The 72,089-nt window shown below is 40.1% G+C and overlaps 3 protein-coding genes and 1 long non-coding RNA gene across 4 annotated transcripts; 1 reads left to right on the forward strand and 3 right to left on the reverse strand.

Annotated features, from left to right (window-relative positions):
- The first annotated feature begins 17,747 nt into the window (after positions 1 to 17,747).
- On the forward strand, positions 17,748 to 20,594 carry LOC115687974 (uncharacterized). Its single transcript, XM_030613692.2, has 9 exons — positions 17,748 to 17,858; positions 17,988 to 18,107; positions 18,217 to 18,284; positions 18,929 to 19,037; positions 19,122 to 19,190; positions 19,431 to 19,488; positions 19,853 to 20,088; positions 20,165 to 20,216; positions 20,302 to 20,594. The coding sequence occupies exons 1-9, from the start codon at positions 17,856 to 17,858 to the stop codon at positions 20,367 to 20,369; spliced, it is 783 nt and encodes a 260-aa protein (XP_030469552.1). The 5' UTR covers positions 17,748 to 17,855; the 3' UTR covers positions 20,370 to 20,594.
- Positions 20,595 to 26,032: 5,438 nt separating this feature from the next.
- Positions 26,033 to 29,088, reverse strand: LOC115687945 (protein LEAD-SENSITIVE 1-like). The gene is made up of 3 exons (XM_030613658.2): positions 28,801 to 29,088; positions 28,470 to 28,543; positions 26,033 to 26,938 (listed from the first exon to the last, which is right to left on the reverse strand). Exons 1-3 carry the CDS (start codon positions 28,818 to 28,820, stop codon positions 26,256 to 26,258), a joined length of 777 nt encoding a protein of 258 aa, XP_030469518.2. The 5' UTR covers positions 28,821 to 29,088; the 3' UTR covers positions 26,033 to 26,255.
- Positions 27,185 to 28,462, reverse strand: LOC130139197 (uncharacterized). Its single transcript, XR_008817383.1, has 2 exons — positions 28,313 to 28,462; positions 27,185 to 28,198 (listed from the first exon to the last, which is right to left on the reverse strand). It is a non-coding gene; the product is annotated as an uncharacterized LOC130139197 (long non-coding RNA).
- Positions 29,089 to 42,181: 13,093 nt separating the features above from the next.
- LOC115687954 (aluminum-activated malate transporter 8-like) lies at positions 42,182 to 44,877 on the reverse strand. The gene is made up of 6 exons (XM_030613670.2): positions 44,519 to 44,877; positions 44,125 to 44,265; positions 43,528 to 43,800; positions 43,292 to 43,413; positions 42,948 to 43,091; positions 42,182 to 42,852 (listed from the first exon to the last, which is right to left on the reverse strand). Exons 1-6 carry the CDS (start codon positions 44,805 to 44,807, stop codon positions 42,349 to 42,351), a joined length of 1,473 nt encoding a protein of 490 aa, XP_030469530.2. The 5' UTR covers positions 44,808 to 44,877; the 3' UTR covers positions 42,182 to 42,348.
- Between the last annotated feature and the right edge of the window lie 27,212 nt (positions 44,878 to 72,089).

Raw genomic sequence — 72,089 nt, forward strand, 5'->3', positions numbered from 1 at the left:
CCCCAAGGTTTTAGAAAGCTTAATCAGGCTTTCTGACTATCCATAACTCATATGGAGCAGAAGTAACTGATTTATAAGGCACACGGTTAAGTATAAGTATGTAAGCAGCAATTAACAAAGCATCACCCCAGAATATGATAAGTAAGTTAGCTTGAGCCATCATTGACCTAACAATTTCCATTAAGGTTATGTTTCTTCTCTCAACAACACCATTTTGTTGAGAAGTATGTGAAATAGACAGTTGCCTTTCTATTCCCTTTTCATCGCATAAATTTCTGAACTGGCTAGATAGATATTCTTGACCCCGATCGGATCTTAATGCTTTTATTTTTCTGTCTAATTGATTTTCCACTAAGCTCATAAATCTTTTAAAGTAACTTAATACCTCAGACTTATGAGAAATCAAATCGACATGTCTAAATCGAGTATAATCATCAATAAATGTGATGAAATAAACAGCTCTGTATCTTGCTCTTACATTCATTGGACCACAGATGTCTGTATGGGTTAACTGCAAATGAAACTCAACTCTTGTTCCTTTTCCAAATGGTTTCCGTGTTGTTTTTCCTTCTAGGCAATGTTCGCATATAGGCAAACCAACCTTTTCAATGTTGCCCAATAAGCCTTCTTAGGCTAATTTATTCATTCTTTATTGGCCAATATGGCCAAGTCTAGCATTCCACATATTCACATCATTCTCATAAGAATCAGAGGATGTAAATAAGGAATAACTAACATTAACTTCACAGTAGTTAACATCAAATACAATGAAACCATCTAGAAAATATCCGGAACCATAATAACTTGTACCTGAAGATAAGTCTACATCAATGTTATGGAAGTTTACATTAAAATCAAGTCTTACTAAATCCAACATCGAATCTAAGTTCTGACGAATTTCTAGAGCGTATAACACATCATGTAGAAATAATGTGCGTCCACCACGCGTAAGCAATTGGCAGGTGCCAATGCCTTTGACTTCCATTTTAGAATTATTTCCCACACATATCAACTTCGTTCCTTAAGGAACTCGTCAGAACTTCACGAAGGCCTCTCTGTCCTTTGCTATATGGTTTGTGGCTCCCGAGTCTACAGTCCACAAAGGATTAGATTCAGTTAGAAAGACTGAACTAGACACATAAGTAGCACTCTCAAGAATGCTAAGGGTTTCTACCTTCTTTGGCTCGCCACAGTCGTGAGCAAAGTGACCCTTCTTGCCACAGTTGTAACATTTCACCCATGAAATGTTTTTCTTGAAAAGACGCTTTCCTTTCTCCCATTGGTTGAACTTTAGTTTCTTGCCTGAAGAACTTGCTTCCTTGCCTTTTCACTTCTTGAACCCACTAGGATACTTTCGTTTGGAGCCCAAAACTCTATGTGAGCTAAAACCAGAAATGTAAATATTGGTTTCTGGCTTAACCACCAGGAGGCGGTCCTTTTCTAGCTCAAGTTGCCATATAGCATCCTCGAAGGTCTTGATACCCTCATTGTGGGTCAAATGGATCTTCATGTGCTCTCAGCTTTGAGGCAAGGAGCGGATTACTGCTTGCACTTGTTGTTCATCAGTGAGTATGTGATCTGCATCCTTCAGCTCACTTATCATAGTCGACATTTGCCTCAAATGCTGTTTCATGGTCTTTTCCATGAAAGAGTCGAAACGAATAGTGAGCTGTCTCAGTTTAGTCACAGAAGTTCTGTAACATCTTGAATTTTGACCCGTTACCGGGACCAATGAAGTGTATGTTAATGCTCGTTTGATTTTAGTAAGTCGCGCTCTAAACACAATTTTGGACTTCGGGTATCGACGGGCGATTTTGGGTGAAATCTATATAAAGTTAGGTGCGGAATTGTATGATTTGGTAGTGGAAATTTTATGGCGGGCCTTGGGATTTAATTCATGCATTAATTATTGGAAATTAGAAAATAACAGTGGTTGTGATCTATTGTTCATGGGGTCGTGATGGGCCGATCGGGACGCAAGTTGGGTTTTTAGAACCGGTATTTTATGGCGAGAAAGTTCCGTGAAGGATCGGAATTAATCCAACGCCGTTTGGTGAGAGAAAAATGAGAATTTACGGTTTTACCCCTCAAAATTTCCGGACTGATTTTCGAGGGCTTAAAGAATGATTTTTTTAAGGATCCGACACCATATTATGCTAGCCATGCATATATAGGACCGGTATGGACAAAAATTGGAATTTCGGTTCGAGATCGAAAAATTACGAAAATGCCCCTAGGGCCATTTTGGCTAATTCCGAATTTTAATCAATTTTGGGGGTTAACCAAGGTTAAATGGAATTAAACCAGGTCTGGTCAGCCATGGTTAAGGACAAATGACCAATGGGTCCCTAAATTATTGGATTAGATCAAATATGGGCCATTAGATTAGAGGCAAAGTTGTCGAATTGGCTTAGATGTTAACACTTGGATCCCACTCACACCAATTTGACCCATATTTGACCTCTCTTTCTCTCCCATTTCTGATCAGCCGAGACATTTCCCCCCCATTTCCCCTTCTTTCTCGCCATTTCTTCCTTGGACGTTATCACCGCCGGGAGGTCACCCACGCCGGACCGCCGTGCCGGAGCCGCCACCGCCTCAGCCACCGTCAACCTCCCTCTCCTCTGGTCAGCCACCCACAGCAGCCGTTTCAGCCCAAACAGAGAAGACCATCCACTAATCGTCACCACCGTCGCCGCCGTGACCGCCGGCTTGCCCCCGGAACGCCGCCGTCGATTTTTTACCGCGTGCCGGTGATCGACCGCTCGTTCCCATCGTCCCGAGTTAATATTAGGCGAGTATAAACCCCTAAACCCTTAATTAGTCTAATTGTACTTTTAGAGGGTAATTAGGAAGTTAATTAAGCTTAATCATGGCCTAATCGTGTCTAATGTTGTGTGGGGTGATTAGGGGACCTAATTAGTGCTTAATGATGTGGTTTAGAGGAGGATTAGGGCCTAAATAGCCTGCTGCCCTGGTACTGTTCACCAGTACCGAAAATGCTTAAATTGCCTAAGTGTTGCACCAATTGGATTCATGGATTAAAGGTTTGAAATTAGGCAATTTAGGGGCTTAATTGGGCTTAGTTAAGGCTTAATTAAATGTATTTGGTGGTTGGATGGTTAGGGTAGGTGATTAGGCCCTAATGAGATTGTTTAAGTGTGGTTTAGTGTCTAAATAGTACCCTGTTCTGGTACTGTTCACACAGAATCGAGATTGTGCAATTTGCCTAAGTTGGGACTTTTTTAGTCCATTGATTAATGACTTGGTGTTAGACAATTGGGTGACTATTGAGAGCTTGTATAAACCCTATTGGAGAAATCCGTGATGGTGAGGTTGTCTAATGAAATCGTTGTGTCCAAAGCGGACCTTAGGCGTATTAAATTGCCTTGGAATGATCGAGCGGAATGAGTGCCGAATTGATTGAATTAGAATGGGAAATTAATTGGATTTATCGAGAGTGTGTCCAATTCGTTGAATTGATGGACATTAGTATTTGATAATTTGGCTTTGGTAATTGGCATGAATTCCCGGGCATGTGAAATGCATATCGTGTTGTTAAATAACCGGATTGAATGCATCATTATAAATGCCTATCGATTTATCAGACTGTTGGCCTTCGGGTCGGGCCTACGGGTCGATTTATCAAATTGTTGGCCTTCGGGTCGGGCCTACGGGTCGATTTATCAAACTGTTGGCCTTCGGGTCGGGCCTACGGGTTGATTTAACAAACTGTTGGCCTTCGGGTCGGGCCTACGGGTCGTTTTATTAAATTGTGGGCCTTTAGGTCGGGCCTACGGGTTGCTATATTCAATTGTGGGCCTTCGGGTCGTTATAATTGTGCATGATTCACATTGAATTCAAATGCCTAACTTGCAGGGCTGAGATAATGAATTGGGCTGTGAGCCCGGGCAAATTTATAATGATTTACTGGTTCATGAGTTTATTGTGTCGATTTACCTATCTGAAGGTGCACGTTAGCCTAGTTTAGGATTATGAGTTTTGTACTTGCTGAGTTTTATCTCACGGTTATTGAAAAATCGATATTTCAGACCCCCGGCAGTAAAGATGGCGGAGCCGCTCGTGCGTTTTGGGATTCCCCACTTCATTGAGAAGACGATGTCTGTACACCCAGTGGGGGACGAAAATATGTACATTAGGTATTATACTTTCGCATGGGTTATATCTTTTTGATTGAAGCCCATCTTAGCTCAGTTTAGTATCCCGGCCACTGATCCTTTTTGTTCGTCTTGGCCGCGACTCGTTTTTGGTTTTGGCTCTTTGTAAATGGATTTTGTATAAGCTTCTATATGTTTATAAAAGAGTATAGTTATTTTTATTTGCTGATCACTCGTGTGCGGCTATCCTTGGCTCGTGTTTATTTTGTCTGGGTGATATATATTTATTTATATATCGTGCTTTCGCTTGTGGCTTGATCTCTGTGTTGGGTTTTGGGTCGGGGACGTGTCCTGGGAGCGTCGCACTACTATTTCGACCTATAAGCGGGATGCTCATGCTTCGTGGGGTACGGGGCGTGACAAGTTCGACCAAATCTTGCTGCCATTGCGACCCACATATCTTTTGCCTTCTTAAAACATCTGAGCTCTCGCATGATATTATTGTCCATGCTGCTTAGCAACGTAATGCAAGTAAGAGAGTTTTTCCTTTTCTTGACAGCAAAAGCATCTTTATCCCTTTTGCGCTGGGCAGTAGTCTTACCCTTCGATTCTTCCATAACCTGGTTAAGAGCTTCGAGTGCCTCTTTAAATTTTGAGACTCCAAATCTCATCATTTAATTTTTCTCCCTTGTTAAGTTCAGCCACTATGTTGTTAGTTACTGAAGCCATTGTATCTGAACATTTCAGACACATACGCAAGAATTATTAATGACTATCTTGATGCTTCATTAGCATCATAATTACATAAACTAATTACATTAATGAATAGTTCCACAAAAGGTCTTAGAGTCGGCAGGTCACTATGTTCCCAATCATCATCTAAGAATCCTAATTTAAAATTATCATTAACATAATTATTTATGTAAAAAGAATTTAGTTCTTCAAAAGTTATACAAACTTTTAAGAACTTCCCACACATATAATATGGCAATATCAACTAAGAAGCCACTAATTTCCATAACCAAATATTTCATAACATATTCACAAATATTCAAGAATATAAAATATCAACTTGAAACATATACACAAGTAATTCCAAATCCTAAAGAAACAACATCAAGTGTACTTATGTAATACATAGATAGGAAAAGACTCATGAAATTCCTTAGGAAATTTCATTTTCTTTGGAACAAAAATAGAGGCTCCCGGAAAACCCATAGATTCGGGCCATGGTTTGCGCCGAGACCTATTTAATGCAAGGGTTGACGTTCTCCTTGCCTCGACCATTATGTACTCTTTTAGGAAATGCTCCACAAGTATCTTATAACTCGGACCCTCCAAGGTTTCCCTAACCTTATCAAGCATTCTTTCCAACTCCTCAGAAATAGTGCATTTTAGGGCTCCAACCATCACATATTCTGGCATTATGAAACCGATCCAAATGATATCTTGCATCATTTTGTTGACCTTGATGATGTACGTCATCATGTCATCACTAGCATCCCAGCAATAAAGAGCTAACTTGATTATAAGTTTCTCAAGCCTCTCATTTTGAGCTGTCGTTCTTAGGATTATCGGAGTGTGTCTCCAATATACTATTGTTCCTGCAACGAATGCAGAACAAAAAGGATTACTCATAATCCATGATACATTATGATAGGGAATGCATATTCATATACATGTGACCCAACACATATATTTAAAAAACCATAGAGAAATACTAGAGAAAATGCCAAAAAATATACCCCTAAAGTATGCATACATAGGGTTCATCGTGCATTTTCATATTCATAAGTGCAGCAAATATGTCATACGAATATACCATAACATAGAGCATTCCGACACGAACATGCCGATACCAAGATTGCCCAAATCGAAGTTCAAATGAACTCGCATGTGTCAAAAAACCGTGCTGGGGTCATTATGGCCACTCTGAACCGGTCTAGTTTGACCGTTTGACCAGTCCGACCGGACTGATCGTTCCAACCATTGACCGATCAACCGGGTTGGGTCAACGGGTCTCCGGGTCGGGACATCGGGTCGGGTCGAGAGACCCAAGACCACAACCGGCATGGCTGACGTCACCATGATGTCAGCCATCCAGCGCCAGTTGCGCGGCAATTTCTTTGCCCACGCCGACGAAGCCAACCGCTTCTGACTGCGTGTAGAGGGGCGTCCGGCCTCCTCCGGCGGCGTGCCACCCGTCGATCTTCTTGTCTCGACGAGTATTTTCAATCTATACACTAAAATTCAAGTTTCATTGAAAAAATCAAATTGAAATGTGCATGAACAGTATGTCGACGTGAAGAAAAAAAGGGCAAAAAATGAGACCGAAACAAAAAACAGTACACACTTCAATTTTAGAGGGCATTTGCATACATGATCGGGAAACAAGTAAGCGGGCTCTGATACCAATGTCGGAAACACATTCTCAAAAACAATTCACAAAACGAGGAAAAATGTGCCCATTTGAATCACCGATCGAGCGAGGCATATCACGTAAACGAACATATCTCTTAGCCACAGATTAAATGTCTACTGATTTGCAGCCTTGAGAGAGCGTTCCATTTTTTGGGAGTTTTTGCAGTGCGTCGTTTTCTAGAGATGTAACGTGAAAAAAGAAGAGAACTAATTCTCTCATAATCACGTTCTTAAAAGATAATTTCCATCTTATCTTCTTTTTGAACTCCCAATGAAGATGGGCCCGCTTGATGGACCATGGGCCAGGTTAGCTAACATGGGCGGCCCATACATAATATCTATCACAAAGCAACGTGTCAAAATGTTACAAGATGCTTTGAGCTGGTTAGCTACGTGCTGAGTACGAAGCATTAGGGAAACAACACACATATCAAGATTACCTGTAGAGAGAAAATGCTTGCGATTGAGGTGCTGTTTTAAAAGGGGGTATATGTTGACATCAAAATAATCCCATCATCGATAAGCACGTGCTTCGCGTGTGAGTAAGAGTAAGCATGTGCATGGCACATGGGCATAACTGTACATATGCCAACTTATCGACAGACATAAAGATTAACATGTGTTAATCGATGTTGACACTCATCAATACCAAGTATCCAATTATCGATACGGTGATGGATAGTCCGTGGCCACTAATATGAGCCTCGGTGGTGGGTGGTGAACGATTGATGGAGGGATGTTGAAACACCATTTTGATATTGAAATTAACGAGGCAATTGGGTCAAAAGACATGCGATTTAGAGGGAACAATTATCACTTGAAAAAAGACCATGATGGAACAACCCACATACTACAATGACAACCGTTCAAGAACATAATTATCAAATTGGTGGAGATATAGGAATGTGAAAGTTATCGACTGTAGTTATTTAAAGAAATGCAAGAGTTGAAAACTGTCGAAAGAAGGTTATTTCAAAACCATTATAAACACCGCTAGTCGCCTATTAGAGAGACCTTCCGCACAAACCAAATACAATGTTATCTTTCAATTATCTTTAACTTTCCCACACCGTACTTTAAATTTCCTTAGTTGTAGCTTTTCTTTCATGTCGTCGATTAAATTCCGGCGTAGTGTCTTTAAGTCCTCAGGTTGTGTCGTCAATTAAATTTTGGCACAATCTGATTACGTCTAGTTACTTAATCTAGTTTTACTTTCCGAATCTTGTCGTCGATTAAATTCAATCGATACTATTCAGTTCAAATATGAAGGTGTTGATTCCTTTTGGCTTGTGCTTGTGATATTTTTTGTTTGGAGTTGGCGCAAAACCTTGGTCTTCTTAATTAAAAACCAAAGAATGACTTTCGGTGAAAGATATTTTGCCTCGGGATCTCTGGCGAAACAATATCACACTTATTACAATATATAAACATTTGTCAAAACAAGTCGACACTTGTTATGACTCGGTGATCTTCTTTCAACATTAAGCCGACAAGTGAAAGTAGAGAACTCTACAAATAGTTGTGTTATGACCTTCCCCAAACAGTTTGAACCACCTAGGATTTGGCTAATGGATCACTAAACCTAGACTTAGCTCGGGATTTCTTAAGCCCTTACCAATTCTCAGCTTAGGTTCAAGTTATTTAATATGCAAATTATTTTCATTTATGAGTCCCCACTAATCAGTTTTTGGTGGGCCAATTAGATTCCCTGGTAAAGTATCGCGAGAGTTACTTTACTTTTACGAACCAAAGATTGTGGATTCGGGTAGGGGCAAGCAACGGTCTAGGGTCAACCCTGGTCCAGCCTAACCTGGCCGGTCCTGGTCCGGTTCCTAAGGGGACTGTGTTGGTCCATGATCCTGGGATCCTTGAAACTTGTACTATGCAGGTTAGTTCTCGGTCCAAGTGCTTTAGAATTGGTCCAATATGGACTAACCCTATATATATATATTCCAAAAAGCTAAGGCCTGTCCCTCCTCTTCTTTTGGCGTGGAAAATAGAAATCTTGTCGAGTGTGGCCTCTCTTTGCTCGCCTCTGTGCGGCTTTTCCTCTTTGCAAGATCTACCTCTCCTCGCTCACTTGAGTTGCCTCATGAACACAGCTCACTCGGTGCCTCACGAACGGCAAACGTAGCTTGCCTCTCTTTGCTCGCCTCTTTGCGGCTCTTCCTCTTCGCTAGATTTGCCTCTCCTTGCTCGCCTGAATCGCCTCACGAGCGCAGCTCGCTCGACGCCTCACGAACGGCGAACGCAACTCCTCTCTCTTGGCCCACACGCAGCTCGCCTCTCTTGCCCCGCCTCGACGCCTCACGAAAGCGAACGCAGCTCACTTACGTCTCTTCCCTCACCCCACGAATGCAATTCGGTTGGTGAGTTCCCGATTTGTGTTTGATTTAAGAGATTCAAGCTTGTGTGCTTCCTTGAGTTGTGACTCATTTTAATTAGCAAAACTATTCTCTGTGCTCTCTGAGTTGTGACCCATTTTTATTAGCAAAACTATTCTCTCAAAGAATATCACTGAGTTGTACTCGAAGCTCTGGTGTATGGCGCAAGGTTTCATTCCCATTCATCTTTACATTAGACACAAGTGTTTACTCAATTATCAATACAAGGAAATTAGATGTCAATGCTCTTTGTTTTGATACCGACAATCAAAGCCAGTGATCTTTGTTTTGATATCAAAGAACAGGGTCAATCATTTAGCTTGTTTAGTTGAGTAAAAGTGGCGGTGTTTTCTTACTTTGGCAAGAATAGATATGAATCATAGACACAATCACAATCACAATCACGACATTCTAAACCAAATTGGTAGCTTTGTAGCCAATTTGGGGTTCTGATTTGGGAACAAAATGTTGTTGGTGTTTGTTTAGTTGTCCGAAGTCATGTGGTGTCTCTCTTTTGTGCTAATTCTACTGGTTTGTTATAATTTTTTTTATATCTTTTTTGGCAATTATAAATTTCATGCTAGTACTTAAATATTTATGTGAACTTGATGAATCCAGATAACATGTCAACTGAAGTGGAGGGATATAATGAGAGGAGTCCGACGATAGAATTGCCAGGGCATGGATGTGATGAAGACTTAAAAGAGGCAACCAAGGTATCTACTAATCATCCTCCCATTTGTAAGAAGCGAAAAGTGGATAAATCTATTGCATGGGATAATATTTCGAGAATCATAGATGAGAAGATAAAAAAAAAAAAAAACATGTGCGATAAAGTGTATTCATTGTGGGGTGGAGTACCCGTACTCTGTTAGTAACGGTACTTCTACAATGTTGAAGCACTTGAAAAAGTGCAATAAGTATCCTCTCAATATAGATAAGAGGCAAAAATTATTTGCACCGCGTAATGTAAATGTGGCTGGCACTAGCAAGGTTGGGAGAGATACCAGTAGTGTTAATGTCTTTATGACATGAAAGTTTGATCAAGACCGATATAGGTACGTGCTTGCTTGGATGATGATAATTAATGAACAACCATTTTGCTTAATTGAACGTGTCAAATTTCATGATTTTGACATTGAGTTACAACCTCTCTTCACACATTTGTCACGATTTACAATTGGTAGAGATTGTATGAGGCTGTACCTTAGTGAAAGAAGTTATTTGAAGACTTACTTTGGTAAGCTTAGGTCAAGGATTGCACTCATTACCGATACTTGGACTTCCGTTCAAAACCTAAACTGTTTATGTCTTACTGCACATTTTATTGGTGAAGATTGGAAATTGAATAAAAGGATATCAATTTTGTGGTGTAAATAGTCACAAGGGTAGGGAGATTGGGAAACTAGTAGAAAAATGCATCTACGAGTGGGGAATAGAAAAAAATATGTCTACAATAATAGTAGATAATGCTAGTTCAAACGATGTTGTCACTAATTATTTGAAAGATAAATTTTCAAAAGATGGGTCAATGGTCTTAGTAGGTGAAGTTTTACATATGAGGTGCACTGTTCATATATTAAACTTGATTATAAAAGATGGCTTGGCTGAGGTACGTGATTCTATTGCGTATATCTGAAACGTGGTTGGATATTTGAGGAGTTATCCTATGAGAGCTAAAACATTCCAATTTTTCATTGAGGTTAAAATAATCACTTATAAGGATTCAGGTTGCCTAGATGTTGCCACTAGATGGAACTTCACTTACCTCATATTGGATACCGCAAAAAAGTTCAGAAAAGCTTTTGAAAGGTTAGCAAAAGATGATTTATCTTTTGAAACTGAGCCTAACAATGATACTCCTAAAAATGAAGATTGGCAGAATGCCATTATTCTTTCCAAATTTCCGAAATAATTTTATGATGCTACCCATCAGATGTCAAGGAGTTCATATATTACTTTGAATGATTATTTTGAGGGGATAACTTTCTTGTATAAATATTTGAAGATGCGGGTGATGCTTCAAATCCTAAGCTTAGAGCTATCGGTACGAAGATGAAAGAAAAGTTTGACAAATACTATGGGAGTTTGGATAGAGTAAATATGTTGGTGTTGATTGCAGTGGCGTTGGATCATACAAAAAAGTTGCATTATGTGAAATTCTGTTATGAATAAATTTATGATGATGAAGAAAAAGCTAATGAGATGCATGATAAAGTGAAGTATGTCCTGGAGCATTTGTATACATTTTATGAGCAATCTTTTCTTAGTCATAGTAACCGAAGTTTGGGTGGTCAAACTATGAGTGTGGGTAGTAGCACTACTTCTAATACCGATGGAAATGGCAACAACGAGGTTAACATCAAAGCTTGGCGGAAAAACTTTTTCCATCAAAAGAAAAGAGTACGCAATGACAACAAATCCGAGCTTGATCGATATCTTGAAGAGGAATCTGAAATTCTTGATCTTGACATTTTGATGTGGTGGAAAAGTACTGGTTCAAAGTATAAAATCCTATCTTTGATAGTTCAGGTTGTTTTTACTATTCATGTATCTACCATTGCTTTAGAGTCGGCTTTTAGTACATCGGGTCGCGTGCTTGACGGCTTTTGAAGTTCTTTGACTCCTAGAGTGATGGAAGCTTTGATTTGCACTCAAGATTAGTTGAGAGTTACTCATGTGCCTATTAATGTTGAAGAATGCCTTTAAAATGCCGAAAAGTTTGAATTGGGTAAATTTAAGCTATGCATATTTCTTTTTTATCTTGTAAAATCCTTTGTATATTTTATGAACAAATTCCTTTTTTTTTAGATATGGATTGTCTTACCGAGGAGATTACCATCGATAAGTAGACTTTACATGTTGAAGTTGAATGAATATAAATGGTGAGATTTTTTTTATCAATTATACTAATAGTAATTTCAATTTAAAACTTTTGTTAAGTATTAACTATGGTTGTTGTTCGTTAAGATTTCATGTGTTTAGAAGTTGAAGCAATCTTTTGAAAATGAATAAGATATGAAGTTATATAATTCATTGCTTATGTTAAGTATTTTGACAGTTTTATTTTTAATTTTATTTCACGTGTTTATCTAGTAGCAATTGGAGATTTTTGTTGTTGGCTTATCTTAGATTTCTATTTGATTTGATTTGTATTGGTGTTCATAGTTTGGTTGCTCAATATCGCATTATTGATGGATATGTATTTTCAAAGTGTACCGTTTGTCCTTTCAAGAAATAAAAAATATGAAACAAAAAATAATCGGTTGGTCCCGGGTTGACTCTAGAACTGCACCGGACCCATGGGGTCCCAAGCTAAATAGGGTCGGTCCTCGGTCCCAAAAATTGGGGACCAATACTGTGCGGGTTGGTGCCAAGGTTAGGTGTTGAACCAGCCAAATCCGGACCATTCTCACCCCTAGATTTGGGGACTTGATTAGCTATATTACTCTAACGCTCTTTCAATACCTTTTTCTCTTTTATTTCAAAAATATGTTTTGCAGACAGCTCGAATTGATTTTAGATCTATCCACTAATATGTCAGGTGTTCACGCGGATGCACAAATATTGAAGTAACAATCAACAATCGAGGAAGCATTAAATAACTTGCAAGAAAAAGCAAGAATTCTAACACTAAGAAATAAGAAAAATGTTATTCCTAAATTAACAAGGTTTCTAATTAAATTAAATTTTTTAGGGTTTTCTCTTTCATTAATATGCAATGCAGCTAATTTAATATGACATGCAACATGCGATTTTTAACTAAATGAATCCAACATGCAAACTATATGACATGTGTCACGGACCGTGATTCTCTCGTACTCTTGTACCCTTGTGAGTGATGCTCGGGGTTATCGGGTGAAGAGTAAGGACGCAGAAGGGATGAAGTACAACAGGGTTGTGGGAGTGGCATTAGGACGGTTGGTGCTAGGAGTTCTAGGATAGAACGAATATTCCGTAGGAGCTCTGAAGGCGGGTTTGGCCTCCCGTGCACAAACTGGTCGGGGGCTGATGCCGCTCTCCTGATGAGGCCATGGCAGGCCGAAACCAGTTATTGTACCGAAAGTATTCTGTATGTCTCGCTCGATGGACTAGACACCCGAGCCAAGCTGGGCGTGGTATGACTCGATACGAAGAAGACATTCGCCGTGTTGCTCTTGGGAACAGCTAGTGAACGATGGCTGGCCTGGTACGTTTGGCGCGCCAAGCGCCGCACGGGCTATTCTGCAGCTAAGGAACCATCGGCCCGTGACAAGTGGTATCAGAGCAGGATCCCTCCAGTAAGTGAGTGAGTCGCAGAAAACCTGTGGACTACCCGGTCCTACGTGGGCGGAGAGTGAATCGCCGGAGCCAATGCTCGGACAAAGTGCGGCTCTCGACTTGCTCCTAGGATGAACAGGGGCACGGGAAAAGAACTGATTCCTCACTGAATAGGGAAAACGTTCCTGGATCAATTTGGCGAGTCTGAAGATGAGTCTACTATCACGTTATCAACAAGGGGAAAACCCTCCATTGGTCTGCCGAGATCATGAGAATTCCGAAGTAAGCGAAGTGCTGAATGGCTCTGATCAAGAAAGCCACCAGTGGAGAGAAGTTGTTTTGTTGGACGAGCGTCCACCACTCGTATAAGTCCCCATAGCGGCATTGATGGTGAGCCACTCATGTAAGTCCCCACAGCGACATTGATGGTGAGAATTGACGCAAGGAAGCGACAGAACAGCTCGCAACGAGGGCGTTGCGGAATTGAGTGGGGGAGAATGTCACGGACCGTGATTCTCTCGTACTCTTGTACCCTTGTGAGTGATGCTCGGGGTTATCGGGTGAAGAGTAAGGACGCAGAAGGGATGAAGTACAACTGGGTCGTGGGAGTGGCATCAGGACGATTGGTGCTAGGAGTTCTAGGATAGAACGAATATTCCGTAGGAGCTCTGAAGGCGGGTTTGGCCTCCCGTGCACAAACTGGTCGGGAGCTGATGCCGCTCTCCTGATGAGGCCATGGCAGGCCGAAACCAGTTGTCGTACCGAAAGTATTCTGTATGTTTCGCTCAATGGACTAGACGCTCGAGCCAAGCTGGGCGTGGTATGACTCGATACGAAGAAGACATTCGCCGTGTTGCTCTTGGGAACAGCTAGTGAACGATGGCTGGCCTGGTGCGTTCGGCGCGCCAGGCGCCGCACGGGCTATTCCGCGGCCAAGGAACCGTCGGCCCGTGACACATGCATATGACATTTTTAGTATTTTTTTTTAAATTCGAAATAATTGATTAATGAAGTTAACTACCTGACTTGAAAGGTTATCCTATTCAAACTAGGAAATAATCTAGATTAAATCTTATTTTAATTTGGAAATTTATTTTAATTAAATATATATTAATCTAATATGTAGTCTAATCTAGAAGATAAGTCTAACTAAATAAAATCTAAACATGCAATCCTAATCTAGTTAGGAAACTATCTAATCCCATCTTTTTTGTATTTTTAACTTTGGCAATCCTATCTAATCAAAATTTCAAACATAGCAAAAATCATCCAATATATCCATCAAGATTCAAATAAAAGATTGCGATATCCAAAAAAATAATCCGTCATTTCCAATCTTAAATTAACGGATATCGCAATCTTAATAGGGCACTTACTTAGCTTGGAGACAAATTAAGAAATAATCAGAAAAATGATCCGCCATCTCAAAGCTCAAATTAATGATGATATTTAATTTTTTTCAATAAAATCCTATCAGATAATGCCTAAAACACTAAGATCGCATTAATTCAAATTAGGAAATAAAATATCAAATTCAAGATTGGATTGGATAATTACCTGATTTGGATAAGCAACCTCCTAATTGGACCAGTTGATGTGGGGGATCGGCGGTGCTCGACGGTAATGCAGCTTGGCTCAATGGTGGTGCTTCTCGGCAGGCTTGGCTCGCGGTGGCAGTGAAGCTCAGCCGAGGTGATTCTCGACAAGAGCAGCAACGGTGGGAGTCCCGGTGGTACTCGGCCGAAGATTCTCAGGTCAGGTCAGCTCGAGGACGACGATGGCTCGGCAAAGGATGGTCATGCTTCGGTCACGGCTTGCCGGTCGAGACTTGGTGATGACCTGCGAAACAGGAAACGGACACCACTCAGCACGGTGGAGGATCAGCGATGGCTTAGCAGGGACGCGGGGGCAAGGAACCGCTGCAGTGATCACCAACGGGCAGAGGGGCTGTGCAAGTCTCTAGCCGGAAAGCTTCAAAACCCACAAGAGAGAAAACTATAGGCGCGACCGCCGGGGTTGCTGCAGGATGCTCGTTTGAGCGCTGGTGTTGTGAGTCCCTCCGGCGTTCACCAGGACTGGTAGGGACGGCATCGAGCGGGCGTTAATAGAAGACAAACCGAAGCTGCAGTGATCATGTCGCCCGGGTTCGTTGGTGAAGAAGCGCGGAGAAGAAATTCGGCTGCAGAACAAGTCACGGCTCTAGAATTGTACGCCAAAGGAAGAAGATGATCCTCTCGACTTCTTTTTTCTCAGCGCTCTCTGCCCTCTCTGCAGAACGTGTGTTCTCCGTGTATATAGCCAAGATCTTGAGCATTAAACAATAAGAAAAAGAAAATCCACTCCTTCCTTCTTTAGCTGCTTTTAATTCTCCACAAATATTTTTTTTTTCTTGACAAGAACGAGTTATGATAGAATACGTCTTATTTATCTCAACGAAATGGATGGAATGACTATCTACGTTCCGAAAATGGCTTCCCTAGCATTACCGGGTATGAGTGATTTTCTTGCAGAATTAATAGTATTTTTTGGAATAATTACCAGCCAAAAATATCTTTTAATGCCAAAAATACTAATAACATTTGTAATGGAAATTGCCATTGATTGTGGCTTGAACGAATCGGACTTCCGTTTAACCATGTTAGAATATATATTTTTCCTTTGCTTGATATAGTTTTGCTCTTGGCCAAAATATAATGCCCGGACTACTCCTCTTGTGGCCGAATCCCTTCCTTCTTTTCCTTCCATCCTGCCATGATACGTCCACGAAGACATTCTTGCAATATCTCTTAAGAGATTTTCACAAAGATTTTTCTCTAATGAATCAGTATATTCCACTTTTACGCCCCTCCTATTTCAGAATTTCCGGCCTCTTATGATTAACGGGCTCGATTCAATTCAACTTGGAACCTCCCTGTACCGGTTTATCCACCGTTGGTCCGATAAATATTAAAATGCTCCCAATAATCTATATGTAATTCAACTGATATTTTTGTTTAGTGATCAGAATCGATCCCTAATTTTTACATATAATAAATACTTAAATGAGTCGCCAAAATTTTAGTCTCAACGAGCCATTTCGAAGCCGAGAAATAGGTTTAGAATTTTCGACTCTAATCTAAATTATACACATTTTTTCTCCTTCTCTAAATTCTAACTTAAGCATTGGAAGGATTATGATGATGGCTGACAACTGAGGCTTCAGAGTCCAGCCTGGCCCGGCGAGTCAAAGAGGGCCGAACCCGCGAAACCCCAAAGAAATACAAGTACCTTTCTTCACCGTTAAGTTTCAATTCTAGGGCTTGAGATTTCACTCCATATGTTTTTACATTGAAACTTTATTAGAAACTTATATTATTCTTTACCGAAATAAAGGGACAATCCTAAGTCGTATCCATCGAAATTCAAATTTTAATTCATCACAACGCTTATACAAAGTGGACTAATTCCAAAAAAGAGCATCAGCTTTACTTTGAGTGACAATTCTGATCCAAACTTTTTTTGTCTTAATAAAAAGCTCCAACTTTTACTCTAGTCCTAAATCTGGCCTCCTTGATATGAAATTTTCAAATTGTTTGAGCCAGATTTGGGATTTAAGTGAAAATTGGTATTTTTTATGAGACAATAAAAAAAATTGGACCAAAATTGTCACTCAAAGTACAGTTTGTGTTTTTTTTTTAATTATGCAATGTACAATTGTTTTTTTTTGGGGTTAAATTTTATGTTCAATTGTTTAAATGTTAGTGGCGCATAGCGTTTATTATGGAGATTACACATTTTCGAGAAAAAGAGATCGGCTACTGACTATCGATAATATCCAATCAAATGCAATGCTCGATCGTAGGGGACGCTGTCGGGTTTGTTTCTCATCAGTAGTTGGTAAATATTTAAGAACGTACACTCTTTTTTGGCAACCTTCTTCGAGTCGATATATTAAGCTTCTCTTGATTCTTCATGTTTTCTTGACTTCTTTCTTGCTGTTATAGTATTGGATCACATTCAATCAGGTTAAGTTTTATACAATAGCTTAGCTTGGCAACGCAAGTGCCCACAAAGATATACAAACATAATCACAAGCATGATAACATATCGGAATGAACAGTTGAGCCATTACTTGAACGATCAAATACCCATTAGCCCTATGAACGATTCGACCGCCACATGCCATCGCATATCATGCTCGTCACGATGTATTACCATTTGTCATAACAAGGCGACACTTATCGGAGCTCAATGACATTCTGTTATCACCAACCTGACAGGTGAAAGCAGAAAACCCCAGCAATATCCATTTGGAAGCAGAGAAACCAGTGCAGAACCTTCGACCTCGATCTAAATTACACACATTTTCTCTCCTCCTCCAATTTCCAACTTGTGTATCAATGGCCAATCTGGGTGATAAAAATCTGATTTTCAATTAAAAAGGAAAAAAATATAAAGGTCACAGACATGCTGATGGTAAAACACAGCAAAAATCATCCATAACAGTTTATCCAAACATATTTTCCTTTTTTGCCCCTCTCAAGTGAGGCTTCAGAGTCCAGCCCAGTGAGTCAAAGAGGGCCCAGCCCAAATGAATAGAATTCCCTTTTCTCTGCCCGTTAAGTTTCAATTCTAGGGTTTTACGTTCTCTCTCTTCCGGCCACCCTGGTACCGCCTTCTTCTTCCAGCCGACATGGTAAGCTTCCTCTCTCTCTCTCGGCGATTCTGTGTTCTTGAGCTTTCTGCGCTTCTGAATTTCTCATCAATTCCGCATCTTGCTTGGCTCCGCTTCATGGGTTGTTGGTGGTGGTGGTGGTGTTTGTAGCCGCAAGGAGATTACATCGACCGGCACAGGAAGCTCCATGGCTACCGCCATGACCACTTCGAGCGCAAGCGCAAGAAGGAGGCTCGTGAAGTCCACAAGCGCTCCGCTATGGCCCAGAAAGTACGTATTCGATTTCCCTGTTTCATAAAGGTTCATGCTTTGGTATAATTTAGGATGAGCTGAAGTGATCGTATGTATAATCTCGTGGCTTGTTGCTGAATGAACGCAGGCTCTGGGTATTAAGGGTAAGATCTTCGCGAAGAAGCGATATGCGGAGAAGGCTCTCATGAAGAAAACGTGAGGATTTTTCTCTTTTTAATTTAACCCCAGTTTTTTTTAATGGTTTTTTTTTTTTGCTTTTAATTGATGGAAAAATTGTTTCTTTTTGGATAACCTATAGTGATGTGAGGTTTCAGTGGGTTGGTTAACTATTTCAGCTCAACTTGGTATCTAATCAGTTTTGTCTGGGGGAGGGTATTGAGCATTCTTGGGTGTCGGTTGAAAACATAGCGTTGCTTCAATTGCTTCGATGCCCAATATTGCACATTGCTTGATGGTATCGTGTTTTGTATCAGTCTGTAGTTGTTCGACTTATGTTTATAGGCTTTATCGGCGAGGAGTTGCGAGGGACAATCAGTTGAGGGTGTTTTGCTCTCTGTTCTATCAATAGATGGTCTGATGTCCAGATTGTCTTGTAAGTTACAAAATGCGGTGGCTCTTCATGGGGTCCTCTTTTGTTGATGCTGATGTCCATGGTGATGCTTAAGATGGTTTTATGGTGTTCACCTTCTCCCTTTCCTGAGTCTAGATACAGCTCTAGAATTTGCTTTGGTAGTCATGGCATGCTTTTCTCTGTGAACCTATGTTCCATACATTGCTCATATCATTTTATTTCATGACGTCCATACAATTTTTAATTATTCCCTTGCTTGTTGGATCAGGTTGGCAATGCATGAGGAGTCCTCAAGTAGGCGCAAAGTGGATGATGATGTTCACGAAGGAGCAGTTCCTGCTTATCTTCTTGATCGTGAAACAACTACACGAGCTAAGGTATGTGTCTAGTATGGATGGTATGATTCGATATTTTGACGGCTACATTCCAATTTAATAATGTTAGCATTCTGTGAAATTTAGGTGCTTAGCAACACCATAAAACAAAAGAGGAAAGAGAAAGCTGGAAAGTGGGAAGTTCCTTTGCCCAAGGTAATTTTATTTTCTTCTCGCTCGTATCTAATTGAGGAATTGTCAGTGTGGGCTCGTTCTTTATTCTATTTTCTTCGTGGTTCTGTGTTCCGTATCTCTCCTTCCTGTCTTGTGCAGATATTAAAGTGAGGGAGTGATCCCATTTTTCTATTTTAGATAGATTGTTGATTAATTCATTGAAAATATATGTCGACTCATGATTACTCGATGGCATTGTAACTTGATTGCCGACCACTCCAGGTTAGGCCTGTTGCTGAAGATGAGATGTTTAAAGTGCTCAGATCTGGAAAAAGGAAGAGTGAGTATCTCCGACCACCTTTTTGGCTGCTATTTTTTCGTTTATGTTTGTTACTTGGAAGACATTATAAGTTTAGCGAACTAATATCTGCACATCACTGTTGACTGAGCTGGGATGGATGCTTGTCCGCTTGAGAAGAGAGTTTTTTTTATGGCTATTGGGCCTGTAGATTAAGATTGTACCTGGACAGTGTTGATAGGCACGATCTGATCGGATATGCATATTGAACGTGATAAACAAGACCTGGTCGAGTGTACCATTGAGAGAATCAATTTTCCCTTACCTGAACTTGCTAGTATTGCATTATTATCAAGAAGGTGCAGTGCTTTTTTAACAACATATGTTGTTGGTTGCCTATTTTCAGCAAAACAATGGAAGAGGATGGTCACAAAAGCCACATTTGTTGGCCCTGGTTTCACCAGAAAACCTCCAAAGTATGAAAGGTTCATCCGTCCCACGGGGTTGCGTTTCAACAAAGCCCATGTTACACATCCGGAATTAAAGTGTACTTTCAATCTCGAGATAATTGGAGTTAAGAAAAACCCTAATGGTCCAATGTATACATCTCTGGGTGTTCTGACCAAAGGAACTATCATTGAGGTAGGATTTTCCCCCCTTCTTGAGCTCAATTGTTAAATTTTATGGTTGTTGACAATTTAATTACTGCAAATATCAGGTTAATGTGAGTGAACTTGGTCTTGTCACACCAGCCGGGAAAGTTGTTTGGGGTAATTTCACTTATCTTATGATGGTTTTACTTTATGGCCGTCCTTTTCATGTTGCTTAACCTGTTTACTGTGAATGGGGTTGCAGGGAAATATGCGCAAGTGACGAACAATCCCGAGAATGATGGCTGTGTAAATGGAGTTTTGCTTGTATGATGTTCATGGCTGCTGCAGTTCCAATTTTGTTTGTCCTATGATGCTGTACTTGGTTCATTGGACCAAGTGATAGTTTTTGTCTTAACAATTATGTATTGAATTCATGTTTACGTCAATCTTCGGAAATGAGAAAATCCTCCCCAATACAGTCTCGGAATTGACTGTTATTTCTGCAGTTATTTCTCGATTCATTCTTTCATGAATTTCTAACAAGAGGATCATCAATATTCAAGCAAATGATACAACTGGTTCAAACTAGGTATTGTCCGACTGCCTAGTGTGTGCAGCGGCCTTGTCACAATGGTGTTTAACCAAAATACCGTGCATAAACGGCTGATTGTCTTAGATGGGATTCCCTAAGATTCAATCTTATTGTAAGGTCCTGGAGCAAATTTGTCATATGCGGGGTTGTAAGATCACCTAATATCAATTTATCAGTGTCAATTATAATTCAAAACGTTTTAAAAAATCAAACTTTCTTCATAGGAATGAAACGTCTATTGAAAAAGTGGGAATTATGAGAATTAGAGACTAGGCTTCTGACGTTTGTTTCTGTTAGAATTATGATAATAAGGGTAGAATTGTAATATTGTGTTTAGAGGGGTTTACGTTATGTTAAGTATATATATATTGTAATCCCTCATTAAAACATAATGAGAAACATCTTTATCCTCTCAAACATGGTATCAGAGCCGGTTGAGAAACCCTAATTTACCGCCATTGGCGGAACCTTAACTCTCCGGCGAACCTAGACTCTCCGGCGAAACCCTAATTCTCCGGCGAACCTTGACTCTCCGGCGAACCCAGACCGGCGACTTAGTCCGGCGAACCCAGACCGGCGAACCCAGACCGGCGACTCAGTCCGGTGAACCCAGATCCGGTGGCTCACACTCGGCCCGGCGAACCCAGATCGACGACTCCCGTCAAGTCCCGTCGCTCTACGTTGGTGACTTCCCGAGATCTACTTCGTTGACGACTTCCCAGATCGCGGAACCCGAGTCGCCGATCTTGCTTGCATAGAGACCCGGCGGTCTCGCTCTCTTGCGCCAATCTCCGTCGGCCCCATTGAAGGTTCAGCTGAGCACTACCATGCTCTGCTCTTCGAACCCAGTTGAAGCCGCCACTGTTCGTCGTTTGTTCGCACGACGAAGGTCATTGTGACTAGTTTTGATCCGGTTGAACCCTCAAAGTGATGATTATATTTGGCTGGTTGTGTTGTTGGAGACTCTGGTGATCATATTTGGCTGGCTGTGTTGTTGGAGACTCTGTTGTTCAGTTTGCCACATTTACAATTGACTTCTGTAAAGCTTGATGGTACTAATTATGCATCATGGTCTAAAGCTGTTGAATTTTATCTTACTGCTACCAAACAACGCGATTATCTTACGTCTACGGCCCCATTAGATCAAAGTAAGGCGGTGATTGGATTCTTTGGTGATGCATTGATTCGTACATTGTTATGGAATAGTATGGATTCCAAAATTAGTCCCCATTTTATTCAGTGTAATACTGCTAAGGAGGTTTGGGATAAATGTGCTTTACTATATTCTGGCCAAAATAACATGACACGGGTTTGTGATACATGGGAGGCACTATTTGACCTTAAGCGTGGAGATCAGTCATTGACTGAATATTATGCTCGTTTCACGACACTATGTAGACAGCTGGATACTTATCTTCCCGCTTCAGATGATGCAGCCATTCTTGTCAAGAGACAAGAGGATCTTCGGGTTATTCTGTTTCTAAAGGCGTTGGGACCTGACTATTCTTCACTACGTCAACAAATTACTTCTCAGAGCTCTCTTCCTTCAGTGGATGAGGTTTTCTCTCAAGCTCTTCGTTCGACACCTACTGAGAAGATGTCCGCCACAACTTTGGAGACAAGTGCTATGGTTTCTCATAGCACTAGCGGACGTGGAACCCGGGGTTGTGGTTATAGGGGTCGTGGACGAGGTTTTGTTCCAATTGGTGGTCGTGGTGGTCGTGATGGTGGTATTGGTGGTCGTGGCTCTCGCTATTGCAACCATTGTCAGAAAAATGGACATACCGAGGCTTATTGCTATACTCTTCATCCTGAGCTTCGACCTACTGTTGCTGCCTATGTTGATTCTCCGGCATTGACTTCATCAGAATCTCCTATTGCGTATGGTACAGGTGATACTGTTACTCTGTCACGAACTGAGTATGATACGTGGCTTCGTTCTCAACAGGTGACAGGCTCTTCAGCTCCTACTGCAACTCTGGCACAGACCACCAAAGGTAGTTCATCTTGTTTACTGTCTACACTATCTCGACTCCCGGGTTATAGACTCGGAGCCACTCATCATATATCTGGTAACCATAAGCTACTTGTCTTACTTTCGGTCCACATCTTCCGAAGTGTCTAATTCTGTTACATTAGCTGATGGTTCACAATCTCATGTTTCTGGTACTGGAGTTGCTCGTTTAAGTCCTTCTCTCTCACTGTCTTCTGTCTTACACCTCAAATCTCCCTATAATTTGATTTCTGTTAGCTCATTGACTAAGGAACTGAACTGTTCAGTCACCTTTTCTTCGTCTCGTTGTGTTTTTCAGGATCTGAGGACTGGACAGATGATTGGTGGGGGACATGAATCAAATGGCCTGTACTATCTTGACAAGGAAATAATGGCTGCTGCAGCTGTGAAGCGCACATTCTCTGATGTGTATCGAATGCATTGTCGTGCTGGTCATCCACCACCGAACATTCTTCGACGTTTATTTCCTAAGTCTGAGTCTGTGAGTACTTTTCAATGTGAAGCTTGTCAGTTTGGTAAACATCATAGGACTTCTTTTCCTTCTCGTTTTCAGAGTCGTGTGTCTAGTCCATTTGAGTTAGTTCACTCAGATGTTTGGGGTCCGTGTCGTGTTTCTGATACTTCTGGTTTTAGATACTTTGTTACATTCGTGGATGATTTTTCTCGAATGACATGGTTGTTCTTAATAAAAGATCGTACTGAGATTTTTCATTGCTTTCGCCTATTTTACTTTGAAGTATTGAATCAGTATAATGCATCTGTTCAAACTTTGCGATCAGATAATGCTAAAGAATATCTTGCCTCCTCTACTGGTTTTCGATCTTTTCTTGAATCTCATGGTATTCTTCATCAAACATCGTGTTCGTACACCCCACAGCAAAATGGTGTAGCCGAACGCAAAAATCGTCATCTTCTTGATGTTGCTCGTTGTCTTATGTTTCATATGCATCTTCCTAAACTTTTTTGGGGCCATGCTGTCCTTACAGCATGTTACTTGATTAATCGGCTTCCAACCTCTGTTCTTCAAGGGCAGACACCATTTTCTGTTTTACATCCCAACCTTCCTCCCTTTGCTTTACCTTTACGTGTCTTCGGTTGCATTTGCTTTGTTCATCGTCTTTCTCCGGGTCTTGATAAATTAGATTCTCGTGCCGAGAAATGTGTCTTTGTAGGGTATTCTCGAACTCAAAAGGGCTATAAATGCTATAGTCCTACTCGTCGTCGTCTGTTTGTGTCAGCTGATGTGACTTTCTTTGAGGATCAAGCCTATTATGAAACTCAATCAGATCCTCCGGTACACGTTGCGCCACCATCCTCTGATCCTGATCCACCCATTGCTCTTCGGAAAGGTACACGTTCTTGTGTTGGTCGTCCTGTAGATCGCTATGCTCACTTTTCTGACCTTTCTTCTTGTCTTCGTACTCATCATCCCATATCCAATTTTTTATCATATGCTCGTTTGTCTCCTACCTTTTCTACCTTTGTCTCGTCCTTGTCCACTATTTCTGTGCCCAGTAATGTTGCTGAAGCTCTTGCTCATCCTGGATGGCGACAAGCCATGGAAGATGAAATGAAGGCTCTTCTTGAGAATCGTACTTGGCAGCTCACATCATTACCTCTAGGCAAACAACCCGTTGGTTGTCGTTGGGTTTTCACTGTTAAGGTTCATCCTGATGGTTCTCTCGATCGATTGAAAGCTCGATTAGTTGCCAAAGGATATACTCAGACATATGGTATTGATTATGATGATACTTTCTCACCTGTCGCCAAAATTCCATCTGTTCGAGTTCTTATTTCCCTAGCCTCACACATTGGTTGGCATCTTCATCAATTGGATGTCAAAAATGCCTTCTTACATGGTGATTTGGCTGAAGAAGTCTATATGGAGCAACCACCTGGGTTTGTTGCTCAGGGGGAGAATCTGGTATGTCGTTTACGTAAGGCCTTATATGGACTCAAACAGTCTCCTCGTGCTTGGTTTGGTAAATTCACTGATGCAGTTATCAAGTTTGGGTTAAAACAATGTCAAGTAGATCATTCAGTGTTTAGTTCTGTTTCCTCAACTGGTTGTGTTCTTCTGGTGGTATATGTGGATGATATTATTATCACTGGTAGTGATTCGGTTGGTATTCAACAACTTAAGCAGTTTTTGCATACAGAATTTAATACTAAAGATCTGGGATGTCTACGATATTTTCTTGGAATTGAAGTTGCCTACTCACAGGCAGGCATTAATTTATCACAACGAAAATATGTGATTGATATTCTTAATGAGGTCGGATTTCTTGGAGCAAAACCAGTTGATACACCTATGGAACCTAATGTGAAACTTGATGCAGAAAATGGAGAACTGTTACATGATCCAGCGAAATATCGAAGATTCGTGGGTAAGTTGAATTACCTTACTGTTACAAGGCCTGATATATCCTTTGCTGTGAGTGTAGTGAGTCAGTTTATGAGTTTCCCTCGTACTACTCACTGGAATGCTGTACTGCGAATTATTAAGTACTTGAAAGGAACACCAGGTAAAGGACTACTTTTCAAGAATTATGGTCATTTGAAAACTACAGGATTCTCTAACGCAGACTGGGCTGGATGTCCTACTGATAGGAGATCTACATCAGGGTATTGCATATTTCTTGGAGGTAATTTAGTTTCCTGGAAAAGTAAGAAACAACATGTGGTTTCCCGGTCGAGTGCTGAAGCAGAATATAGAGCTATGGCACATGTGACAGGTGAATTGATCTGGTTGAGGATGTTATTATCAGAAATTGGTGTGTCAACATCAGATCCATCAACATTATATTGTGATAATCAATCAGCCATCCATATTGCGAACAATCCTGTCTTCCATGAGCGAACCAAACATATTGAGGTTGATTGTCACTTTATACGAGAGAAGGTCCAGAAGGGGGAAATCATTCTTCAACATGCAAGGACAGAGGATCAACTGGCAGATATTTTTACAAAATCCTTACGAGGGAATAGAGTGGATTTTTTATGTAACAAGTTGGGACTACTTGATATCTACGTCCCAACTTGAGGGGGAGTGTTAGAATTATGATAATAAGGGTAGAATTGTAATATTGTGTTTAGAGGGGTTTACGTTATGTTAAGTATATATATATTGTAATCCCTCATTAAAACATAATGAGAAACATCTTTATCCTCTCAAACAGTTTCCATCCCGAGTCTTCATAATCAGCACAACAAAGGTCACTGTATCAGGCGATGCTTTGGTGTGTTTGTGTATCAGCAATTGGAAAATGGAGCTATCTTCGATGTTGCCCTCCCTGAGCAACTGGAAAACGAAGTTATCTTCAACTTCCAAGCTTTGATTTGATGCAACATATCCTAAAAACAATGGAAATAACCATTGGCAATCGCTTAATTAAGGACTTCCAAACCCATAGCACAGAACTGAGAAAGAGGTACGGATCAGGAAAGCAGTTAACCTGAATCGTCAAAACATCCAGCAAAATACAGAACAATGACTCGTGCCGCTTAAGATTTTCTTGATGGTAGAATCACACAGCAGTCAAGTTGGCTATATATTATAAATCAACGGAGAATGATAAATTGCAAAATCAGCGGCGTGATGAAACAGATATTAAGATCCAGGTGCTGGCAAATTCGGGGGTTCAATCACTTGGAGGAGGCCGATTGCGAGCCTCCTTGTTAATTCCTCTGCAGAAACCTTCACCACATCTCTCCTCATGCCACTCCCAATATCAGCAGCATACCTACTTGCACAATAGACTACCAATGCTGAAGCAGCCATTCCATAAATGTTTGTCGTGAGAAAGCGGAGAGATGTAGATAAAACGGCAGCAAGGGGCCCACCAACTATGGACACTGCCTGCCCGCCTTGCCCGATCGCTCCCTGGTCCAACACCAGCAGCCCAGTCTTGCAATAGATGGCAAAGTCTTCGCAATTGTTCTTGAAGACATTGTAGCAACCAAATCCATTTTCAAGCAAGTAATTAGCTCGGTGAACCACCACATCGGAGGGATCAGAATCTGCGAGACTGCAGGTTCCTCCTCTGGCTTTTGCGATGAATAACGCCGGGTTTGCTGAATACTCAAACCGGTACAAGATGCCGCCGGCGAGGAAGCAGTTTAGGCAGGAGGAGACAACGCCGTGGCCCTCTTCAGGAGGAGTACATGTTTCGCAAGGTACTAAGGATCGAGATGGCCCAGAGCTCACCAATAGGATATCCAGGACTGTCCCTGTTCCTACTTCTCTTCCCCTTCGAGTAAAATGGATCACTTTATCATCCCCAACATAAATACCTGCATTTAGACAGACAATATTGTTGTCAGAATATAAAGGTACGTTAATGCCAAGAAAAAGGACAGAAGGTTTTCGATCGCAGGGAAAATTCGATGCACAATAGAAAGAAGGTAACAGCAAGTTTACAATTGCTCAGAGTATCCGTGTTCGGAGAAGAATAATAATTATTGCAGAAAGATTCTATAGATACACAGATTGGTGTACAAAAATGCCATAAAAATTGAGTGACAGATCCTTTTTGAGGGGTTGAATAGGGGCTCATTTCTCTGAGCACCCACATGGCTTTGCCACACCTTTGCATGCCAGTTCTGTATACTGGTCTAACGTTTCCTAGCATTGCTTGATATTGTATATGTTAATCACAATCCAAGTGATACAACATCATGCATTGTCTAGGATTTAATAGAAGACGAGAGAAGAAAATTAAAACTAAATGTAATTGAATCATACAAAGATATATGGTCATTTATCCAAAGAAAACAAGACAGTTATGCATCCCTGACTTGTATCACCAAATGCACAACATAATCATGTAAGAGTCTGGTCCAGCACACAAACATTAATACAAAGAAGACTATATTCAAACAGCAGAGCTGCTCGCAAGTGGAAGACCACCAGTGTCCCATTCCCTCAATGAGTGAAAAGATGATGCATCCACTAGTTCATTGGACAATAAAACCAAAGAGTTGTCCTGTCAATTCATGAGGATACAAGGTTCCTACTCAACCTTTTTGGTTAATATTCATTATCAAGGTAAAGGATCTTGAGCATCTAGGAAAGTAGGTGTTTTTTTTCCCATTCAAGAGGACAATTGTGATGGTGACATTCAGGCGGATTTCAAGGAAAAGAAAAGAAAATTAAAGTTGATCCACATGGTTTTCCTCTCACCGATAGCATAGTTAGCATCTAATGTTTGCTTCAATTCCTCTAAGTACGAAATGCTAATCCTAACCTTCACCAAAACTACTAGCAAAATCCACAGAAATACCCTTTCTCTAATACTTGTACCTAGGCAATCTGATTTATGACAAACTTCCAAACCAAATTAGCATTCATGGTAACAAATGTATTCCGCAAAAGACAACCATATTTATAATCCTACTGAAGATCTTGTCTCGCTCCAATGGTGCTCGTACCACTATTTCCGCAGGGCCAGAAAGATTATTCTAGTTGAAAGGTCCGTATATAGAGTAGGACTGCTGCATATCCTTCATTGTGCAGGGGCTGATCAAGAAAAGAATGTCCGCTTATACCCAAACCTATTGAGGCACACAAAGACAATGCAGCTAAACCAAAAAATGGAAAAGGACAAAACATTCCAACAAGAGCTAATTTTCTTAAACCACACATTCCTTAATAGACAGAGGGATTACATGCACATAATCTTTATGCATGATGACAAAAGTCTAAAATTCTTCATCTAATAGGATAACTGCATCAACTAAGCAGAAACCAATATAACACAAAAAAGAAGAAGAAATTTTGGAAAAATGCAAATGGCAATTAAAACAGAAGGAAGGAGACAAGAATCGTGATGGGCATAAACGTAAGCGGCCCTCCAAGAGTAGATGTGATCCCCTGGTTTGAGGCTCGCCCTGTCAACTCTGCGATCACACGGTTCAAGTTCCATTATTCAACCAATCAAACAAATCCGCCATTACAGCAGAAGCAACAGAAAAAAGAAGACCCCATCCAACAAGATCCATGTTAAATCCAGCAAAAAAACGCAGGAAAAATAGAGTGACCCAAGTTTTGACGAATCCCAGCAAACCCCAAAAGTTCCAAACATTCCGGCCTTTTCCCAGCATTTTCCTGGCAAAACAAAGAAGCCCCAGATTGAAAAGGAGAAAAGGGAAAGAACCTGTTAGAGAGAAGCCCCATCCCCCTTGTCTTCCTCTTCTGGATGGCCTGGACAGAGAGAGAAAGAGAGAGAGAGAGAGAGAGAGAGAGAGCCGTGAAGAGGGGACGAGCGCAAGTCTTGAACTGACGGTAGAACCCTCTCCCTAAAACCTTCCCGCAAACGGGTCAAGGGAAAACAATGAATGCAGAGAGAGAGAGACTGTTTTGAATAATGTAGAGGGTTGTAAAGGTAAAGGTGCAAAGGAGAGGCGGGCATGGATAGGCAAGAGATCGGGGCAAGAGTAGTCTACGCATGAAGCTTGAGTTCTTTGGGCAGTAATCTCGTATCTCTGCATACTTCGGAGCAGACAGATCAATTCATGAACTTCATCAGGACACGACAACGATGGGACTTCTTTCTTGTAAGCGAGCCAAGGAAAGAAATTACGTTATAAGTTTCACTCACCTTAACAAGAGCATCTTGCATCACAAAATTACTAATCACGCTCCGCTCGTCCAATAGGGAAATGCTAACCACACTCTAGGGTAGCAAAAAAGAAAAAAATTTGGGAATCAACTTGATAATGAGTTATATGAAATCAAGGTCCAATAAAAAAGAATGTATCAATGGGACCAAAGTGTTAAAATAAAAGGACAAAAGCTATCAAAAATCCCAAATTCTGCGTATTATAACACATTTACTCTAAACTTTTTTTGTGATATAAAAAACCTCAAAATTATATATGTGTAACATATTTACCTTACGTCAAAGTTCTGTCAATGAAACCGTTAAAAATTTACCTACAAAAACGCCATAAAGCAAACTGTGTTGATATGGTGCTCACGTGGCTTAAATGAAATAAAAAAGACGTTGACATCTAACGCAATCTTGACGGAGAGTAAATGCGTCACATATGTACAAGTCTAGAATTATTTTATATCACAAGAAAAAGTTTAGGGTAAATGTGTCAGGGTGGACATAGTTTGAACTTTTTAATGTTATAAAAAAAGTTCAAGGTAAATATGTCATAATTGGTATAATTTGGTGTTTGTTTGTGACTTTTTTCCAAAATTAAATAGAAAGATCGATACAATGTATTTTTTTTTATGTCCGTTCCTAATTTCTTGCTACAAAAAGAGTGGATAGATCTTTCATAGGGAGTTAATTATATGACCATTGTATTGATTTGAATTTGAACAAGGACCTTCCAAGATTTGAACTTCAAAATAACTAATCTAAGTAGAATGTGAGTTTATACTTTGTCATCACCACGAAACCGTTTTCTATACTGGGCCCGTTTGGTTCAGCTTTCAGAGTCCGAAAAGCCGAAAGCTAGCATTTGGAATGCCGAAAGCCCAAAGCTGGTCCGGACCAGCTTTGGGCTTTCTGCATTCCACAAATGCTGAAGCCTTTTTTTCTCTTCCCAAATTGCCCTCACTCAAATTTCAATATTCCGGTTTTGCCCATGTTACTGTTCATCTTCTTCACCGCGAGGGTGGCTGACGAAGGGCCGGCGAGGTCACCCGACCCAGGCGAAGGCCACCTGGGGTCTGGCGACCGCCCAGGCGCCGTCGCTTGGGTCACACGACCTCGCCGGCCCCTCGCCGGCCCTTCACCGGCCAGATCCGCTCTCGCCGGTCACATTTTGGTGAAGAATATGAATAGTAACAAGGGCAAAATAGGAATATTAAAAATAAAAATTGCCAAAGTCCTTTGCAAGATTTTTTTTGCCAAACACTACTTAGGCCAAAGTAGTTTTATAAATTTTTTTTTACCAAACGCAACTTGCATTTCCCCAAGTGGCTTTCACCTAAAGATATTTGCATTCCCCCAAGTAGCATTTGAAAAGCTGAACCAAACGGGCCCTAAGTATATGGAAGGAGAGAGATAAAAAAAGATATTCGGGTTTGTAACCGATGGAAACGTAAGAGTGGTAAATTGATATGTCATCGCATGACCGTACAAAGGGCAGTGGTAGGTTATAGAAAAAGCAAAACTGAAGGATGAAAAAAAGACATCGGTTCAATCAGCATTGTTTTCCTATATTCCCGCTCTTAAGAAGCATCCACAAAGATTGAACAGAAAGTGGATGCTTTAGCTTTTTTCATAGTGTTTCTAAGACCGTAGAAAGTGACTGTAGATGGCAAACTAAGTATCTGTTTGGTGTAACTTCCACAACAGTTTTAATTTTGAAAAGCGGTGCTTGAGCTTTTATAAGATGTTTGGCAATCACCTTGCAGCCACAACAATTCCACAGCTAGAGCAACTTTTAGCAGCTTTTATAAAGTTGCCCCACCTCATTTTTGGCTTCTACAGCTTTAAAACAGTATTACCAAAACACACAAATCACAACACATCTTGCAGTTGAGCTCCATCAATACCGAATGGGCTTTAATGCCTCTTTCAAGGTGTAAGTAAAGCCCATCAGGCCAAGCGTCTAACTTAAAGAAAATAAGGGCTCACCAATAGTTCCACTTACAGAATTGTAGAAACTCGGGAACACTCAACAACATAGCTATAAAAGAGCAATGTATGATCTTCTAAAAGGAAAATGAAACGCCCCATTAGAAAAAAAAATCAACAAATTATAAGTATCTTTAAATAAAATGAGATGTAAAAGCACCCACTCAATGGATATAAGAGCCACATTTCTAACTGTCTATATTTCCATCTACCATTGTTTTTATAGGAACAAGGCGAGCGAGAGAGCGATGACCATCCCTTCCAAGTATTCTCATAAGGATTTTCTGCCTTTAGAAAACAAATTTGATTTGACTTATTACTGTACGACATCATTCATGATGCATAGGTTTGAGACTGACGAGCTGGTTTCTCCAAATCCATCAAGATATTAGAGGTCCAGTAGCCGTAGATCCTCGCAAAATTAAATACACACGAAAAGTACCGGAGCATGACAGGCCAAAATGTTGATGTTAAGCCCACTCTCTAATCATAGGCCTTTGAGCGAGAGAGTTCATTTTTGGCGAATTGCCCATGTTAATATTTTCAGTTATTAAATATATCTTGAATTTTATGTACTCGGTCCGGTTCATCACCCGACCCGACATATTTTTTGTGTGACCCAAAAGTGGAGAAAAAATTGAGATTTAGTTTGTGATGCGGAGGGTTGGGCTGATAGGCCCAATCCGGAGCAAGCGAACAAATCTCTATGGCGGTCCGCCTAAGCTGGAGCAAGCGAACAAATGTCTTGGGAGATTCGGGGGCTAAGCCCCCCGAGGAAATTTTTGGGGAGCCATATTTATGCTGCGGCTAGGTTTTTTCATTGATTAAGAAAGATTTTCGCTTTGGGAGAGATTTGTGAGCCGTGAGATTTTGTTAAGTCGTTTTTCGACTTCTGAAAACTGTACTCTCTTTGATTATAGTGAAATTTTGTTTTGCCTCGCCCGTGGATGTAGATTACCTTGTGATCGAACCACGTAAATCCTTGTGTTTTGTATTTGTTTTTTTCGCGTTTGTTTCGAACATCAGTCATTTATGTTTGTTGTCTTGCGTTTAAGAAAACTAGAACAAAACGCGCACTAAGTACGCCGCATTCATCTTATAATAGAATCCGAATAGCTTTTGTTTTTGCTGTTAGTTCACAAGTTAATTGCAAGCTTCCCATCCTTTATTTTCTCTTGCATGCATGTTTATAGGTGTTGCCCCATCACTTTCTCCTAGTTTTTCTCCATCTTAAATGATAATGGTGCAAATAGTGAGAATACTATATGTCAATGGTACATTGGACATCTCAGGGTAAGACACCAAAATTCGAAAGTTGGCTTTACATACAGTAGAGATGATCAAACGAAAGTAGGAATGTATCACCTCTAAGAAGGTGGTCTCTACCAACTGAGCCAATTGTTATTTATATGGATTGAAACTGGGGAAGGGTATTACGAGCCAATCGTTAGTGAGCTAAGCAAAGACAGTTCTGAAATAAGTACTTCATAATGCAAACTAAACTAAAGAAACTTCATTGTTATTCCGTCTTAATTTTGTTTGTAGTATTGTTTTGTGCCATTCCACAGACGAAATGTAGCATCAACCTTTTCTCCAGTGTAAATTGCTTGGGCAGGATGGGTTTCGAGGGGCCGAGACCTACCAACCCGTTTGGGAAGTGACTCTGAAGAGAAGGACATGAGCTTTGTCGATTATACCTTAAGGTTGAGTAATTCGATGCCAATAGAAGGCTATCGCCTGACATGTCACAGTGCACAAATCCTAATTTTGACCTGCCTTTTGGATTTCTTCTTAGCTGAGTATACCATAAGCTAGAACACTCACATTGTTAAAAGTAGGTGAAAGCTTAAAGTATCGATAACAAAAAATTGGACATTGTTTGTGTATTATGACCAGCTTGTTCTCTTTTTTATTTTTACAAGAAAAAAGGGTAAGGACGAAAGACCGGCGTTAATTACCTCTTCTGGGCGTGATCATAGAGGTCCCATACTCTATATGTAATGTTCGATTTGAGTCATAACTATTCCGCGCCATTTATGATTTGAAGATCTAAGTTGGCGAGCCAGTCACTGTAGCTTCACTAAGACTAACAGTTCTAGAAGATGAGCCTGTTCTCTTCTTTGGAGATTTCTCCATTAAAAGGATGTATAACTCGTAAAGATCTAGTCCTATTCAGTATACCCACGTGGGTCAAGTTCCGAGATGAGTATTTAGACGTTCATAGTTTGGGGGTGATTTTGACTTATGAATCACTTTTGGAACAACTCGACTTGGTCTACATGCGTCAAGCCCTTGAAGTAGTACTTAAGGTTTTTACTACTTGAGGATCGGCCTTTACTTATGATTGACAATGCAAGCTCTCTATCATTTAGTGGGGACTTAGGGTGTCACAACCTATCTCCACTTAAAGCACCGACGTCATTGTTAGTGTCGATCCACATCAACTAGTGGTACTTCCCCTATTTGACGCATGATTTGATCAATGTTATCTAATAAGCCTGCTATGAACCACACCTTATCCAAGCCTTGCCACCAGTACAATCTGTCTCATCTCTCGTCGGATTGGCAAGGGACGTAGCCCGTCATTGAATCACGTATATTTTACTTCTGAATAACAGCACAAGCCCTCTACTACTAATCCAGGACTTGGTCTGTTATCACTTCAGTCTCTCGCATCCTAAGTGTATTATGATCATTTTTTATCATACGAAATGTTTCCTCTGCGTCTCCAATCCTCTTAGTTGCGAATTAAAAAATTTCATAGCAGTTAATAAAGGGGCATTCAACGGCGAGCATGCAAGATGCTGGAAAAAACCAATGATCAAGTGGCAGAGATATACATACAATGACATGAGGGGGATTCTGTATGGCACCATATCTTAAGCTTGATTTGATCTTGTTCGGTTGCTCATTCTTTTTTGCTAATGAGGAATAACGAGCGGACGAGCAATGTTAATCACCAAGCCTCCATTTTTTAACTTCCTCACTAGATGTAGCCTAAAGCACTATGCTTCATTGGAAGGAAGAAAGTGAAAAGCATTTATCTCGAAAAAGGGAGAGGGGGAGACATCCACACACATATGATTGTTTTTTTGAACACAAGTGTTAGTACCCACTTTTACCACATGCTTTTCTAGATGTGGTAGTTGTTTATTGTCGTTACCTTCTTTTTTTTTTAAATATATATGTCTACTAGCAAGATGCCCTACGTTGCACGAGTCTAAGATTATATTTTTATTCTAAGTGTTCGTGTCGACTTGGATTTTTATAAGAAAAATAATATGCATAAAATTGTAACAGAATCAATATCAACATCAACCAAAATCTCAATTAGAGTTAACGTGGAATTTGATTTAAAGTGGATCCATATCCATCTTGTAGATGTATCATCCGATTAAAAGAAGATAGTAGACATAAATTTGCAATATTTATATAATCATAATATAAGTACATGCAATATTTTGAGGACATAAAATAATATGAATCGGAAAGAGACATGAAAGCATGCAGTAAGAACGTCGATTCTCCTCTCTTGATAGCTCCATTCAGTGGCCAAACAAATTTTTATGGTCACTAGAGGTAGGGTTTTTTTTGTAGTGACCTTTCAACTTGACTAGTCGCCGCACGAAAACTGCCCCCATTCAGATGCTTCAGGTAAAACTGGATCCACTCACAAAGTGATGGGCGTTACTCGAGTTATATAGAGTGGAGGAAGCTGTAATTTAAACACTACATTGCTATTTCATTCAAATCAAATGCTTAATTACTTAGCCAATCTCTTGAAGGTTTTTGATTTATCATTTTAATTACACTTATATATCATTTTCTTTTACTGCTAGCAATCAGCGTTGGTCACTCCTCTCCATCCTCTTAATCGTAGAAAAAGGCTAGAACGAGTATATAGAAAGTTGTGTCGTCATATGTTGTGGTGTTACGCAATGTGATCTTTTGATCAGTACTGCACTAAAACTAGGCGAATAAAAGTACAAAAGGGAATTAATATGGATCCAAGTTGTGATAAGATACTCTACATATTGGGACCCTCCGCAAGCACATAATTGTTTAATGTTAGCGAAAACAAACGAATGGTAGTTGATGTCCTTAGACACTTTGTCAAAATCAAACCTATGGATGCTCTTCTTAGTACGATCTAGTTTAGCCTGCTCGTTTGGAGCACCATCGAATTATCAATGAAACATCGTGCGAGACAACTCAAAAGTTCCATGACCTAAATTTTCGCTTTGATTTATCTGTTCTCTTCTCTTCTCTTGCTTTTTCGAGGCTGCTGTCTGTCTGTATGTGGTTCAACGTGAGGTTGTGGATAGAGTGCCAATTATAGAATAGTTCTTGTTGATGACCTTAGGCAAGTGTCTACCTATAGCCTGTCACTTCACACCAACCACTACACTCGTAGGCAGATCTTCAATGTCGATTTGCAATCATTGATATTCTCTCGGACTTTTGCAATGTCAAGCTGCCCCGCGGTGTGCTCACGATTGTTTGAGAACAGAGATTGGGAAATGCCAGTCAGTAGCCACATCGAATTCACGATGACGTAGAGGAATGTCATAATTGGGAGGCAGTAGCAAGTGCTTAAATGTTCTATGTAAACCAGCTAAGTGAGTTAACAATTGAAATTCATGTTTTGTTTGTCAAGATATGATGGGCATTCGCAAATCTTACTCCCCGATGATTCAATGGGGTTGATTGTCATGATCATTACATAACTCTCCAATTTTTCTTATTTTCTAATAACACGGATAAATGAACCTTAAGGTCGACTAACATAAAGATCATATGCAAATTATCCGATTCACGTGCATTATGGAGGGAAGAAAATATTAGGTAGGCTTGTATGTACCCCGATTTAAGATAGGGCTTTCATTAAAAATTGACGATGAGACAATTTTTGTGAAATATCTCAGAAAAAACCAATGACTTCTCAGCCTAGTGCCTTTACCCAATCAACACCCACGACCATCGTCGACTTGCCACTTGTTCGACCACCCAGTAGACGATGAACAACTTGAGAGCCGCCACCAAGTTGACGCTGACGATGTGGCCCCTCCCCTCTATGGTCTGCGCTCTCATCTTTCCCTCTCTCTACCTTCTCATCTCCCCCCTCTAGCTCTCTTTTTCACAGGTATGAGCTCGACGATGCAGACTTGTTACCTGTGGCGGAACTTGCCCCGGCACGTCCAGCTCCACCTCGTCACCATCAACGAGCTTCTCATCAATGGCGACAACCCTTCTGTTCTAGAGGGGTCGAGCCTCCAAATTTCAAGGTTCAACGGGGCCTCCAGATTTGGAGGCTTGGAGACTGCCTTGCAATCATCGTAATCTCAATGCCGGCCTTGAGCTTGACGAGATCTCAATGGCAATGGAGGCCGAGGCGCAAGAGGGCATCTCGCATGGGCTAGGTAGGCAGTGAGAGAAAGAGAGGGAGGGCGAGCAATTCGGAAAACATGATGTGATGGTCTGTATCATTTTATCTTGACTAGTTGTCCCTAAGTTAGGAGTCCATGTCGGAGAAGAAAAACATACATGTTGTTTCATTTGACGGAGGGATCAAATTGATTTGACCTTTGAAATTTCACGACTAGATTGAATAAATGAAAAATTTAGCAATGACATTGAACATCGAAAAAAAGTTTAGCTACCAACATATTATATTACCCTTAAAAAGTTATTCACAGTTGTCATCACACGGGAGAAGTATCAATTTTTTTTTAAATTTATTGCATTGGTACCAATTTAGTACTAAATCATTCAATTGGATTAATTTAGTCATATATCTTTTGACAATTTGCGAATGTAGGCCATCCGACCAATTTTACTCGAAATCGTTGACATTGACGTCGTCCGTCTTATGTGGCATGACCAGCACTGACGTGGACAAATGTTACAGTTTTTAAATATTTTTTCTGAAGTTTTAAATTTTTTTCTTTTCGTTTCTTTTCTTTGTTTTTTTTAACAACTTTGGCCGGAGAGGGCCTCCACGTCCTCGCCCACCCAGACTAGGCGAGGGCGGCGAGGTGTTGGCCCTCGCCTGGATTTGGATGAGGGCTCGACTCCTGTGGCCAGTGAGGACCGCAACTCCCTCACCCAAACTAGGCGAGGGTTGCTGGCCCTTGCCTGTGGCTAGTGATGGTCAGCTGGCGACCTTGTCGGATGGACTATATTGACAAATCATCAAAATATTTACGACTTAATTGATCCAATTAAAATGTTTAAAACTGAATTGGTATTAATGTAATGAGTCTAGAATTTTTATGGTACTTTTCCCGTCCTGGTGCTGATATCAACAAGTTGAAACGAATCGTGGAAGGAAATGGTCATCTCAGTTGACAGATTTGTCATTTGACCGACTATTTATCGTGCATAACCTAATGATCTGAACTACGGATTAAGCGTCTTTACTTTCCAACTCCGTCATCCTTTGTTGGAACAGCGAACTTATTATGATACTCTTTCACCACAATCAATTAATATAAACTAAAGTTAATGGACTATGATGCGAGATTCATACGTTACCAGCATGATTTCCAAATCCACTGCATGTCCACCTTTAAAGTTGCTGGTTTTCGTTGCCCCTTTTTCGCTTCTTGTATATCCAGAGAAGTCTCCGTATTTAAATGGTTACGACACACGTGGGGAAGGTAGTCAAGACTCTTCGTTATGGAAAAAAAAAACCGCAAGGGTAAAATCTTGTATGACAAACTCAAATTCATTTCGGATTGACGGTGGGCCCCACAGATGCGTTTCTTATTTTAACGTGCCGGTACCCGTACCTCCTATCTCCCTAAATTTCCCCTATAACTTTGTCTTCCCTAGAGAGAGGATATACCTTCTAGAAGTTTTACATCCCGATGATCTCGAAATTTGGACGAGGACAGAGATAAAGTCTTTTAGGGACCTGCTTGGGTCCAGAGAGTCAAAACTTGTATGACAAACTCAAATTCGTTTCGGATTGTGCGCTGCTATACTTTTATTTTGACTGCTGAGCTTGACTTCAAAGCACTATAAGTGGGCGATTAGAAGGTAAAGCACAAAGGGGGCATGTGGTTTTTTTGTTTACCATTAGACTCTATTTACGGTTATTATATTAATTATCATATAATATTGTGTCATACACTCTATAAGGATTCGTTAATTTGATGCTAAGTTTTGAGGATGACGATAGAGTTTCGGGATTCAAATCGAGATGCTAATTATTCTCCAGGTCATACTTTTAATCTTAACGAAATAGAACACTGTATTTCATTAGAATATGGACGATGTCTAAGAAGATTATCTTTTATTATTAGAAGGATTTGGAGAGAGAGAGAGAGAGAGAGAGAGAGAGAGAGAGAGAGAGAGAGAGAGAGAGAGAGAGAGAGATCTTATACAATAGCTATATTGCTAACGTACTGAAGCAAATCTGCTACTTTATAGTAGTGAGCTTTAGTTTCGAATTTTTTAGTACCTTCACTCTGTGTGATACATTGGCATATTCTTTTCATTAGGCGCTTCATCTTATTGCAACTAAGGTTGCACCTTCACACCCAAAATCAACAAGAATGGAGGAAGACACGACCATCCTTTCACCCGAAGGATGCGGCCTCAAACAGAAGTCGACAACTTGTTTCATATCTTCATCCACATATATATATGATAAACCAGTAAATTGGTTACGATATCAGTGTTTCTATAATCCATTAAAAAGAATATGTACATCTCTAATTAACAACTAAATCTAGTAAACTCATCTCAGTCATATACAGCTTAGAAATATACAACTAACTAAACTCCTAGCCAAAAATCCCTCTATCAAAATGCCATGGTGATAACGCAAGGGCTCTCCTTCTATTTGCCACTAACTGAAGAACCTAAAAAGCATTGTGATAAGTGCACTACAAGTCCTAAAACTTGTCACAAAAGTGCGTTTGAGTCCTAAAACTTGCAAAAAGTTCATTTGAGTCCTAAAATTTGTCAAAATGGTTCATTTGAGTCCTAAAGTTAACACCGTTAGATTTACTAATGGAAAATGCTGACGTGGCGCTGACGTGTCATTTTTAATTATTTTTCTTGAGACACGTGGCGCCACGTCAGCAAAAATAAAAAAAATAGAAAAAACTGAAAAAAAAACCAAAAAAAGGAAAAAAAAAAAAAAGAACCGGCGGTGGCCAAGCCCGGCGGCCATCGCCGGTGGCCGAAGCCCAGCGGCCGGGAAGGACCGGCGGAGGTCGCCTGGGCCTTCCCGAAGCCCGGCGACCCTCGTCGGCCCCGGCGAGTCCCGGTGAGGGCCGGCGACCCTCGCTCGAGATCGGGGCGGCGCGACCCTTGCCCCAGATCGAGCGAGGGTCGCCGGCCTCGCCCGGACTCGCCCGAGGCCGGCGAGGGTCGCCTGGGCCTTCCCGAAGCCCGGCGACCTCCGCCGGCCTCGGGCGAGTCCCCGGCGAGGCCGGCGACCCTCGCTCGCATCCTGGGGCAAGGGTCGCGCCGCCCAGATCTCGAGCGAGGTCGCCGGCCCTCACCGGGACTCGCCCGGGCCGGCGGAGGTCGCCGGGCTTCGGGAAGGCCCAGCGACCCTCGCCGGCCCCGGCGAGTCCCCGGCGAGGGCCGGCGACCTCGATCCGGGAGGCGCGACCTCGCCCCGATATGACCGCCGGTCCTTCCCGGTGGCTGTGGCGGCGGCCACCGCCGGTTCTTTTTTTTTTTTTTTTTTTTTTTTTTTTATTTTTTTCTAATTTTTTTTGCTGACGTGGCGCCACGTGTCTCAAGAAAAATAATTTAAAATGACACGTCAGCGCCACATCAGCATTTTCCGTTACTAAATCTAACGGTGTTAACTTTAGGACTCAAATGAACTATTTTGACAAGTTTTAGGACTCAAATGAACTTTTTGCACGTTTTAGGACTCAAACGCACTTTTGTGACAAGTTTTAGGACTTGTAGTGCACTTATCCCAAAAGCATTTAAGACGAATGGTATGAGTAACGATAGCCCAGTGAGTGGTCCATCACTTCTAAATAGATCGAACAACCACTCGCATACTCCAAACCCAAAATATAATATACATATAAAATCAAATAAGAATCGTTTCATTTCAACAAAGCTTTATACATATAAAAAATACTCATTTGATCTACCGCCACAATTCAAACATCAATGGACTTGTCCATTGATCAATCTTATCAAAGCATACATCAGTGGTCCATTCCATATGACCAATCTTAAATTACACACCAATGATCACCTCCATGCTTAATATCCAACTCAAGACTCTAGAGGTGGCTCTTACGAAACTTATTTTATTGTGTAGAACTTAGTCCTTGACCAACGTATATCAATAGTACAAGGTCCTAAAGGTGGATCTCACGAGACTCGCATTACTGGGTAGCAATTAGCCATTGACCAACACATATTAATAGTACAAGGCCCTAGAGGCGGCTCCCACGAGACTAGCATCACCATGTAACACTTAGTTCTTCACTGGTTCGTATCACTATTGGTTTCACAAATCAAAACATAAATTTTTCACAACTCAGGTCTTTCGTCAAAATCCCCTTTAATAAAGTATTTCTCAAATCATTTTAGAAGTTATGTCATAAATCAATTTCACAAGGAAGTATGCATAACCTTTCAAGAAAGGTTTATCAAACCATCTCACAATAACAAAAAAGTAATAAACACTTGATCCAGCTTTGTGCAACAAATATGTTCTTCTTAGTTCAACATATATATGTATATATTGAATCACTATTACTTTGAGACATGGGTTTTACGAACAAAGAAGAGATCAATACCACTTACATGGGAATGCCATAACCAAATAATGTAACTATATGAGCTGATGATCTAGTAATCCTATCAATTGAATGAGAATCGACGTTAAAATCAAGTAAAATATTACTTTAACTAACGACTTGACTAAACTACGCTATTTCATAGCCAAAATGCTCACTTCCATTTGACAAAAGACCTCAAGAATGGCCAACTGTGGCGAAAAACCACTAACGCACAGAGCAACCACTCGCACGACAAACGACCACTCATGTGAGAAACTTTCTTGCGCCATAACTCTCTTTACCGAACTCCAATTAGACGAACAAATGACTTAAATCTTCACTAGACTTTGCGAATCGAAGTAAGTTTGACTTGATGACAAGACCGTGTGCGCCTTTCCCTTTTCTTTCTTCTTTCCCTTTCTTTTCTTCTTCTTTTTTCTTTCCTTTCCTCTATTCCCTGCGGGCTCTCCTTTTCTTTCCTTCTATTTCATCCGCTCATTCCGTGCTTTGACTAGTCCAAGCTTTTTTCTTTTCTTCGCTTTTGCCTCTTGACTTGTTGAGCACCACTTACTATTACTATTACATGCGCGACCTTAGATCGGAGGTCGTCGACCTTAGGCGATCCAGATCGGAGACCATCCTGAGGCCGGGCAACCTCCAAGTAATGGTGACTGATTTATGCGGCGGCGGCAGCAGCGGCAGTGGTGGCAGAGCGGAGGAAGAGAGAAAGAGAGAGGAATTTGATTTAGGTTTAGATTTTCTAGGTAAATCCTTTCGATCATTTTGAGGTAATTGTGCGCTACTGCCGGGGATCTATATTATTATTATTATTATTATTATATGGCATAAGGTTTGTTTACTTGGTAGTGGGAAGATTCCACGAATGATAGTCACAATCTCCCTAGGCCTGGTACTTATACTCTCCTGATTTTTTTAGGAAAAGTGGGAAAATGACGGGAATGAAAATTCGAGCAGAATTTTTTTTTTTGAAGAGAAAATTTGAAGTAGCGGTTGTTTTCTTTCCATATAACGTATGTAATATCAATGTCGTTTCCAGATTTCTTTTTTGGCCAAATTACTTTGACGAATTGACCCATACTATTGATTATTTTTGCATGAGCTGTGATCCACATGATATGTGAAACGCACATACAAAAAATACACCAAAGTTTTCACGAAAATGCAGTAAAATGGAAGGTTTCATTACTAATTCGTTCCCCCATAAACATCTCGCCACTTTGGGCTGAGATTTTGGAGTTCATTCTTCGACGACATGACAATTACACGACTTCCATAATCGAAGCACAGGTCATCACATGTTAGCGACGATCAACATTTACAAGGGTTGGTCAGGATTATGTGCCCGAGAATTATTCTCATTCTCTGGAATCTTATCATCAAGCACCGTGACTACGACGTCGCCGTCGTTGCCGCCAACATCGACGACGATGGATTTCACGACCCCTCGATGTAGCAGCAATTGAGCTTGCGGTTTCTCTGGCGACACCCTTGGTTTCACCGCGCTCTTGAAGTTTGCCAAGTGGGAGAGCTCGTCGATGGCTTCATAGATTTCTTCGATGCATTTCACCACTTGAATCAATATGGAAGCAATGGTTGCGGCGGGGACAATTGAAAGCAGTTCCATGTCCTCCAACGACGTGGTTTTAAGCAGAATCTTGAGGTTGTCGACTGCGATTTCGGAGTTGTGCAGGTGGAGATGTGCCAGGGAAGGGTCGGTCATGAATTTAATGGACGAGGCAAGCATCGTTAACGCCTTGCTCGATTCTGAAGTTATCATCATGCATGGTTCCTGAATTCTTTTCTTAAATGCCGGAGGCGCCTGCATTACACATTCGCAAATTTGTGGTGAGTTGTTGATTGGGAAGCATTGGCATGCAAATGAACACTATTATCAAGCATAGTATGCATTGTTACTTGGAGGTCAGAGTTGAGGTAGCCGTTGAGAGCTTCAATTTGGTAAGCGCATTGACGGGCGAGTGCTCCGATCTTCAAGTACTGCTTCCACGGGTGGCGGAACCGGAAGCACCCGTGTCCCGGTTCCCATCTTGCGAAATTCGCCTGCAAATTCACACAACCATTGTCCATCTAATAAACACATACAAAAAGTAGGAAGGAAGCAATCACATGTCGATTCATCGTATCAGGTAAGAAAGACACGCATTTTTTAGTACCAAAAGGTACATGTTTGACGCAGTGTACTGATGCTGAGTGGCACTAACAAACTCAAAGGTAAAGTTGAGAGAGACAGAGAATCTCACCAACGATTCTTCCATGTTCTTGGATGTAAGAATGCTCTTATACCCCAGAAGGAATGTCTTCTCACTTGTGGAGATCACAGCCTTATCTTCGTTCACCGATTGGAAATATTCACCTCCAAATCCTGCCAAAAAAGTTTCAAGTATTTCACTCTCAGTCTTAATAGTTGTTGAATTCACTATATGTTTGGTGTATACTGTCGATCTCTTCGCGATATTATCTCAAGTTTTTGAATGACCTTTCAGGAAAATGGCGAGCTTTTCCAGGTGCAGGGCGACGAGCTTGTGAAGATCTGCGCCAGCCCAGACCGGGCAAAGGAAGATGGACACGATTATGCAGATCCCTCCTCCTATTATGATGGTCGAGAGCCTCTGATGAGCTAGCTCGAGCAGCTTCTCGACTCGATAGCCCGAGACGGACACCATGCTGAACGTGAGGATGAATATCAGGATGCCGTAGTCGTATCTAGCCTTTATCCGGGGAAAGAATCGGGTAAATGTAGCTGCTCCAGCTGAAATTATCGAAAACTTTACCGATGTAAGATTTCAAGACTAACAATCTCAATTTCATTGTCTAGCTAGATAATAATATGCCCCGCTTTTGCTCCGTTACAACTTAAATCTAACTGCAACGTGGGTGAGGGACATACCATGCACCATTAGTGACAAAATCAGAGAAACCCTAGATGCTCTAAGACTATATACTCAATTTAATTTGTTCTAGTCTCATTTGCTTCAACATCCAATGTGATTTCACCACGTCACTATAATTAAAATTTAGTAAAAGGAGTCCTAGTCATCGCTAGTGTTATTGCCCATAGGAATGTTACAGGTACCTAGTAAGAAAACGAGAACCCCAAGGACAATGGGCTCTCCTTCTTCTCCAAAAAGACATGCCAAATGCTGTGCCCCCACACCCAACGCACCAGCTGAGAATGTTGCGAAACCTCTGTTCAGACCTTTGCTGAGGGTGGCACCTGCCAAGCAAAAAAAGTAATTTCAATTTGGGATCATGTGCAAAATTCACGTGACATCCACTAAATTTTTAAAGTCGATATATAGTCGATTGTGCACAAAGCACATAGAAATCCATTGGTCGCAGTTTTAACATGATTGCGCATGTGTTGCGCAACTCATAGTGCTTGGGAAAAGCTTATGCTTCACTTGTGATGGAGAAATTTTCTTTTTTTTTTCCTTTTAACGAGACCTGTTCGATTGCACGAGACTTACCCACGGTGAATTCGAAGACGACAACGACCGTGAGCACAGCCCACATTCCTGAAATCCCATAGCTGTCGTAGAAGGGCCTCACATAGTATATGAGGGAGACAAGCGTGAGAGCCAACCCTACTTTGAGCGAGTGGATCACTCTTCTCGGGTCGTCTTGCCCAATCTTCTTGATGCTCTTCCCGATGTCGACCGCCCTGTCCTTATACTTCGCGAAGCATGTCCGGAGCCAACTCAACCCTCGAGCTAGCAGCGTAGGTCGTCTCTCCTGAGATATGGCCTCAATGTCCATCACTGACAATGGCTCGACGAAAATGAACTCAATATGCTTTTCAAGTTTTCATGCACGAGAGAGAGAGAGAGAGAGAGAGAGAGAGAGAGAGAGAGAGAGAGAGAGAGAGAGAGAGAGAGAGAGAGCTGTGTGGAGGAAAATGGGCTGAGGCCATGAATTTATAAGGAGGCATAGTTCGGCGCATCATTTCGAGAATACTTTGCTTGGTGCGTCGTGCTTTGTTGTGTTGGAGGGCAAAAATTTTCCTTGACAAAGGCGTTTCAATGTGGCTGACTAACCTTTTACCTAAATTTGACGTAATATTTTATTAGCCCCGAACAAATAGCCCACCAAAATTTTAGTAATCAAAAGAGATAATAATAGCTAGCCCACTATCATGTACAAACAATGTTACTGTATGCCTCAAGTTTCGTGCTTGTTTGACCCCTCAAAACGTCCTTTTGCACTTCCCACAAAACGTACAAATGCCTCAAAAAAGTGACGATGTTAATTTATATCTTGATAATGCATGTGGGGGTTGTATAGAGCATGCGTTACGCGTAATTTGAACCCTAGATTTGAAATACCAGATGCGATTATTGGAATACACATATGGCATGCAAAAAGGGAGAGCTGTATAGAAGAAGCGTTTGGACGAGAGGCACCAAGGTTTTGTTGCGTTGAAAGCGTGTGGAATCCTGTAAAAGTCAAAACATCAATTTGAGTTTGTCAATGGAAAAAGTCAATTTGAGTTTGAAATCTCTTAGGCAGAGAAAACCATGGTTTCTCCAAATTCATTAATGCCTTTGATCATGTTAGTAAAAAACTACATGGGAACCATTCACACCTGGGAGACATATAAATGCATTTCTATTTCTTAAGAGATTAGGGACTATTTGTCACACCCCTACTCCCACAAGAATAGAGGCAATGATACAGACGTCCTTCTACCTGCAGGACGCAACTTCAAATATAATCAAAATTAACCTGTTCATACAAGACAGTAATCCACTTACTGGATTGGAGCTGTGGAATCCATCACAAGAATATATATACTTTCCTACATTAACAAACTAAATATCAAGGAATACCATTTCAGAGATATATCCAACTATCTCAGCTCATACCCAAGATTCAAGTACCAAAAGTTCCCCGTCAATATTACTCTCGAACTACTTGTCGCTAGTTGAAGAAGCTTAAAAAGATTGGAATGAATGGTGTGAGTAACCATAGCTTAGTGAGTAGTACATCTCTTTAAAGAAGATTGAACATTAAATATGCATCTTTATAAAACAATATCATAACTCATCAATCCCTAATCCAATTCACAATATACGTAAAATATAAAAAATGAGTTATATCTTTTCACAATAGAACTTTTATATATCACATCAACTATAACAAATTAACCATCAATGGTCCATTCCATATCAAACGTTAATGGTCCATTCCATCGACAAATATAATGCTCAATATCTAACTATGGTTACGCTTAATGCCCATGATAAAGACGACCAAGTTTTTCCCTTAGTTAGATCTCCAACTATATGAGCCATTGGTTTAGGCCAGAAGGACGTTTTAACAACAAAATGCACACTTACCCTTGAATGGGTTTCAATCATTGCGACATGAGCATAATCCACTAACAACATTCTCCAATAACCCACAATCAAATCTAGGATTCATCTCAAAACTTAGTTTCACTAATTAAATCATATAACTTTTCACGATTTAATTTATCAAACATAATCAAGATCTTTTTCGTAATTCTTTCATAACAAGGTTTCACAAACCATTCAGAGGTAATATGTTAAGCTATAATCAACCAATATTTTTCCATTTCAATTAGACAAAACGGTAGTAAATGCTTGATGCAGATTTTATGCAATAAAATGCAATTTCGTAACTTATAATATATCTAAACCATTTTGCTTTCGAAATATGAGTTTGTAAACTCGAAAAAAAGATAGCATCACTCACTTAGGAAAGTTGAAAACCAACCTGTGAAGGTTACTCGAACTGACAAACTCATATTCCTATAAATTAATAATAAAAAAAGATATCAAACTCAAATACCAAGTTACGTTAACTACTACTCGATTATACTAAACTTAATTGCTAACAATATGACTCCTAAGCGCCAACAAAACGCTTGTCAAAAGCAATTATTTAGAGTTATCCGATATTCGGGGATTGAGCGTGAAACTTTAAAAATTCATTCCGATCAAATCATAATTTGAAATTGATTTTCGTCAAACCTTACGGCTCCACAACGTCCTAAATTATCATTTTCATATAATTCCATAACTTAACAACTCCTTAATCGAGCCTCACAGTTCAAAATTCACATAACTTCGAATTGATGGCCTAATTTTGAAAATTACTCTAATTATAAGAACTAAGGGTTTGAATTCTTACCAAGCGTTGTGATATACAATTAATTCGGCTTGTCGGGAAGTCCGAGGCGAAATTTTTGTTGGCGCTAACAATACAACCTAGAGGGGGGTGAATAGGTTATTTGAGAATTATGAAAAACATTTGCAAAATATAACAAGTTTAACTTCAAACATTGGTAGAAATCAGGCCCGTGCTGTTGTTTGATAAAGATCAAATAATGCCAATAGTGAATGAGATAGAAGATTTGCAAGCAGCTATATAGTGGTTTGGCTTTATCCCCAAGCCTACATCCACTCTCTAGACTAACAGCCATAATACGGGCTCGATTGCACTAGTTTTCAGCTTAACAAGTTACAATTGGCCAGTGCTGATCCTTTACAAACGATAGATCACACTATCATGACTCACCTACTGTACTTACTCTTGTACACTTGATCTTTCACACGATTACCATACGGCAAGATTATCACAGTGAAGATCTTTCGAGAGAACAGAATAATATCAACAAGGAAAGTAACTTAGAGCAAATATTCGGATTCTACATTGTGCTCTCTAACATTTTGGCCTAGAAGGTCTTTTCTTAAATATACATCTTCAATCTTTCCATTGGAGATGCTCAGAAGATCAACTAGCCGTTACAGATCCGTTGGTGCTACTGTCTAGAGATGGAGTTGCCCATACAGTTCTTTATCCTGAACATTTGTAGGCTACTAGAAAATAGGTCTTGTAGCTACTATCCCGACACCGACTGCTCTGACATTTCTGACAGACGCCTGCTCCTATTTCCCGATAGACTTCATGATCTTCCCGTTGCACATTTCCACCCTTCAACAGCTATAATCCCGAATATCCTCATATGTTCGTGATTCAAACATCACTAATAACATGATGTCTCAACATTGATACAAAAACATTGTCAATCAGCTACTTTTTAGGTCTGTTTGTTCTGTTTATAGAAAATGTACAAGGACATCTTGCTATTTTCTCCCAATGGATCACACCATGGATATCACATAGTCCTTAAAGATTATCATAGTCTTCCATCTCATCTATAAAAGGTAGCTGCTCTCACCTGATATTGATGTTGATCTTTCTAGTTCTTCCAAGCATAACTCCACCAAGCTGTTCATCTTCTTGGTCCTTCCAAGCTTTACTAAGCATCCTCGTTCTAGACTTGTTCACCATCATCAGGTCCATCTAACTGTTCACCCGATCTTTGTACCTCCAAGCCATCACGAACATCCTCATTCTTCTCGACTTGTTCACCCTCAATCAAGGTCCTTCCAAATGTTCATTATATCTGAAGATCCTTCCAGCTTATAGACATCTTCAATTACCCAATATCTTGTTCACCTTAGATATCAGTAGAGCACTCCTCATATCAAAATTTTCTGGTGCTATTTATGATAACATTCGCAATTCGGCTTGTGCATATATTGTGACTTCCCGACTTTTGTTAAAATTAATTAGTGAGCCATGGAAGGATATGTTAGCATCGATGAGTTAATTTAATTAGTTAACATATCTCTAATGGTCATTTAAGAATAGTACGGATAATGGTATTTAATTTATACTTTGTGTAGGTATTATAATACATAACATATGACACGATTTGAACCCTAATGTCCATTTTTGCTTGGCCGGCCACCTAGACATATGTTTGCATGTAAATTTATTAAATTTAAGTCTTATAATCATTGTTGGCCGCCCACTTCAACCACTAAAACTTCATGCACCAATGACAAGGTTGGCTTAACACTCTTCCTTGGAGCTAATGATGATGAACCATCATTGTCTCTCACTTGCCCTTTCCTCTTAAACCCACGGCCATCTCTGTCTCTCTCTTCCCCTTCATTTCTTCCCAAGAACACCACAAGCTACTCTCCCTCTCTGCTCTCTCTCTCTCACGACAGCTCTCTCTTCCCTTCTCATCTTCGTTTCTCTGTTTTTTTTTTTTTTTTTTCACTTTAGAGCCCGGCCAGCAGCCCCAGTGGAAGAATCTCGGGTCTAGAAGTGTTAAGGCAAGGAGGTGAGGCTTGATTCTAAGCCTATCAATTTTCCTACACCCTTGGCTTTGTTAGAAATGAGTGTTAGATGAATCCTTGTGGCTTGCATGTGCTGTTCTTGAGCTTGTTGGGCGTGCATGGGTGTGACCAGACCTGGAATTTGAGTGCATGTATGGTTCTTGGCTTCTAGAATTGTTGCATGTGGATTTTATGGTCATTAGTGGTCTTGCATGTGAGTTTTTGATGCTCAATTTGAGTTGCATGTGAAGAAAATGGGTCTAGGTTGTTGAATGAAGGTAAGATTGGCTGTTGCATGTTGGTTTATACCTCTTGAATTGAGTTTTTTGGGATAAAAATTCGTGGGTATCAACTAGGGTTGATTTCTTGAAGGCTGATTTCAAAAACCTACCCAGATTCGTGGTTACTGTACCTCCTCGGATTACTATTTTTGTAGAGATTTTTGGGGGTTGAATATGAGGATATGTTATTCACAAACTTTGTTCATCACATCTTAACGTTTAACATAATTTAAATTTGGAATTTTTGGAGTTGATTTGGGTTGTACAAAGATTCATTTTCATACCGGGTTACCTTGCCTAGAACTGCAGATTTTTTTGACTCTTAAACTTTCTCGATTTTTCATAAATTCTTCCAGCACGATTATTAACAAATTTACTTCACAAAAGTTGTTTAGGACTTATTTTTCTATGTCATATAAAAATTTCTAGGTATTCAAATATAATTTGGGTACTGGAAAGGGCATATTTTGAGAAGTAAATATTCTGTTCCAACGAACTGATTTTGGTCTGTCTTTGAGTTACTAAAAGCTATGTTTACAGAAGGAGTTAGACTTCGTACTCCTATGAGAAATATCAATTAAGATCTTTTCTATGACAAATTCAAATCTCAGAATTTTTCGAGGTCATTTATTATGGTTTTAGCTCTGATTTCATTTACTCTACAAAACTGCCCATTTTCAACTATTTGCAAAGATTTACTATTTTCTACGTGAAAATGTTCAAATCACGAATGGGTGTCTTCTGGAGATAAACCTACACACTTTGGACTTTCCAATGAGGTATGTGTTAGCGATATTAGGATATCTATTTGATTCTGCATATCTCTCAGGAATATGCATATATTTTTTTCGATATTGCATATCCTTGATTGATTTATATTTGATATTATGTTTATTTTGTTACCTTAATTAGTTATCTAATAAGCCTATAAATAGGCTCTCCATGTACTCTTTTATAAATCATCAAATATACAGAAAATTCTCTATTCCTCTCTTCCTCATTCTTACATTTTAACTTAGTATCTTAGTGCACCGGGTGCACTTCGCACCCGGTGCACCTCACACACCCCAGAAATTTCCCCAATCCTATTTTTTCGCTTTATCAGTCTTAGCACAAAATAAATCCGTCCCCGCTCGATAGTGTACATCTGGGTATCTTATTGTCATCTGAGTAAGCACCATGGTGGTCGTGTTTTGATGATCACAATAACCGCATTGCCCATCGAGATTTTTTTAATGGTGGTGGCTTTCTTTCGATACCAACCACAAAGGCCGCATCCCAGTAACCATTTTCTAAGCTAGCCGTATAGGCAATTTGATGCTACGACGCCAGCCGTACAGGCCGCGTCGTTCAGTTACTATTTCGCAAGCCAGCCTCATCGGCCACTTGCTATTCCCCTCCGATTCTCGACCTTTTGCGCGTCATTTCGAGAAGCGACACCACCACCAGACTCGCAACTATCAAACAATCAACATATTGAAATCTCATCGTCAATGGAAGCCTGGAGCCAGCACTCGCACCCTACACGTAGTTGCGCCACGCATCCTCCATGGTCGATTGAAGATTTTGGGACACTGTCCGGATTATTTTTCAAACTCAAGTTGATTTGTTCCAATTCACTTGTGTTTGAGGGGGATGTTAACGATATTAGGATATCTATTTGATTCTGCATATCTTTCAGGATTATGCATATATTTTTTTCAATATTGCATATCCTTGATTGATTTATATTTGATATTATGTTTATTTTGTTGCTTTAATTAGTTATCTAATAAGCCTATAAATAGGCTCTCAATGTACTCTTTTATAAATCATCAAATATATAGAAAATTCTCTATTCCTCTCTTCCGCATTCTTACATTTTAACTGTATGAATGGCCTTGATGTGAAGTCATATGGTGGTGCAAAGTAGGTCACCTTTGTGATGACAAATTCTGGAAATTTTGGGATATGAATGACTAGTGTGTGATGCTAAAGTGTTAAATCACTTTTATGGCACATGCTATTTAATGTATTTGCTGGATATGATGAAATGTATGGCGTGAAATGGTTTTGTTGCTGCATGTATAAAAGAAAGTGCTTGAGTTGTGTGATATGAATCCACTATAAGAGATGTCCATCGGGTCTTACGTCGATGATGCCCCGTAGGAGGTTGGGATGCCCCTAAGTTGTGTACGGGGATGCCGTTATTAGCAAATAGCGATGCCTCGGAATGGAGATGCCTGTGGTCAATAAACCACGGAAGCCGGACCGATTAGTGAATCGGCGAAATTCGGGGTGCCTTGCGCGAACTGATGAATAACCGGCGTAATCCGTAAGTCGAGCGTGAGACTAAACAAGTGAAACACTGAAATAATGTGGCATGTGCTTGTGGTATTATTGCAAATTGTTATGTTGTCATTTATAGATTGATATTATATTGTGTTAACAATGATCTGGAAATAAGTTTGATTGAGGATGCTTGATATGGTTAGTGCCATGATGTATGCTAGCATGAATGATTACGAACATTGCTTTCGGATGGTGTGCATTCATGATATGATACATTAATTATTTCATGTTAGATGTGTCATAGGAATCGAGAGTTAGTAGGATTGGTTGGTTTATAAGCTAGTCTTATCTCTCGTTGAGCATTAGCTCACTCTTGTTGATGCATCTTTAGTTATGCCTCCGATCCCAACATCACCTGTCGCTCGTTATGGTGCCCTTGAGTGGGAGCTATACCAGTTTACAGACCCTGATTTCCCTTCGGTTATATTTGTGTGCTACACTGCGACGTTATGGGTTGATGTTTCCGGGAGGCCATGTACCCTACCATTTTGTATCGGGCTTTGTTATGATAGATGGACAGTTTGAGGGACCGATCCCTTACCTTGATGGTGGTAATAGTGATGACGGTGATGATGGCGAGGAGTAGTAAGTGGGAGTTGGAGTATTAGGCGTGGGAGAGACAACTCTTGGGATACCACAGTAGTGACTTTTTGGCATGGTCTGATCGATCGGGTGATGATGATGCGTGATAGCCGAGGGGTCTTCGTTTAGTGGTGGCTAGAGAGTATGTAACTTTTTGATTCCTCCTTGATAGTTTTCTGATGTATATAGTGGTATCACCCGATGTTATGCAGATAAGTCAAATGAATTGAATCGATGATGTTTCCCCTGTATTTAGAAAGAATGTGTTTGTTTATGTTTAATTCGTGTTACAAATGCTAAACTAAAAGGTTATCTTCCGCATGTGTAATAATACAAAAGAAGATTAAGAAACACTTTAGTATGGGACGCTCTGGGACGTCACATATATCACCTGATAATACTCACTCAATACACACATTAATAGCTTTTGATTGGTTTTGTCATCTTGAAAATAACCACATTGGTGATTTTCTCAACATTTTTTTTTGTCTTTTCGTATCTCCTCTCTACGTTTTCTCTCTAATTCTTCAATGGACGAAGCTTTCCTCCTTTATTAATCACTCTCGGTTGCGCCTCTCTTTATTTTAACTGAGGCGGTGGACCTATGCAAGTTTGAATAGTCAAACTCCACGTCAACATGGCTATGCTATTGAGCCACCTGTGCCATGTTTTTGACTCAGCAAAATTAAAGTTCCAGCAAATAATTCATCTGAGGATGTGTCCATGTAGCCTCACCTCACTATACTCATTTCGTCCGTACCTATAAGAGCTTATTCAACAATTAAACTTAATCCCATTTCCTAACACAATAGTTAACAAAATTAATCTTAACCATTCACTAAGAATCTAGCTCTCACATTTCTCTTCCTGTTAAATAAATTTTGTCCTCGAAATTTGAACTTACCTCAACTATCCAATTATTTTTGCGATATCATGTTAATTTAATGGGATAATAACACAAACAATCACTGAACTTTAGCTCAATATATAATTTTATCCATGAACTTTTTGTTTAATGTAGTCCCTAAACTTTAGCCTAATGTTCAATGTGGTCCTTGGACTTTTGATACATGTTCAATTTAGTTCCTGAACTATATTAAAATGTTTAATGTAGTCCCTGAACTTGAATTAATAGAAATACTACATTGAATATTGTCATATAGTTCACGAACTAAATTGAACATGTACAAAAAATTTAAGGACGACATTAAACAAATTAAAAGTTTGTGAACCACATTGAACTTTAGAATAAAGTTCAGGAACTATACTGAACAAATTAAAAGTTTAGGGACAAAATTGTACACTGGACCAAAGTTCATGGACTGTTTGTCTTTTTCCCTAATTTAATCTGACACAAGTATTCTCTCAATTCCTATACATTTTGGTGTCCCTGGATCATTGAGAACTTAGTGTTATGAGCTTCCTACAATATCTCCTTTTTCGATTCTAAATCACCAATAGCATAAACAACCACGAAACCTCAAGGACTCGTACATGTGAATAACGAAATCTGCTTGTCCCCTAGCTTCTACTCATTCTCTAATTTCGAATCTATTGCTTAGTCTTCCAATTCTACATTAATATCCTCGAACCAATCCACTAGGATTTTTTGCTTAGAATATGTTACGCCTAAAAGATCACATTACTAAAGCAGTATAGCAATTTAGCAATCTTTCTTCTTCTTTTTTTCTTTTCAAATTCTATAGAGATATCAATTCTTAATAGGTTTTAATATCAACTCACATAATACCTTTACGGCAATTTTCTTCAATACCATAAAGTTCTTAATTATTCGTCAAGACTTGAAATCTAATTCGGGGATATCAATTAGTTTAAGGCTGCGCATGACAACTTGCCAAACAGTGTTTGATTCTGTTCTTTTGTTCCCAGAATCAGTTTGGGAACAGAAATGCGTTTGTTTAATTTTTTGATTAAGGGCACAATTTTGTCAAAAATTGTTCCTTAATCGATTTTGAAAGCGAGAATCAAGAATAAAAAAAAAGTAGCTTCTTGATTTTGGGAACAATTTTGAGAATCAATTTTTTTTTCTTCTTCCTTTTCTTGATTTTTAATTTAGCTTCTAATGTCCGGCCCGAGGACCGCCCTCGCCGGATCTGACGAGAATAAAATATTTTAATAAAAAATATTATTAATAAAAAATATTTTACCGGCCATGGCCGGCGACCAGGCCATGGCCATAAAAAAGAAAAAATATATATTTTTAATAAAAATATTTTAATAAAAAATATTATTAATAAAAAATATGGCCGGTGACCAGGCCATGGCAAAAAAAGAAAAATATATATATTTTTAATAAAAATATTTTAATAAAAAATATTATTAATAACAAAATATTTTACCGGCCATGGCCAGCGACCAGGCCATGGCAAAAAAAAATAAAAATGTATATTTTTAATAAAAATATTTTAATAAAAAAAATATTTTACAGGCCACGGCCAAAAAAAAGAAAAAAATATATTTTTAATAAAAATATTTTAATAAAAAATATATTTTACCATCCATGGCCGGCGACCAGGTCATGGCCAAAAAAAATAAAAATATATATTTTTAATAAAAATATTTTACTAAAAAATATTATTAATAAAAAAAATATTTTACCAGCCATGGCCGGCGACCAGGCCATGGCCCAAAAAAAATAAATATGTATATTTTTAATAAAAATATTTTAATAAAAAAAATAGTTTACCGGCCATGGCCGGCAATCAGGCCATGGCAAAAAAAAATAAAAATATATATTTTTAATAAAAATATTTTAATAAAAAATATTATTAATAAAAAAAATATTTTACCGGTCATGGTCGACGACCAGGCCATGGCCAAAAAAAAAAGAAAAAATACTTTTAATAAAAATATTATTAATAAAAAATATTTTACGGTCATGGCGATGAAGGCTATGGCCAAGAAAGAGGAAAAGAAAAAAGAAAAGAAAAAAGAAATAAATATTAAAATATTTAAAAATATTATTAATAAAAAGAAATTTTGTGGCGTTACCAAACGCATTTCTGTTCTTTTTCTATTCCAGGGATGGAATTTTGGGCCGTTAACAAAAGCCTTAAAATGCTCAAAATCAATTCTGGGCACAGAATAAAAAAGAATCATTTCTGAGCAGAATCTGTTCCCGGGCACAGAATCGTTGTCATGCGTAGCCTAAATATACTGCATCTTCTATATTCATTGTAACCTGAATTTTCACTAGAGATCAATTCTCTTTTCGACATTCCCTTCATTTCAATTACATTCATGGCATAAGAATATCACATTATCCACTTGAAGATCAATTCTTAACAATTGTATAAAGTTCAATACTTTTCATGATCTTATCAATATCTTGAGTAGAGATAATCGGTATCATCATATCAGAATTAGCCCTTTTCAGCACCACGGAGTAATTAACTATTTAATACTCTCAAGACGATGTTGGCTAGGTTGGTGACCATGGTTGGCTTGAGGCTCAGGCGTATGTGTGGACGGCTAGGTAAAGCTCACCCTTGCACCTGCAAGCTTGGTTGGTGAGAAGGTTGGGGGGGGGGGGGGTGTGGAGATGGTATATGATCACAAGTCATGGGAGTAGTACCATACGAGAAAGTATTTTGCGTGACGGATACATTACATGACATTGATGACGTAGTATAACCGATCAATTATCATTGCTCGTGTCTCATAAATCCCATTCTACTTGATGCCATGTATGTATGTGTCACGGGCTGGCAGTTTCTTGGCTGCGGAATAGCCCGTGCAGTGCCTGGCGAGTCATTCACACCCGGCCAACCCTCGTTCACTAGTAATTCTAAAGAGCAATACGGTGAATATCTTCTTCGTATCGGATTGTACCACGCCTAGTTAAGCTCAGGCGTCTAGTCTATCGAGTGAGACACACAGATCTATTTAGGTACGACAATTGGTTTCGGCCTGCCATGGTCTCATCAGAAGAGCAGTATAAGCTTTCGACTAGTTTGTGCATGGGAGGCCAACTTCGCCTTTAGAGCTCCCAAGGTATATTCATTTTATCTTAGAACTCCTAACACCAACTATCCTGACACCACTCCTACGATCCGTTTGTATCAATCCATTCTACATCACTCACTTTTCACCTAATAACCCTGAGCACCACTTACAAGGGTACATGAGTACGATAGAATCACGGTCTGTGACATATACATGTCTCACTTTTAATTGGTCAGATACACCACTTGTCACTGACACATGATGTACTCTTCACATAATACCTTTTCATACCCCCACACTCTTCAAGGAGGAGCCTAACCACATAGATACTCAAATAGTTTAGCGGTCTTCATATCTACTTGTTTAAATTTTCAGACTAATTCCACTAATTAAATAAAAAACAAGATATTGTTATTTGACGCCCCATCTTGCATGTTGATCGGGAACGCATATACATAATGATGCTGAGGCGTGAAATTCATAATGACATACCATCAACATGAACTATCTGTTTTCGATGTAGATAAATAATACTGCCATTTTGTTCCAAAAGTTGTAAACTGTTTGGAGATGGATATACAATTGTATCCATGATAATTCGTCTTCAAATAAACTGAGCCTTACGCGTGAAACATCATGATAAGAATACATTCTTTACGCGTGAAACATCATGATAAGAATACATTCTTAGCAAATGAACAGTTAGAGACTATGAGCATAACACAAACAGTGGTTGAATGTGGGTACCCGACCTATGTTATTATACCACGTCAACGACTGTTTTTCTATGATCTTTACCTGAAAAACGTCCAGATTCCTATACTAAATGGTAGAAAAATTGTCTCCCCCCTCCCCAAGAATTTAATCCCCAAATAATTTAAGCTGGCCGGAAAACGGTCTAATTTTTAACACTTTTCCTCGTGTGTAAGCCGGTCTTTACACATGCAAGACAGGATGTGTAAAATCATAGAAACACAGTTTTCCAAAGAAAGATGAGAGGAAATTCAGGGGTTAGAATCCTTCAGATGTGCTGCTGTTTTTTGAAGAGACTTGTACCGTTAGAAAACGGGTTAATAATGTATTTACAACATATTCCTTGACACTAAGTATACATCTAATAGAGCATACAATTGGAGTGTGGTTATACTCCCCAGCGACTAGACAGCATGGGGTTCCACTCCCGGTGAGGGGACAGGGGTTCGGGGGGCCGCCTTGGCAGGGGTTGCGGGAGTGGTGCCCCTGAGCCGCTAAAAGCCTCTTATAATTTGAGCTTGAAAAAGGAAAGTTTTCTAATTCAATTAGGTTTACTATTTTGAATAGGTTTTCTAGAAAGAGGTTTCCTATTTCGAATATGTTTCCTAATTGGAGTAAGCTTCATAGAAAGAGATTTCCTATTTTGAATCAAACCATTGCCTAGATATAGTCTTTTTCTCTTGTAATTAAGAGATGAAACAGAGAGGTGTGAGGTTATAATTATAGTAAAATCCTTTACTGGACGTAGCCTTAATTTAAGGGTGAACCAGGATAAAAATTTTGTATCTCAATTCTTTTGTTCAGTTTTTACCGTCTATTTTTTTTGTGATTGTGCAGCAAATCCTAACACATACCATGATGTATGATGTGTCCAGCATGATTTTAGGGATCATTTGGATTGGTGAGGAGGATATTGTTTCCTTCAGAAGAAGCCTACTTGACTTTGCAATGATAGCGTCGGGACCCTCTTTTTTCTGGACTCTTCCTTACATTGATGGATATGCGTACCGAAATCCATCACTCAAACGCTGATGAAATGGTGCGCTGCGTCCCGCAGTTCAGGAGCGAGGAAGTTGCCTTGGTGGTGGAGCTCTCGGTACGTCGAATCAACCCTAGAATTCGGTCTTTGCAGAAGAAGGAAACCATTGAAGAGACCGCAAAAAAGTTCACTTTTTCTGAAACAATTGGCCATGTTATATTTCCATGTCTTTTTTTCCTCTGTCGAGCTCAGCTAGTGGAACGATGACGCTCTTGGGTTGGTTCCCTAGTATGGAATTTCCGCCTTCGTAAGAAGAATCTGTCGAGAGAATGGCATTGAGGCCAACTTGCCCAGATGACAGAATTTGTGGGCTATAAACATTAAATAAAATTATTGGGCAAAATAATATTAAACAAATGTAGAATGAACCATCATAGCAACTGACGTGCAGAATAAAGCAGGAGGAAGTCCCGGCTTAAATCTGTTTGCTGTTGCGACCTTACATTCTTCTAGGAAAGCTCGATTTTGACATGCGCGAGGACATATTCGAAGCGATTCGACTGGCTTAAAGTGAAGCTCAAACTTGAGGTAGTTTTCTTTTTTTTAAGACCCTCTCTATGAACATGAGTGTCATTACTTTCAGACGGTATTTACTTGACTGTCATAACTTCAATTAACAACTTGAGTGCCATAACATCTGATAATCGTTCACTTTAGTGCGATAACTTTCAATTGATTACTTAAGTGCCGTATTTTTTTAAAAAAAGTTCACCCAATCGTTGGAAATCTGATGTGGCATAATACTTGTCGTGAACATTTTAAATAGTTACGTTACTCAAATGATTGACTAAAAAGTTATAAGGTACTCAAGTGAGCACCGTGTGATAATTATGGTACTTGTGGTGTCTTTTTCTGAACTTTTTACAATTTAATCAAAATTGACTTGACGATTGGATCTTTAGGTATCCTGTCTTTGAGTCTTGACCACTATCTAGAGTTCGTAATTTTCCCAATCTGATGGCATCAATTGAAAGTAAAGTTTATAACGTGCAAAACATCACAAGACTGAATTTGGTTAATGAGGACAAAACGGGAATACGAAGCAAATGCTGAGTTCTACGTAGATATACTTGGAACCTGAATTATAAATCTAGTGATCGAAATGAAAATAAACCGAATTGATTAGAGTGAGTCAGCCACGCTAAATGTAAGCTATATTCGGTTTAAAGAATCAATTAAAAAAAAACAAAAACAAAAACGAAAATCAATAAAAATTATTAAAATATTCAGAAATTTTATAAAAAAATTTGCAAAAAATGTCCACGTCAGCGCCGGCCATCGCTACATAGGATGGCCGGCTTCCGTATCAATGATTTTCGGTCAACATTGGTAAGGATTATATTAGCAAATCGTTAAAAGGTTTATGACTAAATTAACACAATTGAAATGTTTAGGATCGAATTGACCGCTATACAATAAATTCAGAATTTTTTGGGCAATTGGCCATGGATTATTGTGATCCATCCAAATGTTTGTCTTTCGATACAACCTTTTGGCTGCTTATTTATGGGGCGGTAGTTTGAGGTTAGAAGGGGAGTTGGTTTTTACCCTTTGGGCGGGGTATGACTTTGTGCCAAGAACCAAAATAACATGGAGAACTATTAAAATTTAGTGAAAATGATGGTAAACGGGAAAATGTAGTCCTGATCATGAGGCTAGCGATCACAAGCTCACCCAAGTTTGCCCTAGTGGTGACTTGAGGACCGATTTGACGGATATGTGCGAGGGCCTTTCCTTTGGTTTTAAGATCTAGCTCAACCTTCCTAGACTCGAGCTAGGCCTGTGAAAATGTGATATTCTTTTTGTTGATCGAGCCCAATTCAGGGGTCTGGTTTCGCTCGCGTCTACTCATCGATCACCTCTAGACCTGAGTTGGTAACATCGGATCCATGTTTGAATTATAGTTCCAAAGATATGAATCCTCGAGTAATCACTTTAGAACTCCTTGGAAACCAATAGAGTTTTACGATGACAAGGGGTGTAAAAAATACCCAAATCAACTCGAATTGAATCGGAATTTTTGGGGCTTTTTGGAACATGTGCCTTCCTATTCAAGTAATAGATTAAAAAATGGGTACGTAATCAGTTTCCGCTCTATCTGGGTCAGGTACCTGAACCCAAACCGAACCGAACCGAATCGAAACAGTGTAAATCATACATTGTCTTCCGCCCTGAGAATGCCCTCTAAGAAAGTCTCCTTCACCATTGTCTTTTGCACCTTGACTTGTCCTGCCCCATGCTGACTGAACCGAGTCGTGTTTTGGGTTCGGATTGCGATTCAGGTCGCGAACACACATGTACCAAACATGTCGGGTTGGCTTGGGTATCATGGAAACCCGAATAGACCAGAACCATTGACACCCGTGATGACCAACGGTGGTGGCCAAGTTGGTCTCCCACAGATATTTCCATGTCCAAGTCACAAGGTTGAACATCTTTTGCGTCAAGAAGTCTTATGAATTTATGGTTAGTGGACCTCACGTGCCCTAGTGGTGTCACGGTGACAAATTCGCCTACTTGGTGGTGCTGAGTGGGCAGAGGCTCATCCTCGCTTAAATTGCACATGTTGAGATGGATGCGAGACCCTTATAATGATGCCCTGAATGGGTAGTCACTGGGAGTCGCTCTTCCTTGCCCTTATTGCTTAGGAAGAATAGTATGCCCTAGTGAACAGAACTTGGGTTGGAGTCCTTATATTTGTCGCAACTACGATACCCACATTGCACGTGCAACCATTACCTTGAGGATTACCGTGTAACACCGAACCAGATTTTCAGTCGTCTTTGTCTTCCACAAGTTCACAGAATGTGGGGGGAAAATTGGGGAGGTGAAGATAACGTGACTGCATTAAACAATTCATTATATTTGTTTAGCCCGAGTTCTGACTTGTTATGGGCTGGTCGATCTCTAAATAAATGTTTAATCTCGTATGAATGTACTAGATTAAGCCCCAGTTTCACGTTGTCCAAGAATTATTCTCTTATTTATACTGTCATAAGAAGTGACTGGCGGCTATGCACTTTTAAATGGCCCTTGAAAAGAATTAATTGATTTTGTGGAAGTATATATTCTATATGAAGGGCCTCGTGTTAAGAAAAGAATCAAGAATAAACAATATCCCCACGAAGGTATGCACTAATGACCAGGAGTGCCGGTTACTGGTTTTTAAATGGATCATATCATTATATATACCATCGCTTGATGATCGAGTCATGGTGACAATGGGATGACGTTGGAAAAGGCAAATATGGAAAGATAAAAGCCATCAAAAATTTAAATTATACTTACTGTGATATATTTATCCTAAATTTATTATGACATCAAAAATTTCAAACTTGTACCTATGTGACACAAATGAGAATCGTTAAAAATATACCTACATGGTAGCTAGAGAACAAATAATGTTGCAATGCCACCCACGTGGCTTAAGTGAAATAAAAACGATGTTGTTTTGGCTGAAAAATTATCTAATGGAACTTTAACGAATGATAAATTTATCACATAGATACAAGTTTGGGGTTTTTTATATCACAAGAAAATGTTTAGGGTAAATGTGTCACAGTGGGTATAGTTTGGGGAGGGTTTTTTGTGATTTTTTCCCAAAATGAAATATACTACAAGAAATATATCTATCTTTAAATTGGCAATACATATTTTTAAATTGGTGTAGCGCATTCCTAGAAATTGTTGTAGGTTGCTACAGTCGTGATATGTTCGCCAATCACCTTTTAAGAAGTTACAAATCCCTTTTCATAGCTAAAACTAGTACGAAAAAACTACACCAAACAACGATTAAGCCTTGTGCACAAATAACCATCCCAAAAGATATTTGACTTATATATAATTAGATTTATATAATTAGAATGAGATCGCTTCCCACCTTCTCATCTCAGAAAGCGACTAGGATCATGTACATAAGTGTGGCCCAGGCACTAAGGTGTTGGTTTTTCAAGTAGGGGCTCTCACCTTTTCTCTCAGATCTGGATCCATAAACATGGTCGGCTAGTTGCTGAGATAGCTTTGAATGACTGGCTATTGATGGGTGTTGAATGACTCTTATCCGACATGGGAAGTGTTTCTCACTTATCTTTCTTTTCTCCTTAGCATGTGTCATATGCAAGAAGTAGTCTTCTTTCAACTTTATAGTTCCTCATTTGGCCTCCAAGAGATGGTTCTTAAATTATTTATTATCATCTCCTAGAGAAATAGAAAATGGTGCAAGTAAAGCACATGAGTCCAATCTAGAGATTGCTAAAATCCATCCTGCTTTCGCAATTTGTTTAAAAAAGCAGTGTGATTCCTATTGTTCTCCTTTTCTTTTTCCTTCTTTTTCCTTTTTATTTTTATTATTTATCTATTTAAAAAAAAAATCTGACACTGTCATCCAGCTGGACGAGGGATCAAGCAAAGTCAGAAATCACTAGTGAGTAGGATCTGCCTCACTCAATGAAGATATTCTCCCATGCTCCCAGTATCTACAGTAGCCTCCGTTCTAAATTTTTTCGTATTTTAGGACTAACCCACCCTAGTTTTCGGACATATGATGTGAAATGACGCCGAAATAAGACCCTTGGCCTAGACGTTCGAGTGTTCCCTTTCGAACACAAGTGGGCTGGGATCAAAACTGACATCAGAATGGTAATTTCGATCTGTTTCGTTTTGCTTTCTCAGTCTCTCCTCCGACCCTTTTGGCCCAAATTATAAGCCACTTGCAAGGCAACTTGCGGCATGCCCCTCTCTAATAGTCTGGCTCCCACTGTGGAACTGGTGATGGAGAAGGACAACAGAGAGATAATTCCACGCTTTGGTTCTACAACTTTGTCAGCTACGTGAATTCAGTCCATTCTTTCGATCCATTTGTGCACTTAAAAGTAGGAAGTTTGAATAGGGGTAAGTGGATTCAAGCTGGGCATCACATTGGCAACATCCCAAGAAACCTAACTTTGCAAGTATAGATTCTAAGGAAAAATGTATTGGAAGTCCTAAAACTTGTCACGAAAGTGTATTCGAGTCTTAAAACTTTCAAAAGTGCAATTAAATCCTAAAACTTATCAAATTGGTGCAATTTAGTCCTTTCATTGATTCCCTCCAATTTGGCTAATGAAAAATGTTGACGTGACTTTTTTTTGTTTTCTCTCTCCTACGCGGTGATGGCATGGCTAAAATACGAAACACATGGCTAAAACGACATTATTTTGGTCAAAATATAAACTAACTTAAAAAAACTCAAAAAAATAAAAAAAAGGGAAAACTCAGGGCCTTCATTGTGGCCGCCGCCTCACCATCGCCGGGAAGGTGGGGAGTGGCCGACAGGGTCGCTAGACCCCGAATAGGGCTGGAAACCCTAGCCGATTGTTTTGGGCGAGGGCCTGCAAGCAATCGCCGGCCCTTGGCCGAGGCTCGACGATCCCCGCCAGCCATTCCCCCACCATCGTTGGCCTATCACGGTGATGGTGGGGCAACAGTGATGAGGGCTGTCTTCAGTTGTCCTTTTTTGTGTTTTAAGTTAGCTTATTTTTAAATATAATTTAAATAAAATTTGCATTAAAAAATTAGATTTGGACCAAAATGCTGTTGTTTTAGCCATATCTTTCGTGTTTTAGTCATGTCATCGCCACATAGGAGAGAGAAAATAATAAAAAGCCAGGTCACCAATTTCCATTATCCAAGTTAGACGAAGTTAACTAAAGAACTTAATTGCACTAATTTGATAAGTTTTAAGATTTATTTGCACTTTTTGAAAATTTTAGGATTCAATTGTCTTTTTGTACATGTTTTAGGATTTCTAGCGCTTTTAACCATAGATTCTAAATACTTTAACCGAGTACTGATTGGGCACGTTTTCGCAATTTAGTCCCTAGACTTTAAAAACCCGAGATTTCATCTCTGAAGTTTGAATTTTGCACGATTCACGCATATTACACATTTTAAATCTATATTTATCACTAGTCTTCCAAAATGATCCCCTAATAAATAAATAGAAGCCATAAAAATTTTGGATTGGAAAAAGAAAAACGAAAGGAGGGGATTAGATCGAGATTAGGAAAGGAGCACGCCCGTGTTTCCTAGTCATGCACCCTTTGCTACGCGTACAAGTCTCTAAAGAAAAAGGGTAAAGATTTTTTCACTCCTTCTATGACTAAGACACTCCTTAACACAGTGTTCTGACAATATTGCCCTTTGTGGATCCCACTTTTTAGCATCCCTTTGTCTCCTTTTTATTGATTTCCTATTTCTTTTCTCGTGGTTCCCACATCCAATCTCCTTAATTTTCTTCCTTTTCTCTCTCTTTTTTTTAGTCGAACTATGTTCTCTCTCGAGAGATAGAGAAATAAAGAATTATGAAGGTCACGTCATTGTGCTCGCATATCCTGGGCAAGGCTACATCAACTCGTCATCGGGACGTCGATGAAGCCCTCCTTCTTGACCACTTATGTCTTCGTGGCTACTAGTTTGACTCGCTCAACCTCAATTTAATGCATGCTCTTTGCGAGGAAATTTAGTAAATTGGGCGGTGGATATTTTTGATAGCTAGATGGTAAGAAGGTGAGGAAATTGATTATTAAGCTCTGGGACGTAATGAAATGCCAAGAAGATTTGGTTGTGAGCAACGTTGCATTTGTGAATTTCATTGATTCCTTGTGTAGAGAAGGGTTTTTTGATGAAGTGTTTTAGATTGTGCATACTATGCCTCAAGGCCGCCGCCCCCAGCCTATCACCCTTCCAAGCTTCTCCTCCTCATTAGCGCGAACTACTCCATCTTTGCTGACCTTATCAAATGCAAAGTGCATAACCTCCTCATGCCCCACCAGTATGCTCCACTCTTCGTGAACACCATCCCCTTATTGCCTTAAGGCATGTGGTGCAGAGCCTTCATTTAGGTGGTTTGAAAAGGTGCTTTCGTGGGTCATGAAGACCAGTTCAGTTGCCTCCACCTATATAAGCATGGAAGTCTCCATTTCTCTACCTCTCTATTGCTGTAAGTGGTTACATGAGGTACCTTCCCACTGTAAATGAATTATCTACTTGGCCTATGGATAAATATAGGCTTGATGATTGGGCCACCAGTATTAGGCTAAAAGACATTCGGAATAGTAAAGCTGTCGCAAGAGTATGCTCTTTCGCCTTATTTGCAATTTAGGATATGTTGATTATAAATGAAATTGCTTTCCATGAAAATCATTCTCAAGAAATATGTTTGCTCCTTTTCAGATTAGAGAATTCATTTTTCTTATTCTAAACATGATTATTTTCTTTGACTGTATATGGTGTTTTGTTGACTAATCATTTTCAGCAAATCAAACGCATGAAAGTTTGGAAAATTAATTAGCAAAATTTTTTTTCACTCAAGCAAACACACCCTTTAGTACTTGATACTTTTTCTAGTCAATTAAGCATTTAAACTTTCATTGTCGAGACCTGATTACTTGAAGGTCTATCGAACACCCTACAAGCCCCATGAACCGATTAGTGCGGGCCTTGACCTTTGCAGGTGGCATTGATCTAGAGTAGTTTGCACACAGTTAGTAGATTTCAAACAATGAACTTCAAATCCCAAGCTACAAATCTCCCAACGTGTCAATCAACTGTGTTAATCCTAGGGTTTCAGTGATCGGTTGTTGAGGGAACTGAATTTTTCCCACCCCTACTATGCCTGTCCAATGAAACATTGTCATGAAGGTCACTCATGTTTTTTATTCTTGAATGACATTGAAAATGGCTAGTGATTTATGATAAAAATTAAAATAATAGTCACGTGTCTTTGTATGGGCTCCATGTAGATCCATCAATCTTCCACACCGATATATATATATATATTAAATGTTAGATTAAGGTGGGTATATAAATATTGAGATAATTTGATGATAATATCTTCTCTCACTACGGAATAGACAAGAGGGTATATTAAATCCTATTATTAGAAAAACTAATCACTAGGGACTAAACAAAAAAAATAAAATAAAAATGGAGCGTCTCTTTCCTCCTCGACAGGATAACACAAAGATTATGTCTGAGAATCTCAGGATCCTATCGATATCTGCTCAATTTGTATAATGTTCAATTATTTGTCTCTATCAATCGGTCAACAATATGCATTGCCACAACCACGTTATTTTTCCGAACAAGAAACGCAATAAGAACAAAAACACAACAACACATTACCAACACTTTGTGTCCTAACAATTGAGAGTGGGTTCTCTCACATTCTTATTTTGTTTAATCAAGATTTTTTTTTGCATTATTTCGACTAGTTATTTCCCAAAAAAATCTCTATCGAACAATAATTTCCAAAATAGATATCTCACAATGCTATTTCCTAAATTAGACTTCTCATTGCCGAATTATGCCTAAAAGACGCCTACTTATCCTCCTCCTCGTCCTAGTCACTTTTACCTATCTTATGAAATTATTAATAGATTTGCAATATTTTGTAAATTTTATAAATAATAAAAAACGAGGACGAATTAGCACATATTCAAACAATTAGATTTAATTTAACAATACAACGAAAATTAATAATCAAGTAACTACAATATGATTCATTCAATGTAAAAGTTAATTTATTAAAAATGAAGAATAGTAACTGAAAAAGATATATCATAAGTAACCAAACTTGATTTTAGAGAAAACATCGAAAAGGGTGGAGCTATTTCGACACCCATTTTGGCTAAAAACACAGTCTTTTCGGTTATTTTGCCATATTACTGTCACGCCTCGAACCCGAACGAGCGCGCAATCATCCCTTTGTGGTCGTAATGTACGCGTGTCACGTCCCGCACCTTATGAAAGGCAACATCCCTACCTTGGTCGATTTGTGTGCGACGTCCCAGGACGCGTCGCCGACCCAACACCCAACACAGAGATCAAGTCCCACGCGGAAGCACGATATATAAATAAATATATCACCCAGACAAAATTTACAGGGACCAAGGATAGCAACACCACGAACGATTACCAACATAAAATAACTTTACCCTTTTATAAACATATAAAAACTTATACAATATCCATTACAAGAAAAGCAACTAAAAGACAAGCTGAGCAACGGCCAATGAACAAAAAGGATGGTGGCCCGGGGATACTAGACTAAGGCGGAGCTTGGTCAAAAAGGTACGACATGCATGGACATAGTCCTCTCGATGAACTGGGGAATCCCAAAACGGATTGGCGCCTCTACCATCCTCACTGCCGGGGATCTGAAAAGTCGGTTTCCAACAACCGTGAGATGAATCTCAGCAAGTAAATAACCCCTAATCCTAAACTAGGCTAAGGTGCACCTCCAGATAGGTAATTCAAACATGCCAATTAATGAACCAGTAAAACACTATAATTATCCTGGGCTCACAGCCCAATACATTATCTCGAAGCCCTGCAGATTAGGCGTTCAACAACAATAATACTTACGTGCAATTATTCCGACCCGGAGGCCCACAAATATAACGGCCCGAAGGCCAAGATCCGGAGGCCAACAGTTGAATATAACTACTCGTAGGCCCGACCCGGAGGCCAACAGTTTGATAAAACGACCCGTAGGCCCGACCCGAAGGTCAACAGTTTGATAAAACGACCCGTAGGCCCGACCCGAAGGCCAACAGTGAATAAAACTCAGACATGTACATCAAAGCACCCAAATTCAGTCATATCATAACGTACTTTTGCAAAATTACATGCCCGGGAATTCAAAGTCAATTGCCGATGCCAAAATACCAAGCATAATTATTCTCAAATTAGACATATTCCACACATTTTCGGCACTCCCAATTATTTCCATTTTGGTCTAATCAATCCAACTTGTATTCCGCGCGTTTATTCCAAAGCAATTCAATGCGCCCAAGGCCCGCCATGACCAACCAAACCTAACCATCAACTCCTCGGACACGGCGTCATCACTAGGATTCCAACGAGTCCTCATTAGCCCTTAAAATGCCTAAATTTCCAGCCATAAATCAATAATCCCTTTAATGATCAACTTAGACAATTTACACAATTTCGGTACTGTATGAACAGTACCAGGGCAGAACATACTTTGCCCACTAAACCACACTTAAACAACCTCATTAGGCCCTAATCACATACCCTAATCACCCCATTAACAAATACACCTAACTAAGCCTTAACTAAGCCTAATTAGTCCCTAAAATGCCCAATTCAAAGTCCTTAGTCAATGAACCCACTTATTGCACAACTTAAGCCATTTTAGGCAAATTCGGTACTGGTGAACAGTACCAGGGCAGAACACTAATTAGGCCCTAAACCACCTTTAAATCACTTCATTAAGCACTAATTAGGTCCCCTAATCACCCCACACAACATTAGACCTAATTAGACCATGATTAAGCCTAATTAACCCCTAAATTACCCTCTAAAATGCACAATTAGACTAATTAAGGGTTTAGGGGTTTATACTCGCCTAAACTTGACTCGGGTCGACGAGAACGGGCGGCCAATTACCGACACGCGGCAAAATCGTCGGCGGCGTTTCGGGGAAACAAGCCGGCGGTTCACGGCGGCGACGGCGGACGGCGGCTCACGGTTCGGTCCTCACGGCTTTTGCTGGACGGCAGCCGAGGATGGCAAAGAAGAGGGTGAGGATGGTCGGTTGGGTGACGGTGGCCGGCGACCAGCAGCTCCGGCGACCAGCTTCCCGGCGTGAGCAACAACCGGCGTCCAAGGAAGGAAACGGTGAAGAAGAAAATAAAAAGGGAGAAGTGAGGGGGAGATGGAAATGGCGTGGGAAGGCTGAACGTGGAGGAAATGGCCGGTCAAGGAGTCCAAGGCTGGTCAAAGAACTTCTTAGTGGAATCCATGTGTCAAGATCCAAGGGGGTTTGACCATTTTGCCCTTAATCCAAGGGCTAGTATTTGATCTAATCCAATAATACAAGGGCTCAATGGTCAATTGTCCTCAACCCAAGGCTGACCAGACCAGGTTTAGCCTAATTAACCTTGGTTAATCCCCCAAATTTGTCCAATTTTCGGAATTAATTAAAAATGGCCTAGGGGCATTTTCGTAATTTTCCGATCCCGGACCGAAATTCCAATTTTTGCCCATACCGGTCCTATATATGCATGGTCAGCATAATACGGTGTCGGATCCTTAAAATTCATCTTTTAAGCCCTCGAAAATCAGTCCAAAAGTTTGGAGGGGCAAAACCGTAAATTTTCGTCCCGAGGTCGAAATTCCAATTTTCGACCGTACGCACTCCCGACATGCGTGGCCACTCCAAAATGGCATCGGTTTCGAAAAATAACCTCGTTTGACCTCGGAAACGGACATCGAGGTCCCTAGGGGCAAAATTGTAATTTTCTCAATTTCTATCGAAATTTCAGTTTTCAGCCGTATTAGTCCCAAACATATATGGCCACACTAAAATGATGTTGGTCTTACAAAATAGTCGTAATTACCCTTGAAATTTTGATATCGAAGTTCGGGTCCAATATCGCGATCAAATTTGCTCGTTTTGAAGTTTTAGGGCCTCTCACTAACGGGCGGCTGTTTAGGTGTTACGCGTATCGACCTAAGGTTGTCCGAGCCGTGATGGCCTCGAATTTCGGGAGAACGTGAGGAATTATCACTAGTACCGGAGGTCGCGATCGTTCAGATTAAATTCGGGATTCGTTTGTCAGGCGTACTTTCGGTCGTGCGGAATCACCCGCGATCCGAGCGTACGTTACTGATTACATCGAATTCGTCGTTTTCCTAAGATCGGCCCATATTGGCCCAAAATATTCCCTCGACGTTTCTCGAAATCGGTACTCAACTCTCGATCGGGTCCCCGGTCCACGTACCGTTTCCTATTTAGCCTTTCCCATTGGGTTAGTATCCCGTGATTGATCAAGTCCGGGCGAGACTTACTAAAATTAAACGAGAACTAATATACACTTTATTGGTCCCGGTAACGGGTCAAAATTCGGGATGTTACAACGCGACATCCCAGGACTTGTCACCGACCCAATCAAAACACTAACGAGCAACGCATGTGGAAGCAACCTCGAACTCTCCAAACAACATATAAACAACGGGATAGTAGAGAGACAAAGAATACACATTAACAAGACACTTTTATAAACATAACATCGATTACAACACATACATTTGCAAGCCTTCTACGAGGCCACTATCTACGAACCACGCACAACAACAAGGATCGGGTGGTTGGTAAGCTTAACTCCTCTACAAAAAGGGGCACTCAAAAGATGAGCTAACTCGGCCTATCCTCAATCCCAGTAGTATTCTGGCAGCGTCTCCGGATCGATCATGGTCCGGGTCTGAAATGGTTTGGTTATACAACCATGAGAAACACTTCTCAATAAGCAACTATCTAAACCTCGCCTAGGCCAAAGCGTACTTCTGAACAATTCTAAACATGCGATTCAAACAATCGACGTGCCATAAACAATCACAGGCATCCTTACCTCGCCTCGGCACATACACAAGCCCTGCACGTTAGAATATCGCCATAACACGGCCAATTGCTCATCAAGCTTGTACAATGCAATTCAAGCCATAATCATGCATGACACGGTTAATAATCCAGACGTGCTCATCAATTAACTCAGGCAAAGCATTCCCCAATGCAAATCGCACTCATTAAGTCCAGATTATTAACGACCCCTCGGGCCACCGAACTCCCGCCGATCTTCTGACGTAACCAGGCATCGTCCCGCTACGTCGGTGACGGCAACGTTGGGGATCAAACACCCCCTGGCAAGTCGGATACCCAACAGCATTCCACTTAGGAGCATTGATCCGGCCTCCACCGCGATCGGCATCGTCTGGGATCGAACACCCCCCCGAGCAACCCCGGGTACCAGACGGCATCCGAACTCCCGCCGGGCATCGTCTAGAACTCCCGCCTAGACGTAACGTGTCGTGACCATGCACACACCTCAGCAATCATTACTAATTCTTATCTTTGTAAATTAGCCCAATGTCAACTAAATCCGTCAAAATGCCACGATAACATCGAATAGTCACCGAGAGAGAAAACCGAAATTGCACACATTCGGGCTATTCTGGGCAGTTTGCGCAACAACCGAAATCTCTTTGAAATAAATAGTAATTCAACTCCAAAAATTCTGAAATTTGGATATGTTGTACAAAACATCTTGATGAACATTTTTCATGAAGAACACAAAATCCATTTCTGTCTAGAACTACCTATTTTTGTCATCCAAAGTCGGACATAAAATATTTCATTCGGACTGGCCATCCGGCTTTCAAAATGCATTTCAAGCAGTAACCAAATCTCCTTAGAAAGATTTGAAATGTTTATATGCCATAGCCACAAATGTCCCCAACAAGTTTTGTGAAAAATGTTTTTTGAAAATAGGTCTATAAAAATTTATAAAAATTCGAACAGACTCGAAGGACGGAGGAACAGTATTTCCAGCAGACTTATTTTGGTCCAAAGATGGACTTCCAAATGGCCTCAAATGATTCCCAAAAATTCCCAAATTAAAATATGTTATTATAAAAGATGTTAGGAGAAACTTTCATGAAGAACACTTCTCGAAATTCTGCCCAAAAAAGTCACAGGAAAAATAGCAAAAACCAGTGATGCAGCAGCAACCTTACCGGAAATCAACCAACAAGCATCACCAAGCAAACCAAGCATAACCAGCCACTAAACCAACTATCCACAGCCCTTAAACCATCCCTAACATGTCCATTAGTCACCCCTTAGCCTAGTCAAGGGTTAGGAAGCCACTTACCTAGGAATTTAAGCAAGAAATCGGTGAAAGGCAAGATGAGCTCCGGCGGTGAACAGGGCTGGACGGGTGGTTCCGGCAGCTTTCCGGCGACTGGACGGCAGTGGTTGGGACGAGCACGGGCTGGTGGTGGTCAGGGTGCAAGGCGTGAGACCGAAAGAGAGAGGGTAAGAGGGGAAATGTGGGTGTTTTGGGCTGGCTTCTGGCGGGATGGCAGC

The sequence above is a fragment of the Syzygium oleosum genome, unplaced genomic scaffold, assembly GCF_021117445.2.
Source record: "Syzygium oleosum isolate NSW1041296 unplaced genomic scaffold, Sole_v2.1 Sole_v2.10, whole genome shotgun sequence".
Lineage (NCBI taxonomy): Eukaryota > Viridiplantae > Streptophyta > Magnoliopsida > Myrtales > Myrtaceae > Syzygium > Syzygium oleosum.

Coding starts and splice junctions, on each gene's coding strand:
- LOC115687974 (XM_030613692.2), top strand. Junction 19,038..19,121: donor AAACAACTACACGAGCTAAG/GTATGTGTCTAG, acceptor TGTGAAATTTAG/GTGCTTAGCAACACCATAAA. Junction 20,089..20,164: donor CCAAAGGAACTATCATTGAG/GTAGGATTTTCC, acceptor TGCAAATATCAG/GTTAATGTGAGTGAACTTGG.
- LOC115687945 (XM_030613658.2), bottom strand. CDS start 28,820: ATGGGGCTTCTCTCTAACAG. Junction 28,544..28,800: donor ATGGGGCTTCTCTCTAACAG/GTTCTTTCCCTT, acceptor GTGTGATCGCAG/AGTTGACAGGGCGAGCCTCA. Junction 26,939..28,469: donor TTACGTTTATGCCCATCACG/ATTCTTGTCTCC, acceptor GTCTAAATGCAG/GTATTTATGTTGGGGATGAT.
- LOC115687954 (XM_030613670.2), bottom strand. CDS start 44,807: ATGGACATTGAGGCCATATCTCAGGAGAGACGACCTACGCTGCTAGCT. Junction 43,801..44,124: donor GGTTCTCGTTTTCTTACTAG/GTACCTGTAACA, acceptor CGATAATTTCAG/CTGGAGCAGCTACATTTACC. Junction 43,092..43,291: donor AGAACATGGAAGAATCGTTG/GTGAGATTCTCT, acceptor GTGAATTTGCAG/GCGAATTTCGCAAGATGGGA.